The sequence below is a fragment of the Haliaeetus leucocephalus genome, unplaced genomic scaffold (assembly GCF_000737465.1).
Source record: "Haliaeetus leucocephalus isolate CR32 unplaced genomic scaffold, Haliaeetus_leucocephalus-4.0 Scaffold566, whole genome shotgun sequence".
Classification (NCBI taxonomy): domain Eukaryota; kingdom Metazoa; phylum Chordata; class Aves; order Accipitriformes; family Accipitridae; genus Haliaeetus; species Haliaeetus leucocephalus.
In genome coordinates, this window is record NW_010973002.1 from 2844661 (window position 1) to 2916749 (window position 72089).

A 72089-nucleotide genomic window follows, 5' to 3' on the forward strand; every position below is an offset into this window, starting at 1 on the left:
GCGGGGCAGCCGCGACTTGTGTCGCCTGGAGAAGGCAGCTGGGGGTGCGGGCAGCCGGCTGCGGGCGAGACAAAGGAGCTGCTCCCGCTCGTCTCCCCGGAGCGGGGGGCAGGCAGCGCGGTGCCTGGCAGCAGACTTCCCGCTCCTTCTGCTGGGCGCCAGTGCCTGCTCGTGGGAAGACTGAGGGCACAGTTTAGCGGCGTGCTGTGAAACACATGCATTCTAACCCGTCGCTTCGGTACGTCCGCGGGGAGGGATGCGAGCGGTGGCAGCAACAGTTATAATTGCTGAGAGTTTGCGGCTGAGGTTTGCAAGTAGGAAGTGCCGCACACTGCAGGGGGCTGTGCCTGTGTAGGCTTCGGTATTTAACTTAACGCATGTTAAACTGAAGGAGCTTTCCGTGTGCTTTTGTGTTTCAAAGGTGACAGTGGAAACGGAAGCAATGCCCGTGGACTTGTCTTGCTCCCTGTAATCCCAAAAGCCATCAGGTTTGTTTCCTGTCCAATTGTATTCTAACTCTATCCCGATAAAGCTCCTGAAGTCTTAAATTCAGGAGGAAGACAGTTGTGTACTCGAGGATTATTAAGTCTTGTTAGCATTGCTCTTTCATAATTTTTAATATACGCTGCTAGTGCGTGAGAAGACGACTGCAGGCGAACAGAATATGGAAGTTTCTATTAAGTGATCGCTTTTAGGTTTGTTAGCTGCAAATTCAGAGTTGGTGATTAGTTCTTTTCTAAAGGCAACTTGAACAAATGACACTGCAAAGAAGCAAAAAGCAGTTTTATGTAGCAAAGTGTAGAGTGACATCGGTGATTGCTTTTCATTGCATCTAAAAAGGCTTTTCTGCAGTTTTCCCCTCCAGTAATACCGCTAGATGCTACAGCGTCTTTTCAGAAGTTTGTGCTTTCCACAGAATGCCTTCCTCTATGACAGTGCCTTGCTTTTGTTGTCCTCTCTGCTTTCCAGGTTCTTTTATGTTGTGAAAACTAAGTAGCATTGTAAAGCTTGGTCAAATTAACTTCCAATCTATTTTACTTTCATCAGTGAAATACTTCTGGTAAGAGTACTGTACTTTGAAGTTGAGTTTTAGATCCATCTGGCACTGTTCTTGGACGTTTTTTTTTTTTTCTCCAGAGTAAGAAGACAGTATGAAAATACTACTCTTGAAATGCAAAACTTGGCTGTTTCTCTTCTGTGATAATCTCTTTGTCAGACGAGGTACTTTTAGCAGGCCTTTTATCGAGAGGGGTGATGATTTTGAGGAAGTTCAGTAGTGCTTCAGATGATTTATTAACTAGCAATTCACTTCCTTTCACTGTTGAGCTGTTTTAAAGGTACAAGTTAAATTTATTCAGAGTGCTTCCTAAAAGGAAAAAGACATTCACGGGCAGAGTCATGTTGAATTTCTGCCATAGTCTCCTGAATGGGAGGGTGGGAGGGTTTGCTTTCACTTGAGAGAGTCCGTGGTAGACATGTTCACAGGCATAGCTGGGTAATTAAGTCACTTGGATTCTAATTTTGCAAGGACTTGTATCACAAACAAGTATGCGTGTGAGAGATTGCAAGGCTAGGCACTACAAATGGTATGTGTCATCTATATTTTACTTAGCCCAATGGGGCTGGCTCTAAGCTGGGAGAAGAGCCCATTTACTGATGCCTATGTTGTGACTGTATCAAACCTAATAGTTGCTGAGTTAAAGTATAATTCTTAGCACATGTTAGTGTAAAACCCCTTCTCTGTATGTTCATGTCAGGAAATGCATTTTCATTAAGTCCTGCCTTAAGGTAAATACTAGGTTCTCTCTTAACCCGTCACTGACTTTTTCACATTGTATGTGTTAATCACCTTATTCATTCTGGAGACTTATATTATTAGTTATCAAATGTTGGCTAATGTCTGGCTATTTTAATTAGAAAATAAAATGGCTCGATGTGACACCATTTTGTTTCAGGTTGTGTGGAAGATGCGTAGTTTGAGAAATCTGCATGATTTGTAAGAGAGAAGTCACAGTTCCCAGGCTGTCTTTTGGGACTTAGAGCCTGTGGAGTACTCTTTATATTCGAGGCTTTCAAATGAAGCTTTCATGAGGCTTAAATGTTTATGTTGATGAGAATATTAAAATGCAGTAGCAGTTGGACTCTTAACAAAGATCGGCTGGGTACTCTGCAAACATACAAAACCTATATTGGGAACAGCTTAGACTTAAATCCGTTAGGTGGATCACCAAGTCAGGTTTCATTCCCAAGCCTTCACTTAGGCAAATACACTCTGTGTAATCTGGCATGCTTCCTCTCTTACAAATGGAAGATTGGGTACGAAGCTTATACTGAAGTCTGCCATAGGATTTGTGCGGTAAGTTTTGTTAGCATAAATGGAGATTACATGTATGAATCGCAACACTTGGATGTTACTTACAGTGTTACCAGTTACCAAGCAGTCAGTCTTCCAGGAGCAGTATGCATGAAGTTTAAGCAGCAGATCCTATCATGCTGTGTAGGAAATGAGAAGCCTTGACGATATGACCTTCACTGTGTGCATGGTCTGTCTCCTTTGAAGTTAGGAGAGCTAGAGTCTGAATTTCTTACACTGTAGAAAAACTGAAGACTGCAAATTTGTATTGATCTTTTGAGGTGTAATAGCTTGATGACTGGAGTGACTCTGTGTAATCTCTAAGACTTCTTCTGTGGTAGTATGAAAATAAAATGTGCTTAAAACCTGCATTTTATATGCAGCATTTTTCAGTGTGGTTTGTACTTGGTAGGGTGTACTTGAAAGTATTTGTTATTTTACTGGAACCTGATAGTTTTCCTGCTCAAAAAAATTACAGCTTTTGATTTGTTAATGCTGTTCTGTTTAATTATGCAAGTATTAAAAAAACCACCCCACTTTACTTAGAATTGCAGGCATGATATCTTTTCTTTAAAACCATGTTTTCTCTCTTTTCCAGAAAAAATGGCCCTTTTGGCATTTAGCTGTCCTCAGTTGCCAGAATTGAAATGGTGGTGTGTTAAACGCACATTTGGGAGTGGAGAATGTGTTGGAATCAAAGCATTTCTTTTTATTAGCATCAGTTAATTAGGAACTTAAATTGGATTAATTTATTTGAAATGCTTCTTGAGATAATCTGGGAAGGCAATAACAAAGTGGTATCAGGATAAGGACTGAAATCTGTGTCAGATCAGTGTCACTGAAGACAAGGAGTACTAAAGTATGAAAATGCTTTGAATGTGTAGCAACTGCATATTGCTGCAAGGCCGTGGTTAAAACTTCTAGGCTGCTCAAGCTCTGCATGCTGTTAAAATGTTTTATTAGTTCCTGCATTGGCCAGAATCTTCCCTGTGCTCTATAATGTATATTGTAAGTGTATGCATACACTTTCGAGATGAAATACTTCTGCATGCTCTCAAGATTTTCTTTATAAATAACTTAAAATATAAGAAGCTATTTGAAAACATTGGTGAAATTTGAAAAGTTTTCCATGAGGCTGAGGAGTGAAATGCTTCTGCAGTTGTTCTTATTGTGAATCATCAGACTTCTATCAGAATTTTTGCCAGAACTTTGTTAGCATGAAAACTCAGATACTCCTGGATTAGGTTTAAAAAAAAACAAAAACAAACCAACATCTGAAAGATCCAACAACTATAGTATTTTTCAATTTATAGCACATCTAAAATAATGCAGGATGTGAAGTGTTTTCTTCTACTTCCGGTGCAACTGTTGTGAAGCCTTTGTCCTAATTAGGACCATGTTCAAGAGCAGCAGAACAAAAATAGAATGTCAGCTTAGTCTGGGAGGGCGACTTATTTACAGTGATTTCTTTAGACGCATCCCCACATGAACTTACATACTTTGGTAACAACTGGAAAGGCAGTGAATGAAAGCAGCATAACTTACAGCCCAAGCGAGTACTGAAATTGTCTGAATGTGACCCTTGTCATTGTAGTGCCAGAAATGGGAGGTTCTTGGTGTATTTATTTCAGTGTGATGAATTAAGGGCTCTGTTTATGAGGCTTCAGTGTAACTTCTAAATCGTGTACAAATTTAATACAAGTGGGTTCAATAAACAGTTGTTACTAGGAATATTATTGATTAGAACTGGAATCAATAAAGCATGTGGAGTTTGGAGAGATATTTAATAACCGTCACTATTCTGTATGGAGATTGCCATGAAAAGTGAGGACGTGCGTGAAAACATTTCTTAGTTTATTTTAAATGACCAGCATTGCTGAAGAATCATCTGATTGTTGAGAGGAAGATTGGAAATGGATTATCTCTCCAAAACAGATGTATGTTTGTGTTCTTCCATCTCAAACCTCTGTTGATATGAAAAGCTGTGTAACAATCAAAACATAATAAAGAAATTTAGGTAAAAACAATACTAGCTGAGTAGTAAAACACACCTGTGGCTGATGCAAAAGTCGCTGAGCATTTGTATTCCATCCCGATTGGCATACTGAGCTCTCATTCTAAACTTAGTGACAGAAACTCTATGTTTTTGGTACTTTTGATAGCTATTAAAGATGTCTCTCTTAGGTAAGTGATAAGATATCCTTTACATTTTGTTACTTTTTTCTATTTGGTAGCTAACCTTTGATTAAAACAGCATAGTATGCTCTGAAGCTGCACTGGATACTAATTAACTCACTTCGGTGTTTAAAGCCATGCTGTCTCCTAAAGGTTTCCTGCTGTTAGCACTGGATAAATATTTATGTTACAGCAAGGCATTAACTTCAACCCGATGAATAGTGCATACAACTTTGATATTTTTGTTAACACTAAACACCATGATCTAGTACTATTACTGTATTTTATTGCAGTTCTTTTTTTTGGAAAGGGCCGGGGGGGGAGAAGGCCGTTACACTTTAAATATGCGATAGACAATTACATCTAATACTCAATAATTAAGCTGTCTAGCAGTCTGAGTATTGTACAGAAGCTAGTGCTGGATAATATAAGGTCTTCATGAATGTCTGATTAATAGACAAGGCTGTACTATATCATTGTGGTTTGTTTTCAATTACTTGAATCCTGTTCTCATATGTAAAGACAATTGTTTTGTATTTTTAATTTTTTTTAATCCTACAGTATTTGCTGTACTAAAGAAAATGACTGGAATATGTGTAAAAGCATTAAGCTGACCTAATAAATCTTAAAAAACCTGCATTTAAAAGGTTTTTAATACCAACCACCATCTCTGAAAATTAGGATACTGTGAATATTTTCAAACAGTCTGTCATGTAAGACATGTTGGGTATCCTATAGTAACATCTCTATCTGAAGAAGCAGGCTATAGGATCTTCAGTTACAAAAAAGAAAACTTTTTTCTCCAGTAACACTCCTTCTAAGTGTTTGCTGGCTGGAGGAAATTGTGTTACTTTTCCAGAGCTGAAGCAGATTGCAAAATCAGACTGCAGTGTCATATATTTTGTGTTAGGCTGATTAAGGGCTTTTTTTTTTTTAAAGTGTGGGGAGGAGTGATATTGGGGAATTCCTTAGCTCTTGGTACTTAGTGTTAAAGCAATAATTCTATGTTTCTTACAGTAACTTTACACTGGATTTTGCCAGTGAAATTCTGAGTGTTCTCCTACAGTTTGTGATTAGTAGCATGTCTGGCTAAACCAATTACTGTCTACTCAGAATAATACTTTTCTTATTTACTTTCTTTAGGTTGTGCCAAAATACCTACCTGCTTCATGTTGTGTGCTGTGGACATGCTACTGCTTTTACTCAGTTACAGCTTTTAGGCTCGATAAGCTGTAGTCTTTCCACTCGCATCTCTCACGCTCCTAATTATATTGACGCCATATGTCAGGTGTAGAAAGACTAATAGGCTCCTGCATTTTTTTCTCCTGGTTTGAACTAAATTCCCAGTGCAGCAGCCAGAGGAGCAGGTGAGAGGCTTTTGACAGTAATTCTGCACATCCATTTACACATGCATTCTGTAGCTTTGCCAGTGCTGGTATAGTATTTACCAATTCCTGCCTGTCTTGAGAGAACATGATTTACATTTAATTGTAAAGCTGAGGAAAAAAATTCAAGTTTCTCCCCCTCCCCCCTTTCTCAGCAGCATTTTGTGTCAGTACCGTAAATGATGGGTAGGTATTTTCACCACAGTGGTGTTGTGATGAGACACTATACTTCAGACAATCAAATTTGTCATGTTACTTAGTGAAACACAACAAAGGGAACATCTATTTTGCAGAGCACTTAATGATACTGCTTGAAGTATCAGAATTCTGTTGTTTCAGCTAGAATTGGTTGAAGTTTTGTTGAATTTTCAGTAATGTGTGCAAAGATAGCAGAACTACTCTTCTAGCACTTTTGCGTCATGTTAGAGATTGCGTAGTTTAACAATCTCTGCTGCTTTTAATTTTTTTGCTGCCATAGTAACTTTTGGCATACATATTTTCAGTATTCTTTTTGGTTTACACTAAAAAGAGTGTCTGAAGCATATGTTTTTGCACTGGTTACCAAGAGTTCTTACTAGAATGTAATGGTTATTTGTGCAGTGATGTTTTATCCTAAACTGTTGTTATTGGCAAACTGTAGCTGTACAGGTAAAACTGATAAGGATTTTCCACCTGAAACTTAATATAATCAGAGAAGATCTCTAAACTGTGCAGCTCCTTTGCATACATAATGCATACAGTAATTTATTCCTTAAGGAAGTAATGAAAATCTTTCATTCATTCATTCCCGTTTTAATGGTATTTTAAAGTGTCTTAGATGTTTTGTCCTATTCTGGCAAAGAAGTGGATGGTAGTTCACCTATGTTCAGAAAGTTGTAGCAATTCAGTGAAGTAATGACAAGGACTAACTCACTTAACTGTTTATAACTGCTTTTTAGTGTGGTAAAATAAAAGTCCTGTATAAATTCAGTAGCAGCAGTAGGATGTGGGTATACTTGATGTCAAGGGAAGAAGGAACACCTAAAATAAGGTCCCTGCTTGTACAGTAAACCGAGGAACTGACGAAAGTGTGAATAGGAAGTTAACTGAGTGATGAAACAGGAACCAAATGATGCCACATTTACCCTTCAAGAGGTTCCTTAAATGTGTCTGTTGAACTTAAATGGTAACTGTATGATTCCTTTTGTGTTGTGCAGTTATTAACCCCCACCGCCTGAATGTCAAACTGTTTGAAAAGTGGCCATTCACTGAAATGATTTGTTATTTCCTCTCATGTGATATAGCTTGCTTTGCTGTTTGTTCATTGCAACTCCTCTTTCCTATAGGTATGATAGTTTTTGTGAACGTAACGTGTTGCTTCCTAGGGTTGTTAAGCTGTATTGATGTCGTTCAGCTCTGGTTCATTTGAGTCCACTGTGTCCCAAATGCATGTGTAGTCAGTGACCAATTTCCATGTATTGTCATAATTGCATCTACCATTCAAGTGACTTTTCAGTTGTTGTTTGTAAGCAGAATACACTAAATCAAGTTCCAAGTTCATAGACTTCAGATTATTATAGAAACAAATTTTGACTACTTTGTTGTTAGGTTACAGAAATATTTGTCAGGCTCTAAATCATGAAGCCTGTACTCCAAACCAGGGCTCTAAATATGTAACTGAATATTGAAGTACTGCTCCCTTCTTCTGGAAATACTAGATATGTAAGTCTTAAAGAATGCACTTAGAAATCAGGCATGTCTTGAGCAAAAGACATCTTGAGATTTTGAGAGTGCAAACAGAAGAAACAGGAAAAGAAAATGAATGCATGCTCTGGTATTTTTAATCTTAAACTGTTTTCTGCTATTTAAGTGATATCAATATAAATTCATTAGAAACTTTCTGTTGTTATGGCTTTGGAACAATGGCAGATAACTTGGTGATACCATTTACCCTGGAAATCTGTACATGAGTTGCTCTAATAAGAGTCCTTCTAGAACCTGTGTAACTTGAGTTTCATTAGATTTATGTTTATTTCTTGGAATAATGAATATTCTAAGTTTTAGATGCTGTCATGAAGTGAGAACTTCTTACTCGAAGAGCTTTTTCATCTAATATGAATCCAACCTAAATTAATATGCCCTACAATGTAAGACATTTAACACCTTTTTTTCTGCTTTGCCACTATTAGGCTTTTGGGATTTGACTTTTTTTTTTTTTAAATTACAATACAAAACAAGACATACAGGATAGTAAATTGTCTGAGACTTCAAGTTGCACTCTTTGTTTGTACTACAGCTTTGAAATTATATGTGGTAATAGAGCATTTCATGTGTTAAATGTATTTTTTCTGAATGAGACAGAAGAGTGGGTCCTGCTGTTACTTTTTTAAAATTTCAGTTAAAGAAGTAATGTTTTTCTGTTGCTTATAGAGTACATAAAATACACAATGCTTAGATGCTCTGAAATGTTTTTCAAATTAATGTGTCCAGTCTTGTGAGTATTACAGGCTTGTGCAGGAGGGCTGTTGGGGGGAGGGAAGGGATGAGGAAGAATGAGAAAACTGCCATGGAGAGATAAAGCATATTTTTCCTGAAGCTGCTTAACACAGCATTATGTGCATGTATTGATAGATCATTTTAATTCTGTAACTTAACAGGAAGCAATCATCAACCACTCAAAGCAAACTAAATCCTAAGATTATTTTCAGTGTTGATACACCCCTCCTCTGGAAAATGCACCTTTGTTTAGCTTTTTTTTTCTGTCAAAATGAGCTGCTAAGACACATATCAATAGACCACCATAAACATCTTTTTGCTGTAAAATCTGTGGTGTATTCCTGATAGCAAGGTTCCTGCTTTTCTCTCATGATCTTTGGGGAAATTGTAGAATGGTATACTGAACTTAATATTTGCAAAGTATTATCTCATCAAGAATGCTAATGCTGCTGCGTTGGTAGAGTTAGGGTGATGGGACATATCATAGCACTCATTTAAAATAAATGCTCTGGAGTAAAAGTAAAATCAAACCCTTCTACTGCAGTCATATTTGATCACGTCTGATGTTATTACACTATATTGTAGATCTACCCAGGGTAAAAACACCATAAAGTTATTCTTGCAGTGGACAAATTTCTTAAAGCCTGTTTCTGGGACATCCAAATCACTGACCTATCCCAGGTTTTATGTCAGAAGCATAGTTTGTGCTTGTTTCAAATATGGTGTGTTGGACTTCCTCAGCTACAAGTGGAAATGGTTGAAAGGATAGTTCATATTTGTGGGTACATGAAAACTTATGAATGCCTGCAGAGTAGGAGTCCAAGTTGTAGAGGTAATTTTTAACTGGACACGTGACTGTCTGGCAAAGGAGTGTATGATTTCAAAGCGGACAGAATTCTCTTTAAATGGTTTTCATGCTAGTAATACTATTTTTAGATGTTTTTAGAACTTTGAACTTAACTAATTTTTGGCAAATAAAAATAAGTCACTTTTGAAGTACCCGTAACCCTTGCAACCTAAGTCTCAGTTTGTTGAGTTCCCTGCATTTTGTGGAGGCAGAAGGAAGATTCAGTTTAAATGAAGTCCTAAGAGCTGCTACAAAATTTCTTCCTCATGGGGCTTGTGTAATATCTTCTAAAGTCAGTTTCTGGCTTGCAGGTAGGCATCCCTGCCTTTCAAATGAAATGAGGTATGGATACCTAGAATGGTGTTGGAAATAGGCAGAATATCCCGAAATCTCATTCTCAGCCAGTGTAGTTGGCAAGTTTTGGCCAAAAGTGTTGCATTCTTAACACTGCTACTAAAACGTAGAAGGTGAAGAGTATTAAAAATGGAAGGTGAAGAGCCTGCTCAAACTCCTGTCCCTACTTTGTGAGCTGAGTCTTCTTCCTTCTGGTAAGTCACTGCTGAGCTACTTGGCAGATGAATGCTTCTCCACTTGCTCTAGCTGAAACTACATGCTGTAATGGTAGAAGGTGTTGGAATCGCACCTTTAACAGTTGATGCTCAGAGGTGAAGTACAGCCTCTGCTCAATTCTCCACATGCTTTTTAGGTCATACTCAAGCTATTGTGCAGCATCTGCTTATGCATGTTTTACACTGAGAGTCTTTCCAACAGCTGAATTACCTGACACCTTTCTTTTTGATATGTGGCTGAAAGTTCTGAACAAACTCTAATTTGAGATGACTTGCAATTTTCACTTAGAAAGGAAAACTTGTTTTTTAAAATTAGCTTGCAGCACACAGACTTCACAAACAGCTAGATTAAATGAGTAACTAATAGTAAAGGTATACTACAGTAGCACTGAAGTTTGAGGAAGCAAGGAACTAGATGTCACAGCATTGCTACCAAAATAATGCTCTGTGCTCTTGAAAAGACCATTGTTTGGTTCAAGACTTGTATGCAACACTGAAACGAGAGCTGCAACATAATTATTCTCTCTGCGTGGTTTATTCTATTTCACTATTTTAAATTTGTCTTTGGGTTTCAGGGAAACTTCCTTACTTCAGAGGGATGTAGCATACTTTGGGCTTAGGGAAACTAGGGCACATGAGAACAGTAACTTTACTTTGCTTGGGGTTCTATAAGGAATGTTTCTTCTAAGTGAATAATTTCTGCAGCACTGCTTTCCCTTACAGAAGTGGTAAGAGCGCTGTGTCACGTACTGTGGTATTGCCTGCTCATAGACACTCTTGACACAAGTTACAGGAATGCTGATACATAGAAAACAAACAAAATTTCTAAAGCTTTCTAGTTCTTATCAGCATAAAGAAGATACCTTTATTTTAATACTGTGGAATTTTGTGGCTAAAGCAAAGACTGGAAAACCTGTGTGGATTAGGTCACTTTTGTAGTATTAGCACACTGTTCCCTTTTACACATTTCTTTTTGTCGTTTCAGTTATGTTTGGTTAAGCTTGTGGCTGTACTCACTTTAATGTTACTTTAAATTCTATTTCCTTATGATGCATATAGCTATTGCCTTGATTTTTCTTTGTGTATGCTGAACTGTTAACTATATTAATCCAGAATAAGTAAGGACATATGTTAGGCAAGATTTTTCAACTACAGTGTTTTATCTAAGACTAGGCTGTTTATATCTGTTCTTTCTTAAAAGATTTAATAAGCTGTAAACAATAGTGTTTGCATGGAGTAAAAGAAAGGAGAAGCAAGTATATGTCAACTGCTAAGAAAAACTGTTTTGAAAGTAATAGCTCTTATTTTATTTTTCTATAATGAATGTAACTATTGGTATATTACAGATGATGGAAAAGCTAACACTTGAGGATATATTGCAAATGAAATAGCTTGAAAGAGAGTAGGGCTTCTGCAAGCTGGAGAATGGGATGTAGCTTGAGTAAGTTGGCTTACAGGTGGTCAGTTTTGACTGACTCCGCATTTACCAGTATGGCAGTTGTACTTGCAGTGTGATTTTGTGCAGAAGGCAGCAAGGAAGAAATAGTAAAGTAGGATTAGGAAAAAAAACCCCAAAACCCAAAAACCTCAAGCTGTGGAAGTTACTTCATCTTCAGTTTGGCACTGTACTGCTAGGGCTGCTTTTGTACTGTTTTAACAATATAAATCTGACTTACTATGACTTGTATAAATTCAAGTGAATATATCAACATGTAATCTCCTATCTCTATCTTGGCAAGTTGTTTGGCTGGCATGAGTCATTTGCTTGTCTTGAAAGAGTTATCTCCTTGCTGGTAAAGGGCAAGTACAAGGTTAGTTGTGTACAAAGGCGGTTTGTAGTTGTTGTTTGCTAATCTGAAGTTGAGCAAATATAATTGCCAGGAGTCAAAGATCAGGATTAGAATCTTCAAAATCCTGTGCTTACAGGGATCCTACCTTCTGCTCAAGACTTTTCTAAAAAGCTTTCATCATGAATGTTTTCGGTCATGTGTGCCCATATGACTATTTCCCAGCATTGTAAGTAGTGTTATGAACTCTAGGTGGTTTTGGTGCTTAGTGGTGGGTTTTTTTTGTTTTCCTATTGATTGAATTGAAAGGTTATAGAAGGCTGTGTTATAGTTTGGTATGCCAAGTAGTTTTGTGTAGGTGTCTGGGCTGCAAAGTGTCAGTATTCTATGGTGCTGGATCCTTTGCACAAGAAACAACTGCATTTAAGGCAGTCATTTATAGTTTCTATACAGTCTAGTTAATGTATGCTTTCTTTCTTTAGAGCAACTAATTTTTTCCTTATTTGCTGTCATCAAAACTGAATTGAGGTCTGTCATCTGTGGCTGAATATTATTAGGCCTATGATTTTAAAATTTGTAATGGATATTATTCAGGAGGACTTTTTCATTTGATGGGCAAATATCTATCACTTTGTCATATCCCAAGTGTATGTCAACTGTTCAAGAAGCATATGTGCACAAGATCAGGAAATCTTATTTAAATCTATATAGTAGAAAAGTCCATTGATCCCTGATTCTTCAAGGCTGACGTTCCACATTGCGATCTAAAGTGTAAGCTGCAAGGTGGTTGTTTCTAGCACTGACAGGGGGTGGGGGGAAGCAGCAAAACAAAAACGCCCTCGGCAATTGAAAGTCACTGCGTTTTCAGTTCCTTAAGATTCAGTAACCTTTACAAACCACTGCGAACAAACAGGTTCAAAACAGTTACTTTTGTGTAGGTTCACTACCGTATTGTGAAGATGACCATACTGAATCAGACCAGAATTTCTGAAACCTCATTGTCTAACAGTGGCTCTTAATAGAGGCCTAGAAAGGAACTGATAGGGGAAGCTGGAAGAGTGTTCTGGGGGAGCAACTTCTGACTTCCACTTTCTGACCTGGAAGAAGTGCTTGTGTATTTAGTGGCTGTGGATGGATTCCTCTGTGAATGTGTCCAGGCTTCTTTTTTCTGTGCATTTGTGAAGTTCATCTACTTGAACTTGGGACTCAACACATACTTCCTTCGCATTAGTTTTGGTAACTACTTCTGTTTGTTTTGAGCCTGTCAACTATAGTTTCACCTAATGCTTGTTAGTTCTCCTGTGCCCTGGTTTTGGCTGGGATAGAGCTAACTTTCTTCCTAGTAGCTGGTACAGTGTGCTTTGGATTTAGCGTGAGAATAATATTGGTAACACACTGATGTTTTAGTTGTTGCCAAGTAGTGCTTATCCTAAGTTAAGGATTTTTCAGTTTCCCATTCTCTGCCAGCAAGCAGGTGTACCAGAAGCTGGGAGGGAACATGGCCAGGACAGCTGACCTGAACTAGTCAAAGGGATATTCCATACCACAGAATGTCATGCTCGGTATATAAACTGAGGGGAGTTGGCTGGGAAGGACTGATTGCTGCTTGGGCATTGGTCAGCAGGTGGTGAGCAATTGTATTGTGCATCAATTTTCTTGGGTCTAATTTCTCTTTTTTTTGTTATATTCCTTTTCATTACAATTATTATTGTTGTTGTTATAATTTATTATTATATTTTATTATAGTTATTAAACTATTTTTATCTCAACTCATGAGTTTTACTTTTCCCCGATTCTCCTCCCCATCCCACTGGGAGGGGGGAGGAGTGAGCGAGTGCTGCCTTGTGCTTAGTTGCTGGGTGGGGTTAAACCATGACATCCTGTTAGAAGATACTGAACAGCCGTCTCTTGTCATTTTAAGAATTTGCTTGAGCCTGAATCAGTGATGCTTGGTGCTCCATAGCTATCTTGTTGACACTGCCTGATTTTTACACTGAAGATAGCAATTATTAGAGAGTGCTTGATACTGAGTCTTTGAGCAGTGCTTGCATTGTGTATTTGAATAGAGCACATGACTGTTTCAGGCTTAGCACAAGGGGGTTTCTTCTTTGTGCAAGACTGAAAAATGTCAAGAAGTCAGACCTGGCCTTTGTGGTTTCTGAAACTTGCCAGAGTGGTTTTTGAAGTCCACAGTAGCATTGGTTTCTTTTCTCAAGAGGCTTTTAATGATTTGCTAGCCATTACTGCACCTACAGGTATCTGTTTGAACAGTATAGCTTGACTATACTCAAAATTGTATAGTAAATGAACATATCACTATCACTAGAATGAGTTGTGCATTAACATCAGGAAAATACATTCTTTTCCTTGGCAATTTATTCAAGAATACACTTGCCTGAGTGCTGCTTCCTGTTCTGAGGCTCACAAGGATTATGTCTTTGTCTCTGAAACAAGCTGGGAGAGAAAAAGTGTCAGCAATGTGAATTTTAAGTATAGACTGTAGTCCTTAAGTGAACTTGATGTATGATGTAGAGCTGATTAAAAAGTTTTTAATACTACTTGTACCACTTCAAAGGGTAAGAAAAGTTGAGTCCTAATTGGCCCTTCCCTACTTTTGTATACAAACTATTATAGAATAGAAGATTAATGCGTACCAGGGACTTGATCTCTTATGGGTCTGATACGTTCTAACAGAATGCTCACAAGTTTACTTCATTCCTCTTTTGGGATGAGTTGACAAATTTGGCTGATGGTTCATAAAAATCTTAACTTTCTGTTCCATGTTTCCCTTGGGCTAAAAAATTTTCTTAGCAAATAGTAAAAACTTCCAAGCAGATACCTTTCAGATTAGATAAGAACACAGTATATTCCTTCTCTCCTCTTCCAGCAATTCCCAGAGGATGGGACTTGAGCAGTTTTTGGCTTCTGGTTTTGTTTATTCCAGCTCTGTGACTTCCACTACTGTGGTTCCAGAAGGTCAGTTCTGCAGAACTCAGGAGTTCATTCTTCATCCAAGTCCAGCCTCCTTGTATTTAATCCAGTTTTTATTCACACACGTGCATTCTGTGGATTAATTCTACAAAGGCTGGGTAGATTTAAAGAATAAGAAAGCCACTTATTGAGAGAATTTATTTTTAAAGAACAAACTGTACATGTGTTGTTGGTGATTCCATTCAAGGCTATGATTTGATACTATTGTATTAAAAAAAGTCTTGAGTGATAGGTATGAAAAACTGAAGCCATTTAAGTAGATGTATCCATTAGTAAGCTTGCCAGAGAATACATCTTAATTCATCTTGGTTTGCTCACCACCAGCTCAGTGTATAGCAACTTTTTCTCCCTTCTCTATTAAAAATAGCAAGTTTGTTAGTTCCTGTTGTATTTGTGCTGTAATGGAAAAAGGAATGGTCTTTGTAGAGAAAGGCTCTTCCAAACAAGACTTGCTTTTGTCAGATAAACTTGCTTGATACCTTATTGCAGTTGTACTACTAATCTTGAAACAAAGCAAAAATTGATATCTCCTATGTAAGGAGAGTTTTATTATAGTATTAGAATAGAGCAAGATCAATTTACAGCTCTCAGAGGCTGCTTATTACTTGGGAACAGATCCAGAGAACAGTCTAACCTCAAGCTATATCAAAATGGATTGCAGACTTTGAGTGGAATGTAAGTTAGATGTACTCTCTTGTTAATATTAGAGCTCAAGTTGCATATGTCCTGGGGTTCCAGTGTTAGATATTAGTAAGGGCTGTATGGCTTTATGTATGCTTACTTTAAATAGATGTTCTACTAGGAAAGCTAGTCTGTTAATTATTGTTTAGTATAAATCATATTTCTTGCTGCTAATCAAAGTTGAGAGTTGTGGAAAATACTCCAAAATGCTTTTAACTCACAAGGCATAAACACACAGATAAATTTGCCATTTGTTAGCTGGGCTGCAGTAGCTATGCATGCTTTCATCCCGTGGCAAATGTGAAGTAATGTGAATAAGACCTGCAATGAAAGTGTGTCAACTAAAGTTGCCTTCATGTATGATATAAGCTAAGAGTATGTGTCTAATAAAAGTTCAACAGAGATGTGACAACCTGACTGTTAACTGAGATCCATCACAAATAATTTTGTGGTATCATTTGAATCTTTGAGACGTCTTCCTCTTTCCTGCAACTGTCTTCCATCAGGACATCCCAATGACTCTGCCTCTTAATCTCTTGGAATGAGGAGTATGGGGACATTTGAAGCTGCTCTTTAATTTTAGTCAAAGTATTGCTAGATTTGTAGGGACAAAAGCAATTTGTGTTTAAAGAAAGTCTCAAACTCCACTCATCTGAACTCTTTGCAGGGACTTAAGAGGAAGAGATCAAGGAAAAAAGTCTATTCAAAGGGAATTACATGCTGATGTACCTTAAAACAAGACTTTTTTGGGGGAAATGCTGTGTAGTGCTTGCTGTATTGTTTGAATTCTCATTACAGTTTTGGTATTTATAAAGTACATTCCTAATATCATTTTACAGGTTTTTTTTCAAGGTAGCATGTATTTACTTCATGTTGCTTTAATTCCATAGTGGCTGAGGTATCTAATGATTACAGCAGCCTCTATCTTGCAGATGAATCCACTTTGGAGCTGTAATTAAGGCATGCTTTTGTAATCCTTTTGGGATTTTTTTTTCTGTAAAAGGTTAACAGATGCTATAAGTTAGGCCTTATTTTGGCCTACTTTGTGTTAAAAAATCGATTTTAGAGTTACTTTTTGTAAACATTCTGTGGGCTTCAGAAAAAATTGTATTGTTAACTGAAATTTGTTAATCCTTCCTTTAGAACAGTTTTGGGTTTGCTGACCCTGTCCATACCTTGTTGCAGTCCAACTTGATCTATTATTTAACTACACAAAATTTGGCAATCCTCAGCAAAACAGTAGGTTGTGTGCCTGTTTTAGTAGACCCCATACACCTGATACGTGAAATTGAGGCTTTTTTCCTTCTAGGGAGAGATCAGTCTAACAGATAATCTTAATCTTTGTCTTCAATGAAAATAATTACAAATTGGATTTCTTATTTGTGACACTCAAATGTGTATTGCTGTGAATGCATATGTGCTTGAGGTTAAACAGTGTATTCAGAAGGGTATTTGCATTTTTAATGCATGGAGGTAAAGTAAGGATAGTCTATCTTCTGTGTATCTCAACTGCCTTAACTCTTAGTGGAATGCCTCTGCTACTTTAAAAATCAAAGACCCAATCAGTGAAAACTGTCCTGTTTCTTTTAGTTCAGCTTTTTATAGATTTAATTTCAAAAGTTCATGCTTTTGCCAAAAAAAGACTTGCCTTCAAATATACAGTCATAAAAGCTTGAAGTATTGTCCTTAGTCCAATGGGTAATGCCAGCCAAGGATGCTCTTATTGTTTTTACTGTTCAAATGAATCCTGTGTTCCCTGAGAGCCTTTAATCTGAAAATAATGCTTGAAGTATCAGTAGAAATAGGTGGGGAAAAAAAATGCATCTCTTCAATAGATGTGGTATCCATGACTCCTCTGGACACTTCTAAATCATGGGTTTCTTGCTTTCAACAGTCAGTATTAGCACAGGCATTTGTGCTATTAATGGGGCTCAGTAGGGAGTGGTTACTATTGTCAACTCTGCTGAAGCATGAGACATTGCAAAAGCCTTAGTCTGCCTTCACAGGAATGAAAGTAGGGCAAGTAGATTGTGTGATTCTGTAGGAACTGATGAGGTCGTTGCTTCCATAATTGTAGTAGAACTAGCCTTTGTGTTTGTTAGCACACACTATTATTCTTAAAAGCCTCACTTGACAGCAGGGTTTGACACACAACCTGTACCATTCAGAGGCTGCTATCCATATTGCTGTCATTATACCTTTAGAGACCATCAGTGCTGGTCAGAAAGAGTTCGTATTTAGCTAGATGAGTTTTCTTCATGACAATCCTTCCTATTTCTTTGTTAATACAGGATAACAGAATGGATGAGGTTTGAATGGACCTCTGGAGATCATCAAGTCCAAACTCCTTTGCTCAAAGGAGTGAAAACTGGACAGGTTGCTCAGGATCTTGTCCAACTGGGTTTTGAATTTCTCCAAGGATGGAGACTTCAGCCACTCTGGTCAACCTGTTGCAGTGTTCAATAACCCTTACATGAAATTACATTTAAACCCTTTTCTAGTGTATTTCAGTTTGTGCCTGTTGCCTCTTGTCCTATGACAGGACACCAATAAGAAGAGCCTGACCTCATCTTCTTTATTCCCTTCCCCTCAGGTAGTTATCTACATTCATAAAATCCCTGTGAGCATCTCTTTTCCAGGTTTAACAGTCCTGGCTCTCTCAGCCTCTCCTTATATGAGAGATGCTCCAGTTTGTCCATCAGCTTTGTGGCCCTTTCCCAGACTCTCTCCAGTATGTCCATGGGTCTGTTGTGCTGGGGAGCCCAGTGCTCCAAATGTCTCATAAGGGCCAAGGATCACCTCCCTTGGCCTGCTAGTGATCTGGGGGCTGTTGGCCATCATTGCCACAAGGGTGTGTGTGGGCTGGCTCACGTTCCCCTTTTTCCTGAAGATGCCCAGGGCTTTTTCTGCAAAGCTGCTTTCCAGCTGTCTGGCCCCTGTGTGTGCGCTGGTGCCTGGGGTGGTTTGTCCCCAGGGCCAGGACTTGGCGTTGCCCTTTAAACTTCCTGAGATTCGTGTGTTGGCTCATGTGTCCTGCCTGTTGATGTCCCTGTGAATGGCAGCACCCCTGTGGGGTACCAGGCTCTCCTCCTGGTTTTGTGTTATCTGCAAATATGCTGAGGGTGAGCTCTGTCCCATCACCCATCTTCATTAATGAAGATGTTAAACCATGCTGGTCCAGGTATTGACCCCTGGTGTACAGCAGTAATGCCAGGTCTCCAGCTGGGCTTTGTGCCGCTGGTCACAGCCCTTTGAGCCTGGCGATGGAGGCAATTTTCTGTGCTCAGAATTCTGGGATTCCTGAGGGCTGCTCTTGCTGGTAACAACAGAAGCAAGGGTGGCAGTGAGTACCTCGGCCTTCTCCATATCTCCTGTCAGCAGGTCCTCTGCACCATTCATCCATAGAGCCCTAGTCTTCCTGTTGCTGATGATATTTTTGCAAAAGCCAGTGAACCATCCTTGAACATTCTTGATCCTCCTTCCTCTTGGGATCCTGTGCTCTATTATGTCATGGTCACTGCAGCTATGACTGCCCTGACCTTCGCATCGCTGCCCAGTTTTTCCATGTTTGTAATTATGATGTTCAGCAGAGTGCTTGCCCTTGTTGGCTCCTCAGTAACCTCTTTCAGGAAGTTATAATCAGTGCACTCCAAAAACCTTCTGGGTTGCTCATTCCCTGTTGTGTTGCCTTTCCAGGAGATAATAGGGTAGTTCGTGTTCTATGTGAGGACCAGGTGCCTGTAAATGTGAGGCTTCTTTAGTTGTATGAACAAGGTCTCACATATTTCATCTTGATCAGGTGATGAGTAGCAGACACCTGCCACAATGTCACCCATGTCGGTCTGCCCTATTATCCATGACCTATAAGCTCTCAGGTGTTCATCGTCCATTGCAGGGTAGAGCTCCATGCATCCCTGCTGCTCTCCCAAATAAAGGGCAGCTTTCCTTCCTCACCATCCCAGACTGTCCTTAAAGAGCACATATCCAGCCATGGTAGTAGTCTGGTCATGTGAGCTATGCTGTTTTCTCAGTGATCCCATTGAGATCATAGCCCTGCAACTGCATGTACTAACTCCTCCTGCTTGTTTGCCATGCTGCATGTTTGTTGGTGTATGGGCACTTCACAGAGGCACCCAGTCATGCTGATTTGCTAGAGCTTCCCCCATCATGCTGTCCTGCAGGCAGCGCTTTATATATGTGCTTACGTTTGAAGTGGGGTCCTGGTTAGCTCTTTTTTTTTGTTTATGAGGCCTCTCTTCCCTGCATCACTCTGTACCCTTTGCTTGCCAACCTGGTCTGCCCCTTCCTCACTTGGCTGTGGATTGTCATCTACCTCTCCTGATGTTGCTGGTATCCTTCTTGTGGATCTGCCCCAACCCTCTACCTGCCAGGAGAAGCCTTTTAGTGGAGCTGCTGCTGCATTGTACCTCCTAGGTCTTTACAGCCACTGCTGCTATTTTCTCCAGAAATTAAATCTAGCCCTGTGTAGCTTATAGTTCCTTAGCCCTTCCTTGTTTCCCTTTCATCTGCAGAAAGCACTGTTCTTGTATGCTTTGCACAGACTTGCAAATCTTTCTGGGGTTGTAAGAGGAGATTGCCCTACCTGGTTCCCCATGGTTTTACCTGACCAGGTCATTTATTTTATGAAAGCGCTAGTGTGGGAGGGTGGAAATCTCTAGCTGTTTACTCTATTATTGTGTATTAAAATGATTCAAGAATTTGCTGGACAGTCTGTTCAATTTTGTTCCTTTTGCCATGCATGTCTGAATAGTCAAATCCTTACAGCCACGTCTTATGCACTGAAAGATTTTGGTTGCTTTCTCTAAGTAAAGCCTTACTCGAGTATTTTTTTTTTTCCCCTTGCTTTGGAGGGTTATAGTGAGCTCTCACTATTATCATGTCTGGTTGTTCTCCCTTTAGGCTTCTTAAAATTCTCTGGATATATTCCACTATAGTCTGGATTTCAGAACAAAATATTTGTATTTGTGTTATACAAGGCAATTCTTCCCTTCCCCTCTTTTCCTTGCTTGTCATCTGTCAACAAGCCCATACTTGGGTATCAGTATTTCATAACTAATTTTAAACTGGCAAAGCAAAACTTGATGGGATATCTCACATGACTGAACATTTCACCAAGTAAGTTTAAATTTTTTCCTCAGATGAGTATTTAATTTTGTTGTTGTTTGAAATCCATGGTCACAATTTGGATAAGGTAATGTGTATTGTTGAATAGTTCACCTATGCCTAGGGTATCCCTCACAGCATGCTTTTTTAACTTTTCATAGTTTTGTATCTTAATGGTACATTGCTCTTTGTTTCAGAGTAAGCCATTCCAAAGGAGAGTTGTTTTTAAGTGTTTTCTCAAAAATTAAGAGAAATCAGAAATGAGTTTCAAAAGCCACTCTGCATCTCTTGTGTTCAAGTCTTAGTACTGATGATCTTGCTCTGTCTGAGAATTATGCGGGTTGTTGGACAGGAGAGTCCATCTTGGGCTACATGCTGAGCCTTGTTGTTTTGCAGTTGCCATAGTGGGGGAGGATTGAAAGGTTTTCCATCAGTCTTTATTTCAGGGACCTTTTCCAAGTTAGGAATAGCAGTTGACTAGGAAAAACCTAAACAGTCATTTCTCTTCAGTGAGTCCATACAGTTTTCTCTCAAGTTCTATAAGCTGAAAAATAAATTGAAATTAAGAAGGTAATATTTTCTGTTTTCAAAATGCCATTTCTGCAAATCTTTGACTTATGGAGCTTCCCACGCAATACATATTTGGAATTTATTGAACTGCTGTATGTGAAGACTCCCATGCTTAATGCTTCCAGCAGCTTGCATAAGTGAGGTAGAATAAAAGTTCAAAGTAGTGTCAGCATGTGAAATGTTAACAAGTAAAAGCATGATAAAATTCTTTAAATATTCACAGGGACTTAATTTTCATCATCTGTTCAATGCAGTGACTACAGAGTTTTCACAAACTGTGTTTGCTTATCCTTTCAGGCTGAAGGTTTTGGAACGGATGTTGGAAGATGTTAGCTGTGGATACTGGGGTTGTGGAGGAGTGGTTATCAGAGTTCAAGGTAATACACTCTCAGATACTTAGCTAGTAGTGTTTGAATCGCTGCTGGAGCAATATACAAGAGTGCTTGATTACTGTAGAAGATGAAAAAAAATAGTAACCTTGGATTTTGCTGAGATAATGTGATATATGCAAATGTATGCTTGAAAGGATTTTTTTCTTGTCCTCTTTGGGATTAATACTTCCTGATACAGAGCAATGAAAATGTATATCACAGATGAATAGTCTTGTTGGTTTGAGTACAGAGTAGACTTGACTATAGGTTTTGCTCCTGGCCTGCTTAGATACACTGGGAATGTGTTTTCCCATTTGTATAATGGAGTATGAGCTCTTTGAAGGACTGCAGATAAGAAGTACTGTAAGAGCTATGAATAGTAAGTTTAAATGTACAGCTTCCAAAGTGTTGTTAAAAAGATTAGATTTTTACCCTCCTAAGTACTGGCAGAAAATCTGTTTAGTATTACAAAAGAGCTGTTCATGTAAACTGAAATTTGTGTTCTTTCAGAGTAATACTATATTCTGTAATAATGTTCATTAGCTGTGTACAGTCAGTCTTGAGAAAACTCCTTAAAGTATGGATCTGCAAACTGCTAAGTTTCACAGGGAAATTTCACTGGGATCGCACCTGTGAAACTCCTGGTTTTTATCTATTTCCCATCCAATGTGACTACATCCTGTATGAAACTGTCTGCAAAATGATAAAATGCAGTGTGTCTTCTGGCAATTTTGTTGTCCTGAAAACACGGTGATTTCTGCAGTAAAGATTTCATGGTGAAACGCGTTTTAGTTTATAGTAAACTCTGATAAATAGTAACTTGTAATAGAAAATTGTTGTTGAAATAGCTATTGTATTTTAATGATAAAAACTGCTTTTTCTAGCAGTTATACTATTTTTATTTCAGACACTGCCAGAAGCATCCATATCCAGCTATGCTACAAACTTGAAAGACAAGAGTGCTTTGATTTCATCTCTTTACAAAGTAATTCAGGAGCCACAGAATGAAGTGAGTATATTGGATCTCTCACATAAAATGTCTGACATAACACCAGCAGAATAAAACAAGACCTTGTGTGCTAGTTAATTCTATTCTAACTGTTAATTCTGGTCTAACTATGTGATCTACAGAACTACTTGAAGAGCCTGCGTCAAAATGTTTGTTCTTACCAATGACATACTACCATGGGAACAACTGATCATACTCACAGGCTTCAGGACTTGGGTATAGAATCGAGAAATAGGTTAAGGAATTGAAAAGATGTTTGAGACGGACAGAATTCTTTCTGTAATTCAGTATCACTTGAATGTGAATCTATAGCTATCAAAGCTTGTGTGTTACAACCCAAGAGAAAAATGTTAATAGGTTTGCAATTCTTTTAAGTTATTGCTTAGGTTTTAGGTTTTTTTGTTGTTGTCTTAAATACATACAGTATAAATATATGCATTTATACAGTGGATGTACCCTTGCTGAAATGATGGCCAAATAAAGAAAAAAAACTGGGGGGAAGGGGTCAGGTTTGCTCTGTACCTGTGCCAGGAATGGTTCCATACCCCATAACTGCACTTGTTTTAAAGTGTCCAGGTGAGTTCAGAACATACCGAGCTGGTTTTAGTTGTGTATTGTTAACTGTATTGTCTCACTTTCTACCACCCAGTAAACCTTTGTGTATTATTTTAAAATTGCATCAAGTCCTTAACTCCTCTTCTGAAAAGACCCAGTATAAGGAACCTTTCTAAAGTATGAGATGATGCCAGTAGTGGTCAGTGAATAAAATGTTTTCAGTACATACGTTTTTAGAAAGAATGCTGGCAGAGAAACTTCCAGGTTGTCCAGCAAAGAAGAAATGTAATTTTACTTTGCTGCTCAGAAAGGCATTCTGAGTCATTCCAGCTACTGAGTCAAGCCTGTCTGGTCTTCAGAATGCATATTAACATGTAAATTAATCTGATGAGTCTCCCTGTTCATAGCCAAATTGATACTTCCATATGTTCTTTGATGTCTTACTACTTCTGCCTGTCCCTGGGTTTCTCAGGGACCTTAGTAGCAGGGTGGTCAAGGCCCTGCAAATTCTGCTCAAAAAAGTTGTTGGGATAATTCTGGGGGCAAGGTATCGAAGATTTCGCTGTTAGTGAGACTTTGAATTGAAATGAAAAGCCAGTGCTGACACTGAGTGTTGTGCTGCCTTGGGAAAACAGTCCCAAAAATCTTTATTTGGACTGTTCTCAGAGTACCTGTCACTTTGTGGAAAGGGCTACTTCGAGCTTTCCACATTGTGAAAATACTTATAAACTAGCAGTTAAAAAGACAAGTAATTGCTTTCAACTGTTATTTGAGATCTATTAGCTGCATTGTGTAATGACAACTTGCTTTACAGTGTAGGATATGTTGCTGTCCTTTCTTACCTCATGTATATAATGCAAAGGGGACAGATTGATGTGTGAACACTACAAATACTGCTGATATTAAAACCAGACAAACCATCCCATCTGTATACCTTTGAATATATGTACTTCTAATATAATAATTATCTGTACCTTAAAATTGTGATTAATCTTGTTTTGGGGGATGGATGTGTTCTTTTTTTAAAGCATTTGAAAAGCAACCATGTATATTTTGCATCTGTGACTGTATTTTCCTGCTGGTTCATGTTTGTTTTTCATATGGGGTTTTTTGGTTTGTTTCTCCAAGAATTTAATAATCAATTTGTGAGATAAATGAACTACTTCTTTGCTGTAACAAAGAAATACCCAATTCATAGTAGCTTTGTTAGTAAAGCCTTTGTTAGTTACTTTTGAGGTTCCTGGGCCACTGATACGTGAAAAATGTAATTCAGTACAAGGGGAGTCTTCAGTAGATGTGAAGATTTAAAGGACTTTTAATTGACTCAAGAGTCCAACAGTTTAAAAAAAAAAAAAATTCTGAGGTTTGTTTCTTCACAAATGCAAGATTTTTTCTTTCTACCTGAAATGCTATTGCTGTCCTTTTAGATAGTAGCCGTGCAGACATTTGCATTAGGAAATGGAAAGTGTTTGGAGTGTCTAACGCATTTGGATGCAGCTTAAAAGAAACAGGGATGAAACTGCTTGGACATTCTTCTGTTCCAGCATTAAAAATTGTTTCAGTTTGTATACCTTTTGGAACTGTTTTAGTTTAAAACAATATCTTGAAACAGCAACAATCATTAGTGTGTTTTGATATTAGGTTGTAGCATGTGGTGGCATTTTCAGGAAGAAAATCTGGTTTTTTTCTGATTAAGCATTTAAATGTGCTGGTATAAAGCTGTCTCAACTGAGATAATGATGTGAACATGGATACCTGTCATAGCTATTTATGTGCCTTTTAAAGTTCAAGCACATCATTCTGAACAGATACTTCATTAAAGAAAGCATGCAAATTGTGTGAAATATGTAAGCTGAAGATGGAAAGCACTTGTGCTGGTAAATTTTTCTAGAAGGATCTTTGATATTTTGCTCTTAAAACTGGCAACTAGTTTAGCTTGGCATGGCTTTTTTGCCGTTAGTGTGCATTTTTCACAAATGATTTTTCCAAAGAGAAGCTGTATTTGTCAGAAACTAAAAGTTCCTCTTTTTCTGAATGGATCAGATCGTCCCAAATTACTGCTAAAAAAGAACCAAAGCCTGCTAAGAGTCTTTGGTTTCAGAAGTAACTTTGGGAGGTGAGAAACGTTGACTCAATTTTCATTGTAGTCAAGAGGAAAAACTTAGGAGAGAAAGCAGGTTTTTCTTCTAGCATGCCTCTCTGGTGGTGATGCCTCCTTTCCTGCAATAAAGGGAGGAAAATATAGAAGAATGGGTTTCTTACCTTTTTGGAAGCTTGGTCCATTGAAAAACTGAAGGCATGACCTAGACAAATAGAAGAACAACTGAGTGTTGTAGTTAGAATAAAATGGAAAAAGTGATCAGCATGTTACCAGCAGTAAAGTACATATGTATATTCCAGTTTTTAAGGATTTTCAGAAAGGTGTTGAGTAATATGCTTTCTGAACTGAAGTGCAGTGGCAATTCTAGTGATTATAGTATTTTTTTCTCAGTGCAATCTCTAAAATACATGTCTGGTTTGGATTCCATCATTTTCAGGTTGAAACTTTTGGGGATTTTTTGCACAAATACGTTTCAGTGAAGGTCTATTACTAGCCTAAACATTCCTGGTGAATTTAGAATCTACTTCTGTGAGTCATATAGATGAACTGTTAAGACATTAAATCTTGGAGGTAAGAAACAAGGTAGAAAAACTGGTCCTTTAGCTATGTTACATTTGAATCCTGTCTTTCAGAGATTTGCAATTGGAGAATGTCACATTTTATGTAATGCTTTTTTTTATATACTAGCTGGAGGTGATAAAATGAATTCTAAATAGCTGGAATCTCACATTTCATTTTGTAAAGTTTGCTAATATAAATGCATCAACTGCCTAGATTCTTTTTCAGGGAGTAGTTTCTTAGATGTTAGGGTCCTCCTATTTGTTATTATTTGCAAACAAATGATTTAGAAGATTGAATTAAAAATCCCCCTTTTCCTGTCTCTACCCCACTTTTTTTTTTTTAGAAGAAATCCTTTTACAGTTCCAAACTCTTATCGATTGGTTTGCTGTGTTTGCTGCGAAAAAGTATTTTTGAGTATGTGCTTTTGAGATTTTGCTTGAGACTTCAGTGTCCTGTTCAGCTGGCTTTGAAATTGCCTGCTGGTTTTGACAGTATTTTCCACATAGGTTAGGAACTCTCCTATCTCGGTGACAAAATGAATATATAACTTCCATACATTGACACATGAGGGTTAACACTATGTTTCATCCTCTAGCAGAGGTAGGTGGTAGCACAAGAATGCACATTAAACCCAGAAACACAGTGCAAGCTGATTGCTTAATTGTTTTTAAGTCTTTTTTTAACTTGTTCTAGCTCAATGTATTACTTCCAATTCAATGTATTACTTCCATTTATATCAGCTTAACAAATTTGATTGTAAAATTACACTTGAGGCTTCCCATTTCTGTCTCAAACCTATAAATACATTGAAGTTTCTAGAAGATTTTAATGAGAGTGGAAAAGTGATCTAATTCTACTGTATACTAATTATTGTAATAGTTTGAGTGTTATGCAGCTCTTTTCACTTCGTGGGTAAAAGCTTTTAGCAATCTGTGTGTACACTGCTGGAGCTCTAGAATAGCAAGACCTTTTGTTCAGGTACTTTTCCTGTATATTAGAGATATTGAGGGCATGGTATTAAGTGTGGTGATAACAAGTGTCCTCTATATGCCTTTGTGGCTGAGCCAAAAGTGAGAGAAAGGAGCCATTGGAATTCTTTCTTTACATGGGATGGAAAGCTCTACTTTTACCATCTGAAAGTATGTTATAAGGGATGAAAAGTGTGTAAGGTGACTTAGGTGGTTATTTCATCAGTCACTCCCTAATAGCTAAAATACAACATTTATCAGTTTACAGTTTTGTCCATAGGATTGATCCACACAGAGTTTCAGTTTCTTGTAATGTTTTATTCATTTACAATTGTAATTTATATTTCAGCTTCTGGAACCAGTTTGTCATCAGCTCTTTGAGTTCTATCGCAGTGGTGAGAAACAATTGCTACGATTCACGCTGCAGTTTCTACCGGAATTGATGTGGTGCTATCTTGCTGTCTCAGCCAGCAGAGATTTGCAGAGCAGTGGATGTATAGAGGCTCTTCTCCTAGGAATTTATAACTTGGTTTGTATTTGCACGTAATTATTCAGACCTAAAATTATTGGTGTGCTTTTGGGGGATAATATAGAGTATTTTACTGGGAAATAATTAACAATTTTGTTTCAGAATTGAATTGAGTATCTCAGTTTTGACTCTTCAAATTGGTGTCTTTATCAGAAATCTGCAACATAACTTTTATTCTGGTGAATATTTTCTCTGCTCTTTTTGTGGTACCTGGAAAGTATTAACGCACTAATGGCTGAAGGAGCCAAAGGAGTGCTCTTAATTTTTTTGTTACTTAATTCTTGGTATGGTGATTAAACTGAAATTCTGCTTGAGAACTTCAAGGTGCTACTTTTGAAGTGGTTGCCAATATTTTCTGGGGTATTTTGACTGTCTTGACTAGAAAACACAAAAAATCACTTTCAACAAGTTCTTAGTACTTGACCGCTGAAGAGATTGCTTAGCTTTGAGAAATTAAAAGTGTGTTTTCATTTTGTAATAACCTTGACATTTTTTCATATTTTGTATGAAAAGATACTGGTTTTTACTAAATTACTGCTTTAAAGAAAAGAATTATGAAGGAACCTTTAAGCGCACAATATTTTAGTTATGCATTTAGTCTTTTTATGGCTATTATAAAACCCTTAGTGTTATGTTCATTGGGATTCTCTTCAGTGCAGTTTGTATGTTCTGGATGTTTTAGGAAGGCTTTCTGGGAAGGGAAACAGTGACGAACTTCAAGTCTCCTCTTCCCATTCTGAAAATCTGGAGAAAGCAGCTCCCATCCTTCTTCTAAAAATAATCTCAAGTGTCTTTACCAAGCGAGTGAAAACATTTTTTCACCCAGGAGTCTACCTAAAAACCTGAGCCCTTATATTCAACTCCTCTTTAGGCAGAGTACAGGCTTCATGTGCTTTCTGTGTGCTTAGTTATATCTGAGAAGAAAAACATTCCTGGAAAGCGTTTGGTATATCTTGAGCCTTAAGTCAATTAACTCCTTTATTTCCATGATGAAGTAATCTAAAATGGTTGACGGACACAGCTATAATTGCTTGTCTTTCTCCTAGAAGAGAGTATACAAGGTTGAAAAGGTAATAGGTGACCTGCTTAGATATTTATTTTCTCTTTAAACAGCTACTTTATGTTTTCAAAAGCGAGAGGAAAGATGTAGCCTAATACAAATAGTAATCCTTCTGTAAATATGTACAGTGGTCTCTTGGAACTTGAGGGAATTAATATGCTCAGCAGAGTCCTGCAGTTTCTTACTGAAGGAAATCGAAAAATTAAGTATTGCTTAGAATAATTTTAAATTCACTATGTTGTCAGGGGTATGGAATTATTGTGGCTGAACCTTGAGATCATGAACTGGTTTGTTCTACCTTCAGCTTGGAGACTTATAGTGGTACTGCATGCAGTTGATATTTTTGGCTTTCCTGGCTGTATGTATCAGTTTTTTTTCTAATGTGCTTCCGATCTTGAAGTGCACTCCTAAAACTTAATTACAAATTTGATTAGAATGAAGAGTCAAAATATTGGTATTTTTAGATTTTAAAAGGTTGGATGTACCCAATTTCTCTTCCCTTCTTCTCCCATATATTGGGGAAACTGTTTTCCGTGTGGATGCAGCAGCAATACTGAAAATTTAAGGTATCAGTGGTGTATGTGGAGAGTGGAGGAGCTGTATAACTCTTCAGACAGAACAGCTCTGTATGACTTTTTGATACTTCTCAGTCTTCCTTTACTGCTTCGTAGTCTACTTTGAGATGTGAGTTTTAATAATTACTATGTGAAGTTAGTCCTTCAGCCTTCCAAGGCATGAGTGTTAAGAGACACTGAGGCTCCTCTCTAATCTCTACCTTTAGCTATATGAAATCTGCTGCTGAAATATAGCAGAAAAAAATAAAAAGTTCTTTTCTGTGTGGTGTTGATTATTAGTCAGGTCTGCTTTGGAACTTCTGAAGTTTTTTGTTTGAAGTACTTCAGTGTTCTTCTGTGATTTGTAGGCACTTTGTTTTTTCCCTTCCCCTTACCCCTTAGTCTTCTACTAACTTACAGGAGTGAGAAGTCTGTCAACATACTGCTATGGTGGTATCTTGCAGGAAAGTAGCTTCTCTAAAGCTTTGCATCCATGCTTCTTTTAACTCTATAAGTATGGAATTATCAAACTTGGCCCTTTGCAAATACTATGATGTCTGCTACTATCAAATCATATGAGGCTGCAGTCATTCTAGAGCTATAATATTTCCAAAACAAATTACTTGTAGCATCATTACTTGATGGGTAAATAGTTTTCAGAACAGAATTATTGAGCATTAACCTTTACAATTAGCAAATAGTGTATAATTAAAGACAACACTGTTTAAGCATACTGAGATTTCCAGTTAGTGTTTTTAAGGTGGACTATATATGTAAATGCATGTGCCCTTTGTGAAATCATTTGAATAGTTTTCAGAAACAAAGCAAATGCACTGTGATAGGAAGCAAATACAGAGATAATTTCTAGCTCGTAGCTCGGATTGTTATAGTATCCCTACCTGTCCCCATAATAATTTGTTGGCTTTCTTTAACCATTCACCCCCACCTAGCATTTAACATTTTTGAATGTCTAGTTTCTGTAGTACAGTGTAACCATTGGTATCTTCTGTCTTTTTCAGGAGATAGTTGACGAAGAGGGACATAGCAAAGTGCTGAGTTTCACGATTCCATCTTTGTCCAAACCTTCAGTCTATCATGAAGTAAGTGACATCTACAACATAAAGTTCTTACTGATCAAGAAAGGCAGTATGCTTTGGAGACCTGTTTGTTAAGAATAAAAGTGAGAAGTAGCTTTAACGTGTTGCATGATGGCATAGGAACGTATTTCTCGGTCTTCTGAGTACTAACTGGTCTCTGAGGCCTCTTCAGGACTGAATAGTCATAACTCCATAATATCCATGCACCAACTGTGTCTTTTTTTTTTTTTTTTCCTTGTTCTGAAGCCATGTACCTTATCTGGTGTAAAAATAACTTCCCAAGTCTAAGACAACTAAGCAGTCAGATAACCTTAAATCTGTTGAAAATTTATGTACAAATATGGTGATGCTGATTGTTGTGTATTTTCACTTGTGTTGTAGTAAGACTTCAGGCAGACATGTTTTGAATGACCCTTTTTCCTTTAGCCTTCCAGCATTGGCTCCATGGTTCTCACTGAAGGAGCTTTATCGCAGCATGGTTTGTCCAGGGTTGTATACAGTGGACCTCATCCTCAGAGGGAGATGTTAACAGCACAGAACAGGTGAAATTGTGTAATAGGATTTTGCTTGAGAATCACTAATGAATCTTAACTTATAATTTGTAATATAGTTATAGACTGAAGGTAGATAGGTGTATGCTGTGTTTTGTGGTGGGTTTTTGTGTTTTTAAACACATGTAAATGTAGATGCAGAAAGATTAGCAGTGTATATTACTACATGAAGAGGAAAAGCTTACAGAACCAAACTACTCAATTGTCAATTTTATTGAAACGAAATACCAGATCTGTTCAAATAACTCTTACAAATTTCTGTGTAAACTTGTTTTCTGTTAAAAAATAAAATTGGTAATGTAATTCTAATGTTTCTTGTAAATCCCAGGTTTGAAGTGCTGACTTTCCTTCTGCTCTGTTACAATGCTGCCTTAAGCTACATGCCTGCAGTTTCTCTTCAGTCATTGTGTCAAATTTCTTCAAGGTAATTTCTGTAGGTTGACTACACTTTAAGTGGCATTTTCAACTTGAAATGCAATTGGTTTGAAATTTAAAAGGAAAAAAAAAATTCAGGTTGCAAAAGCTGCTTGTAAACTTGACTTGTTTTTTCATAAGTTTTTACAGCTGCATTATTTGCTTTTAAAGTATCTCTTACATAACTTTGGGTTGAGATCTCAAAATGGGGAAGCAATGACCTGGCTCATATGCAGTGCTGTTAAGTGGAGAAGTCCCATCGAGGGAACTGTTTGTTTTTAATCAAAGTAGTTGTAGGTGTGTTAACCAAATGAAATCAGGAACGTCTTCTAAAATCTTGGTACATTTTGCACTGCAAGCTTACTAAATATATTTGGATGCTGTGCAAGTTGAAACTTCTTGAAATTATAGAAGATCTTGAAACTAGAAATACATCCACTCTAACAGATACTTTGGCTATTTCCAAAATCTGCTTTTACTTCAAAAAACAACCCCCCCCCAACCCACCTCAGCTTTAATTACAATGTCTATTTTTGATCCATTTCTTTTTCAAACAGGAAGAACTGGTAGTAAACATGTCTATCTCTAGATTTCTGAAAGTGGACTTTGGGTTAAGGAAAAAATTAGAATGTTCTTGTTAACTCAGGAAACCCAAGAGAGACCTAGAAGTCAACTACACCAACTTTCTACTAGTCAGAGTTTCCAGGTTCCTCACACAAACAAAACATGGTAATGGATGCCTGTAAGATCCTCTCCTCTTTGGAGGAGGTGGGAGAGCATTGGAGCACTTGGCAATATTTACAAGAGTCTTTACAAGATCTTTGTTAGATATGCTGGTCTAAAATTTAAGGTGGAAAATATTTAAAAACTAAGGATTGTGGACAGGAGACTGATGTTGCTTATTCTGTTTGATTAGGTTTTGATTGTATTTGGGATAAATAATTTTTTAAAAGCCTCCAAAAAAACCCAAGCAAATTACCATAGATGCAAGCAAGTCCTTCTACTTCAAAATGTTGACTGTTTGGATACTTGCATTATTTGATACTACACAATTTTACTTTTATCTTAGTTCTTCATTCCCTACTGGTTTTGGCATCCATATTTCTCTGCTTACTGAAAATGTCACCCTGACAGCATTTTAGGGATTCAAGGGAACATGTGTCAGACCAGAATTATGGCTAAATACTGATGCTCAGAGCAGCAGTTGACCAACTCTATAAAGTGTCAGCATAAGCCTAGGGTTTATGGAATTACCTTCAATATCAGATGAGTGCATAGAGGGTAGGTATTCTATACCCATAGGTATCTTAACCTCATGAAGTTTGACAAGGCCAAGTGCAAGGCCCTGCACCTGTGTTGGGGCAATCCCCAGTATCAGTACAGCCTGAGGGATGAACGGATTGAGGGCAGCACTGTGGAGAAGGGACTGGGGATATGGTGCAATATGCACTTGTAGCCCAGAAAGCCAATCGTATCTTAGACTGCATAAAAAGAAGTGTAGCCAGCAGATTGAGGGAGGTGATTCTCCCCTTCTCCTCAGCTCTCGTGAGACCCCACCTGGAGTACTGCATTCAGCTCTGGGGTTCCCAGTAAAAGAAAGACATAGACCTGTTTTGTGGACCTTTGGGTCCAGAGGAGGGCCACAAAAATCATCAGAGGGTTGGAACACCTCTCCAATGAAGAAAGGCTGAGGGTTGGGGTTGTTCAGCCTGGAGAACAGAAGACTCCAGGAAGACCTTATTGCAGCCCTTCAATATATATAAGGGAGGCTTATAAGAAAGATGAGAGAGGCTTTTTACCAGGACCTGTAGTGACAGGACAAGGGACAACAGTTTTAAACTGAACGAGGGTCAACTTAGATTGGACATAAGGAAGAAATTTTTTACGATGAGAGTGGTGAGGCACTGGACCAGGTTGCCCAGTGAGGTTGTGGATGCCCCATCACTGGAAGTGTTCAAGGTCAGGTTGGACAGGGCTTTGAACAACCTGGTCTAGTGGAAGATGTCCTGGCCCGTGGTGGGGGTTGGTGTGTGGAAATTGATGATCTTTAAAGGTACCTGCTGACCCAAACCATTCAATGATTTTTCCTTTATAAACATCTCATGATGTTTTCGTTTCCTTGCATGTTCTCACTAGTGTGGCTTCCTGTCTTTCCTAATGAAGTGTTTAAAATCTTTGTTGTTGTTGTTTTTATTTGGAGATACTGTGATATCAGCATGAAGAGTCAAATTTAGATCACACTAGGTACAAAGTACATACTGGGAGGGGTGCGGAGCCATAGAGGTCTTGGGGGCGCTGTCTGCTTTTTGTGTGTGGGGGGGTGGGGGTGGTGGGTTTTGTGGGTTGTTTTTGTTTGGGGTTTCTTTTGTTTTTTAAGTACCCAAAGTAGAAGATGAGCTGCAGGATAGAGGAGGAGAGGAAAAAAGTGCAGTAGGTTAGTGGCAAAGTTAGCAGTAATAAAAAAAAGCTCCTGAAATCTTTATTACAGATGTAATTTGAAAGGTACTACAATACAATCTTAATTCAATATTTTTTTTCTGGAAAAAATATATTTAAGAGGAGTTTTACAGTCTCTCTGGTATTGAAGCTGAAGAACTGAAGCTTTCTGAGACTAAACCTTCTAGTCTATGGTTTGGAGAAGGAAATATTTTGATTAATGTCATTAAAGATCATTCCAGAAGTCCAGTAATAGCCAGTGAACTAAATATTTAACTAGCATTTATCTTTGATTTCCAAAATATTTTGACTACAGAACCTGATGTGTAATTTAGTTCAGAATTAAATTCTAAAGCTGACTTTTACTGGATTTTAGAATAATTTTACAAATGTGATGCTTCTGGTTTCTTTGTTTGAAAACTTGTGTGCAGCTTCCATATTATATGCAATGACGCTTATGTTTCTGTCTGTAATATTAGTAGTTGCTATGCTGCTTTATTTCCTTAAATACCATTAACTTATTTTTTTTTGTCCGTTCTGCAGCAAATGTGTGGGTTTAGAATGGCTTTTACTGGCAGTTTTCTTCCATGTTCCACTACAGTATAAATGTAACGGGAGTGTCTAGGATGTCTCTGTTTTGAAGCATTTGAACACTGCCAGTAGAGGGCATACCCTTCTTTCATAACAAGAAATAGTCTGCTTCAGCACAGGGTTGTTGATGGATGCCTTCCTGTGGGTCTATTGTAATTAAAATGCATACTAAACACCTTGCTGTGTAGTATTCTATACAAAGGTGGTTCTACATTATTTGCTAATGACAAATGCATGATTTCTTTAGAATTTGTGTCTGTGGATATCCTCGCCAACAAGTGAGAAAGTACAAGGGAGTCAACAGTAGGATTCCAGTTTCATCTGAATTCATGGTGCAAATGCTAACAGGGATTTATTATGCCTTGTAAGTTGTGTGGGGTTTTTTTTGTACGCTTACAAAATAAAGAAATGTCAGCTTACTTTCTACACTCATTTAGGCATGCTACCTTTGAAATGTTTTATTTTCTAGTGGACAGATGCTGTGTCTAGCAATAAGGTCCTCAGGAAGAGAACATAGCTCTCCAACTAGTTGGCTGAAGTTACCTATGTCATATTGGGGAAAGAGGGCTAGAACAGCATTTAATAGGTATAACTGCTGATGTGAAAATATCTCTTAAAAAAATCTTTTCCAACTGTTATCTGCTGTCCACATTTTTGCATGCTTAGTTTTGACATCAGTCTAGTTAAGGAAAAAAGGTCTTATTTTTTCTCTAAAATGCTGATGTCATCTACCCTTTGACAGTCATGTTAATGTGTGAAGCTCTTATTAACTGAAATAATTACAGACTAGCAACACAGGAATACTAAAAAGGTGGAGTAATATTAAAATAATCCTGTTTGAATTTCAGAATATTTCATGACTAGCTGATCAATAACTAATTATGTCATTTTTAAACTGCTCAGGGTGGCCAATGAAAATAAAACTTTGTCTCCGTAGGTGCTACTTCAGAACAAGTTCTCTAAATAGCAGGCTTACTGCTAATGAACACAAGTAGATCAACTCCTCTAAATTGAGCTCTTAAGGAACACTAAACCTCTGAAGGTTATGTGACCAAGAAGGTTCATCTGTTGATATAGATGTTTATTATTATGTATATATTTACCTTTGTAGTTATAATGGAGAATGGGACCTGGCTCGTAAAGCTATGGATGACATTTTGTATAGAGCACAGCTGGAACTGTATCCAGAACCTCTGCTGGTAGGTGTTGTATTTCAACATTTTTTGAATAGAATTTTTAGTCTAGGAAATCCGTCTTGTGAACACACATGATGCAACATCACACCAGGAACCTAAATCCCAGAATGTCTATGTGGCTGTGATCATGTGAATAGTTACATCTGTAAGTATGCACACACACCCACAAGTGTTTTCAATGTACTTAGTTACTTTGTCATCTTCCCTAGTGAACAAGCTATTTTCAGTAGAACATTTCTAAGTCTTGAAAGCTTAGATGATAGTGCAGAAGCACTCTGAAGTAATAGCCACATCTTTAAACTGGAAACTTTGTTTTAAAAAGTGACAAGTATTGGTTCCCAGAGCTAATTTTAACCAGCATTCCCTTATAACCTGTGCAAAAAGTTAGTGTGGTTTTTTGATCTTAAACTGGAATTGTACACAGTATTCTTCTTGGAGTAATAAGAATCCCCTGACAGAATTCTTCTAAAATTTGGATCTTCATGTTAAGAAATTAACTGCATCTTTTGTGTTCTAGGTTGCTAATGCAATAAAAGCTTCACTGCCTCAGGGTGCCATGAAATCTAGCAAAGAAGGTACAAGATGCATTCAGGTTGAAATTACACCTACTTCATCCAGGATATCAAGAAATGCTGTGACTAGCATGTCTATCCGAGGGCATAGATGGAAAAGGCATGGTAAGAAACACATTTTGCAATGAATTCTTAACTTCCTACAGATGTTTAAAATAATATTGAGAATTTTGTTATTGCACATCTTCATTGCTAGTAAGCAAGCAGCAGTTTGGAGGTTTTTATTTTCTTGACTAGTGAACAGGAATCTTAATGCAGTTCAGATGAAGTGTATTCTTTATTTCCTTAATCATGTTTTTTAAAAAAAAACAACCCCCAAAAAACAACCCCCAAAAAACCAAAACCCACCAAACCCACACAAAACCCCTTTTTGTTAAAGGGAGCTGTACAAAATTATTGAGTCTTTAAAGAGGCTGATGTCCTGGTTTTCTTCTGAAAAGTAGTCTATAGTAACCTGAAGCAAAGCAAACATTTAACAGCTTTACCACAGGACCTCATCTGTCTTAAATTATTTAAATAAAGATAGTATTTAAGGGTAGAGGGATGAATCATTATGTTTGGGTCTTGTGGTTTAACCCCAGCCAGCAACTAAGCACCACACAGCCACTCGCTCACTCCTCCCACAGCGGGATGGGGGAGAGGATCAGAAGGGTAAAAGTGGGAAAATTCATGGGTTGAGGTACGGACAATTAATTAGATAAAGCAAAAGCCGTGCACACAAGCAAAGCAAAACAAGAAATTCATTCACCACTTCCCATCGGCAGGCAGGTGTTCAGCCATCTCCAGGAAAGCAGGGCTCCATCACGTGTAATGGTTACTTGGGGAGACAAACACCATCACTCCAAACATCCCCCCCTTTCTTTTTTCCCCAGCTTTGTGCTGAGCGTGACACCATATGGTATGGAATACCCCTTTGGTCAGTTGGGGTCAGCTGTCCCGGCTGTGTCCCCTCCCAACTCCTTGTGCCCCCCCAGCCTCCTCGCAGTGGGGTGGGGTGAGGAGCAGAAAAGGCCTTGGCTCTGTGTAAGCACTGCTCAGCAGTAACGAAAACATCCCTGTGTTATCAACACTGTTTCCAGCACAAATCCAAAACAGAGCCCCATACTAGCTACTATGAAGAAAATTAACTCCCAGCCAAAACGAGCACATTTGGGCAAACTAATATAAGGTCTTCCACGAAGTAGAACACAGATCTGGGCTGAGAAGTATAAAAAATGGTGCTGAATGTACTGCAAAAGGAGAAACATTAGATTCCACTTCTACCATCTTCAGATGAGGGAGGAGCCACTGGATCAGAGATCGAAATTGGCAACAGCTGCTTCTGCTGGCCTTGTAATTCTGACGACAGGCTAAGTGAGTGAGTGTAGATAAGAATGCTCTTTGAGTAGGTTCAATAAAGATTCTGAAGTAGTATCATTAACATTTCTGTATTTTGTGCACTGTATGAGCTTTTGTAGTATGTGGACAGTTTGGTTAGAGAAGTGTTGCCAAGTTACTTGTCATAAATGACTGAGAAGTAATTCATGTAAGTATTGAGGAAATTACTTACAAATATGCTGGTAGAAGATGACTTTAAAATAATGATAGAGTTTTCTGAGCAGTACTGGTACACATTGGTGGTAGTAGTACCAACAGTAAGCTGCCAGAGGGGTGAAGGGCAAAGAAAGGTAAAATAACCAAACTTCTTTTCAATTGATTAAAAACTGCTTAAAACTGTTGGACAGAGCTGAGGAGCAAAACATTAGTGTCTTTTAACTTGAGTGAGGTCCAACAGCAAGTCATTATGGAAATCCCAAGACTCCCATGGACCATTTTAGTCTTTATTATTTATTTTCCTTTCTTCAGGCTTACAGTTGTTAAGCAGGGATTGTTGACCAGGTGCAAGAAAACTGTATGATAGCTCAGCTTTTAAATGGACAAATGCCCTCTGAAGTTTGGCAATTTTGTCAGCTATTATTTTTGAGTGGTTCTGATGCTTGTTCAAATGAGGTGGTGAAGGGGAACATGGATTAAGGATACTGAGTGCTAGTTCATTCAGAGGAATTAAAAGTGTATTAAAATAAACATTCCCTTTGTCTTTTCATTTACAGAAAAAATGAAATAAAAATGTTAGAGAATCAGTATTGGAACCATTCTTCCAAGAATGCAAATTTTTCAGCAAATGCAGTAATCTAGAAGTTTTTACAATTATTGCCTTCTTGCAGGGGGTGATGCTTGATGAAGTTCAAGGAAAAATGTGTGGGACAAGTGTGCCCTGCAGCAGATAACAGTAAGGTGAAAGGGAAATGAGAATAATAGTAGGACTCAGAAATGGGGTGCAATGCTGTGTTTTATGGGAGTCTCGTACAACAGGACAATTTGAGAGAAATGGTGATAATCTAGGTAGTATGACCCAAGTGAGGAATAGTCAGTGTTTAGGAATGAGGATTGAAAGATTAAGGACTTGTTTAAAAAAAAAAAAAGCTCGTCAACATTTTGTTTGGGTTATTGGGAAAACTTTGGATTTGCCTCGATGGTACAGCATTTAATGAAGAATAAGAAAATTACCTGGTGTAGGGTGGTGGTGGAGGGGAATTTGTATAGCAGGGTGTGGGAGTAGTTGTAAACTTTAGGCTAGTTTAAAGGCCAAAACTGAGTCTATGGTATCTTTGACTAACTGTCCGATTGCTTTGTTTTAAATGGTAAATGTTCCATGCATATACCACTTTAGCTAATCTCCTCAAAATTTTCATTATAAAGTACTCACAAAATTGTTGTTTGTGACTTGAAAAGCCTTTTCAAAAGTCAGAGTGGATGGTCTCCTGATTTCAGAATTCCTAATAACATAATTCAGTGCCCCACAATGCCTGATGAAAGAAAGATAGAGAATGGATCTTCACAGTCAGCATGCAGAAAGAGTAACAAGGCTTGTGCTTACAGATGCTTGTTTAATTAAAATAAATACTGGAATTGGTAGAAATCTGATGACAAACTCTATACCTCCTGACCATTATCCTCTCTCCCACAGTGTAATGGGAAAAATGTATTTTATTTTTGTTCTTCAGTATAATAAAAATGAGTTGTAAAAATGGATTAGGAAGCTAGAGGAGACAGCTGAGAGGTAGTTTGATCTTGTACATTATGTGGACCAGAAGACCTGATGAAGCAAAGTATCTCTTGGGGAAGCAAGTGCAGCAACTTTCAATCACTAGCTATTTGTGTAAAACAAGTAATGTCAGCTGCAAATGTGATTGGCTGTAAAGCACGGGCTTTATTTTTTTTATCTTTTAAAAGATTCAGTTTACTATGAAAGTTTTCAGACGTTAGATCTTGCTAGCCTTTGCTAGAACTCTAGATTGAAGTCAGTTTTGAAAAAAGGTCGACTTAACATTTAATATTGTTGTAATACTCAACCCTTTAATATGTTCATTAGAGCTGTTACTTAGGACTTTTTTTAAAATCAAATAAGTATTGTGAATTTGGACTTCCAAGGTAGGTACTCTAGAGGTACTAAAAGTGAAGGTCACTTGCAAAATGGATTCACCTAATCACAAATGGATAGTATTTATAGAGTCAGTTGACACTAGCCACCTCTTACAACCAGTTATTTAGTGCTATTGAATTGGATTGCCTATCAATCATAAAGCTTAAAAAAGAGGAGCGTTAGCTCCTTTATCTAGCATTAGTTTTTTGTAGTGTTCATGTTTTAAAAACAAGCCTTGAGTGGCATCTCCATTTCTGTTCACAAATAGAGGAGAACCAGAAGAATCATACAGTGTGTGAGGGACATAAACACCTAAATGAATAGTTATTTATGGAAGCTAGGAAAAAAAACAAAGCAAGCACTAGCAATGCTTTCCTTACTAATGTAAAATCTGCCAAACTGCCCTATGGAAGCGTTGCTTGGGAAAAACTCCTGTGTGTAGAGGTAATGCATGTGAGAGAAATATTCTGATGTAACAGACTGAGTAAGAAGAGCTAAGCAGACGTTGGTAATATACATAACACAAAACCAGACATCAACTAGAGAAGAAGGGCAAGATTGTTAATTTTTTTCCCCATTGCAGAAATTGACTTTCATGTAGTATACAAGGTTTAGAAACATTAGTCTTCGAATCTCTGTGGAGAGAATTTTCTTACTTTTTTGAAACAGTATTAATTCCTGAAATAGTTATAACTTTTAGGAATCTGGAATGAATGTTAATTTGGGGATATAAGCTTGATGCTTTTGTGAATAATTAAAATGCTAACATTGTTGTGCAGGAAATGCAGCTTGAGCTTGTGGTGGTTAAAATTGAATTACAATCCAAATGGACAAGTTGCCTGTGCAATCTGAAGTAAATGACGTAGGCAACTGTAATGATAAAGTGGAGTATGATTGAAATATCTTTTAAATTAATTCTTAGCAGCTAGTAATCATGAAATGTATTTGTCAAGGTTGGTTGTATCACTTGAAGCATTCAGAAATGTGACTCCAAATGCATTTTCAGTCAACTGCTATGGGCATATTTATATTAACTTTCAAACTAACATAATTATTCAGTTTTGTCTACACTATTTAGCAGTGTTTTTCATTTTCTCTTTTGCTACATTGCCTTGTGCACTAGCTATTAATATCTCTTTCTCAAAGATAGACCCCCAGAGTCGTCCAATTTGAAGCAGTATTATCTTCAAAACCAAGCACTATGAAGCTGAAGGTTTGTTTCAGGTGTTCTTAAAAGTTTTGAAATAAGGTGGGGATGCTACTATGAAGGACATGGATTGTGTAGTCTTGTCCCTGCCACAAGACTGTAGATGCTATGGTAGACAGTGTTGATAGGAGTTGAGATACCCAGTATCCCATTTTTTCATTAATTTCTTCCTGTAGCTCAGTGTTAAACTCAGAGAAAGGTATATTCCCTTTCATTAGAAGTAGTTAATAGCACTTAACTAAAAGATTAGGCATAATTATGCTGAGTAAAACTCTTAGGTTAAAAACTCTTAAGTTATTTGGCTTTTTTCCCCAGTTCATTGCGGTAATGGTTATACAGCTGTGGGACTGCATCAATGATGGGTGAAGTGCTGATAACACAGTAGGATATTACATTTAGAAATGCACACCACCAAACAACAATAAGTAGTGCTGTTGTACAAAAATCTCTAACAAAAGAATTATTCCTCTGTTCCTCTGATTTCTGCTGTGCACTCAGTCTCCTTTCTTTGGAGCTGGATGCTGTTAATTAGTGCTTTTCTGCCCTTGGTGGGGAAGGGACTGACAGTAAGCTCTGTTCTGCCCTCTGCGCTCTCTGGTGTCCTGGCTCTAAATGAAGTTTCTAGCAGAATCAACTTGTGCATATGGAAACCAGTGGATCAGTTCTGCTGAAATAAGGTGCCTGTAGCTGCACTGATGGGGTAGCAGGAAGGAGTTTGAAGATTGCCATAGGAAAGTCACAGGTACCTCACTCCAGTAAAATTAGACCAATGAGGCTAATGAGACCGTTGATGATCTCTCCTCACTAACCTTTCTGCTCCTGTGTTTTTAGACAAAAGGCTATATTTGATGATGGTGGTATTATCATTATTGTAATTATTAATTTTTTTTATTATTATTATTACTATTGCAGCTCATGGTGCTTGGTTGTTACCTTTGTTACTGATGATAGAAGACTTCTGCAGGAAGTGCTGTTAGGAGTTACACTTGGAAACAGTGTTAACTTGAGTTTCCTGCCAAATATCAGGAAGTTAGTGGCTAAAAGCAGTAATTATCAATGCTGTTTCCTTTGGATAGTACAACTTGTTAAACAGATACTTTCGTTAGTAGTTGACTAGTTAGAAATAATCATGATACTTAGCATTTGCAGGTAAGATCAGGGATAGCTCTTACACCAGGAGACAGTGATGTCCATCCCTGCCAGAATAACCTTCTAGCTCTGAGACTTACTTCATTGTTGTGATAAGTGCAGACAGCACAAATGCTAGTGAAAAGCCCAGTGCTGTAGCCCTCTTGACCTAGAAGTACACTGTGCCTGCACAAGAGTCCTCAGTGTGGGGACAGGAGGAAGAGAGAATCCCCTCCAGCTAAAAAAGCATTACAGCTGCTGCTGTGAAAAAACATCTCCTCATAAATTCCTCTGGTTTTGGACTTCATACTGTCAGTTCAATGTCTGCACTGCCAGATTCTGTTACGTGCAGTAGCAAACTGGCAGTAAAGTCTGGGCGGCCCTTAATTAATCCTCAGGTCTGAAAGAGCTGTGTTACGAATAAAGCAGGGATTCAGTTGAGCTTTATTCTGAGCTATGCTTTTAGTGCATTTGTAGTCTTGTCAAGTTTGTGGCCATAGTGTTTGTATATAGTATATGTATATAACACAAATAGAATATATAACTATATAGCACATAGTGTAGTTTTTTGCTTCTCTTCACTTGTATTTCCCTGGTATACATCTTCATGGAGGATGTGCCGTGACTATCTGTAACTGACAGCTTCTCTTTTTCTCTTCTCCAGGTCATCTAAATGCAGTTTTGTGGTTGTAGAACTAGTGCTGATAAAGCAATTCTGAATACTTTTAAAAGGCCTTCAGATACTGAGAATACTTCAAACACTGTGGAGCTGACAGGTCACTAGGATTGTAACTTGTTACTTGCATATACTTGGAATTTCCATACAGTTTCAACTCCCATTTTTATTTTCACTTTTTTCCTCTCAAGAGTTCATCCTTCTCAAACCTATCTTCATCTAATGTAGACAGGCATTTCTAAGATGGGATTTGTTTTACCAGGAACTTGTAGGAACTATTGCATTCTTATCATTAAATATCATTATTAAATCTCTTGTGCTTACACATAACCATCATTCTCACACTTTGGGTAGCAGCTGAGTTTCCTGTTTGTTTGGGGATTTTTGGCTATGTCTGCCGGAATCTTTGACTGCCTTGAATAATTTTTTGGCCAGGCTGAGCACGTGTATATCTGCTGTTGATGACTTATCCAGATGAGAAGTAATCCTGGAACTAAGCTGCATTGGGTTTTGCCTTGATTTCTTTTTTAGGTTTTTTCCCCCAGTGCTGCAGAAAGTTGTAGTGCTTTCCCTCCCTGCAGCTTAATCCCTGTTTTCTCAACTGTACTTAGTAACTGACTTTGTGTGACACAAATAAGTGTATTGCAAACTAATTTAGTTGTAAGCTCATATAAGAAGCTTAAAAAGGCTGAGTAGATCAACATTTATGTTATTTCATTAGTAGGTGGCAAAAAGTGCAGTAAAAATCCATAGATTTTTATCTGAATAAGTTGATTTTAGTAACTGGAGAATTTTCCTACTTGTAAATATCTTTCTGGTTGAAAATCTTTTTTTGAAATGAAGAAACAAAATGGAAGTCAAAGGGTGCTTGTGTTGGCTTAGTTGTTTCACTGTTAGTTGACCACTGTGCAGCTTTATGATATTGTATGTGTAGAAATTCCAGTCTTCATGATAACACATGAAGTTGATATGCCATTTCATTGTAAAAATAAGTTTAATTTTAGCATGGTGATACAGAGAATATAGTCATAAAAGTGAATTATGGAGAGTTCTTTGATTTCTGATAATCTCTGAATGTTTGTTTCGTGATCCTCAGAAATTTCAATTTTGAAAGATCAAGCATGGAACTTTCCAGTATGTGGATGCAGGCCAGTAATTGGAAGATTGAAGCCTGCAATTTAGAAATAAAGCAAAATTCCATACTCACTAATTTTGCTAATTAACAAGAGGTTAATATGTGAACATCTGCTTTAATTTATAATGCTTTAGTCATCTGTATCTATTGGCTTTTGTTTCATGTTTTGTTTCAGACATCTTTTGTTGTTTTTTTTTTTTTTTCTTATCCATCTTTAATTCTAGAACAACCAGAGAATGGTAATGATGCTACTGAATTGGGCAACTTTATCATACCTGAGATTAGTGTCACAAGTGTGGCTGGAGAGAGGACCGGGAATGGGGAAAAAAGCAGAGCACTAGCAGAGAATGATGTTCAGCATTTACAGGGAGTACAGGAAACAGCTACAGATCCTAGAACTGACAGCAAAGGCATGCCAGAAATCAGGAGGCAAAAATCTGTAAGAAAAATGATGGAGGATGGAATAAACTCATCTGGCAGAGTGCAGTTTTAGCAGAGCACTTGTAGCTGCACTCTAAGGTACCACTGTTGATTGAAAGGATCACTGCTGCATGTTTGGAGAATTAAAGTATGCAGTTAATATATTTGCATGTGTAATAACACAAATGCATGTGTTGCACACAGCTTCGTCTGTGCCACAGACAATGATGACATAAGTAGATTTATTTAATCTGCAGAAAATACACTGTGAGACTCAACATACCTTTGAGTTTATTAAGCATATTTATTGGGTTTACAAAATCTGGTGATCAATGGTATGAAGAATCCATCAAAATGGATGTGAAAGGTATCTCGCTGTGTACCTCAGATTTTCCAAATTCCACCTTTCACAGTATACTGGAGATCTCATGTTGTGCTTGAGTTTCCTTCTCATACCACCAGACCTGTGATGCAGAAGGTGACCTTTCAGTCCTAAGGCATTCTTGGGTTGCTAAACGTGCAGGTGCCGTATTGGGTGTCCTGGGGCATTGATCACATACCTTTATAATTAATGAGCTTTGCAAAATCATGTATTGGAGCACTCGCTCAAAATAAGATTTACGCTTTTTTTGTTCTGTGTGGTACCTTCTAATCTGTAAATTTCTAATCTGCATGAATTAACAAGACTGCATTTTTTTTTTTCCCCAAAATTACTGCAAAATGAGATTGTGGGCATGCTTTTTGATCTAGTTAATGCAGCATTATTTGCTGTAACTTTGTATCCTAATGACCCTTAATTCCAAAATGTAATGGAATAGGTAAGTGTTTTGTCTTCTGTTCTCTGTTCTGTTGCTGTATGGCTTCATGCTTGTAAATATCAAAATCTAGCAATACATAAAATCAATAAATGTGAGAAAGGAAATTGCTAATTCTTTATTTCTTTTTCTACCATGCAGGTAATACTGATTTAGCAATTCAAGAAGAACTGATAGAAGTATCTGAAACTGATGAAGGTTTTTACTCTAGGGCTACCTCTAGTACAAGTCAGTCTGCCCTATCTAACAGCAGCAACATGAGCAGTAAGAACCTTTTAGGGAAGAGCCAACGAAGGTCTGGAGGAACCAAAGCTGGAGGAAAAGAAAAAGAAGGAGAAACCTGCAGAGAACACTTGTCACGAAAACAAACTCAGAGAGCCATGAGTGAGAATCTAGAGCTTGTCTCTCTGAAGAGACTAACACTGACAACTAGCCAGTCCCTGCCTAAGCCAGGCAGCCATGGTCTGGCCAGAACGACCACTACTGTGTTTAGTAAATCCTTTGAACAGGTCAGTGGTGTCACAGTTCCAAATAATCGTGGTGGTATATCCGGTACAGAGGCAAACAGGTTTTCAGCTTGCAGTCTTCAGGAAGAAAAACTGATATATGGAACAGAAAGAACAGATCTTCCAATTTTAAGCAAACAACCTAATCAGCAGCGACCTCCTAGTATTAGCATAACTTTGTCAACAGATTGATATTAAATTGGCAAGTATGAAAAATAAAATATTGAGGGTTTATGCTGATATTGGTACATTGGTACATTAAGCTCCTTGATATGTTATACATTACTTTTGTAAACCTCAAGCCCATAAATTCTTATTTGGCTCACGTTTGATAGTAACAGTAAATAGACAACAGTTGTAATTATTTTGCATCAACTTCTAATAGCTTGGGAAGTTCCTCTTTGACTTGCTGTATTTATACACCTGATTGCTTACAGCTTCATGTGAAGTTTACAGCTTCACCAATTTAACAAGCATTGATAGGTTGTTTAGCCACTGACCCAGATATGTGGCTTTTTACAAATGCACAGTACGGGAACAAGTAGAGCCTCTTTCCCAGACTCTACTTTTTGACTACCACTTGGCATAGGCAAAACTGCAAGTACTTGTTTTACTTTATAAGAGGAGTCTCGCAGTATGGGCATGAAATCTTGGAACGGCTTTGTTAGAACAAACATTCTTTTATGTTAGTCATGAGAAAGCTGTGCTTACATGTAAGGTTAAAACTAGAAGCATCAGTTCAGTGTTTGCTGTATGGTGGTTTTGTAATGTTAGTTAGTACACATTGCAATGTTCATACTTCTTTATGCCTATATGAGTCTGAATTACAGATGCATTTTGGTTTTTCTATATGTCTTTTGAAACTGGGCCAAAAGTCATACAGCAGCAGTATTTGTGGATGGGAGTTCTTGTCAGCTGCTGTAGTAGTCACTCTTTAGACTTACAAGTTGTGTGACAGACTCTGTCTGTCTTTCAGATTCTTAAATATCAGGCACAAAACTACTCACTGAAAAGTCGCTGTCATCAGTATTTTTATTATTTATGGGGAAGAGATGTGCTTCTGTAACAATGTTACATAGGAGATAAGGTATGAGCCCTTTGCACTGACTCAAGCAAATCAGGAGTGTGAATGTGTTTAACATGAACTTCTTATCTTGAGAATACTACCAAAGGATGCATACTTTCAGTAATTTGCAAGCACAAAGGGACATTATAATCTAAATATAACTAGCACTGTAATTCCTAGTCTTTTATATCTATTATTTTTCTAGTGCGAAATTCTAGAACAGCAGCCTGTTCAAAGTTACCTAACCTTCAACCTTCAGTTAGTTTGGTGACTTTGTTTGATACCAACTTTTATAACATTAAGATTTTAATTAAAAATGGACATTAAAACTTCTTTTGCAGAAATTTGGAGAAGCAATAGCTGACAAAACCAATCCAGTAGCAGTGATTAGCTGATAAACAGGCAATATATTATTACGAGTGGAGAAATAGGGTGAAGATCTAAGGCACGGTCATTCCCAACTGTCCAGGTTTCTGCACCTAGTGATCACTTATTGTCAAGAACCTTGTAACAAAACAAACACTAAAATTCTGGTAGGCTTTCCTGTTTGCCTGGAGATAAGTTTAGCTATCCCTTTTTGACTTAAACTGAAGCACAGGTAACTTGTAAGCAGCTAATGTTATTCAGGTGTATAGCAATTAATAAGCTGGTTAATTAATAAAAAGAGATGGGGAGACATAGTTGATAGGGTCAAGTAAGTTGTATAAGTCTACTTCTAAGACTGCAGACTAGATGTGTATGTTTCTTAATATTTACCAAAGTCTGTGGAATAGATGCATCTGTCTATACATACTTGTCTTCACCCGAGAGCCTGAGTTTAAATGAATGTGCCACACTTTCTCATTCTTCAGTTTGTTGTGTGACACTGTTCTATTCCAGTAATGAGTATTTCACCTTTTTACAGTGAAGTGTTTTCTTAATTGTACATGAAAACTCACATTCCTAATGTATAAACTACAAGTTTGTCCTGTTTAGTGTATAATACTTTGGCCAGTGAAATAAAGTTGTACATTTTTGTAAATACTTTGTACAGCACAAAATTTTGCCTCTTTTTTACAGGTTTTTCTGCAGTACACATTAGACAGCACAGTTGTTTCAGATTGACTAATACATATGGCTGCTGGAGCATGCATGACCACAAGCAGTAGAAGGGTTTTAGGCAGCTGATAGCAGACACTGGCTAGCACTACCGATACTTGAATGTAAATGTTTTCCTATCCTTGAAATTTGTTCTAGATGTTATGAAGAAATAACCTGCAGAACTTAGAGCTGCCTCCTGATCTGCTCATGCAATGTAGCATTTAAGAATACTTTGGAAAACTTTACAGTAATTTAAATTGAAACATAAACTAGAATAGATAAATTAAATTGCAAGTGACAAATGTTTGTTGTGATGGTATTAGTTGTGAGTTAGTGTTAAGGGACTAGAATTTTTAAGTAATTCTACTGGTTTTGTTTTGTTTCATTTAGTTCATGATTGATTGATTGTTATTTCCGCAGTAGATGCTCTTTCAAGCTGGATGTTGGTATAGAAGATGTTTATTATACTGGGAAGATTTAGTCACTTTAGCTATAAATAATTAGAATTTCAAAGGATCTAAAATGCCATAAAATATACATATGTAACGTAGCTACCAGTATTGTAAACATTATAAGTCAAACAGTGTTAAAGTAAAGTTAGTTTATCCTTTTATTTTATCCAGCTAATTATTCTAACTGTGCTCTGGCTTGAACCCAAGACATAGGCTTATATTGGTACAACTGAAATTACATTAAGTTTCATACCTTTTTGAGAAAATGATAGAAGGAAAGGTTTTTGGTACTAAAGGCTGCTGTTTCTATACATATGTGGCTTTATATAAATGCATATGTATTTGTCTCTGGAGCAACTTACACAATGAGCATGGGTTTTGTGAACTGACATCATACCTTGATACTGATTGAGTCTAAAGAATTTCTTTCCTCATGTGAGTAATAAAACTTTCAGTTGCTCTTCTTTCTTTTCTTAAAAATGGGGGGAAAGAAAAAAAGGCAGGATAGGGGAGAGGGAGAGCAGAATTATTTGTTGTCCAAATATCCACGGTGCAGGATTGGGGGGCAGAGGCGGGGGGAGTAGGGCAGGAAGCAGATATATTAATTCTTCCATAGTATTTCTAAAATTGTCAAGATCTTGGGTTTTGAGCATTATCTGATCACTTTAGGCTGATGAATGAAAAATGTATATTGAAGAAATAGATGTCTTCTATTAGTGTAAGGAAAACCTATTAAGCCATCCCATACTGCAGTCTACCCAGGAGTGGGTAGTTCTGATGAATACACTCCAAACTTCATACATGGCTGCACCATTCTGCAGGAAAAATGTTACGCAGGAGTGAAACATCTCAAATTATAATAAGAGAAGTTGTTTTAATGCTGATGTTTGTAACTGACCTTACTGTTTTACATCAAAGGGCACTGTTTCCAGTGATGGCTTTGAGCAGCAACACTTTCAAAACTGTTGAAGCTGAGAAGAATTATTTTTGTTGTAAGAATCTGTAACATTTGTGCAAAAAGCATATGGCCTCTAACCACTTGCTGTAGAGCTGCAATGACTTTTCTGAAGGGAGTGAAATGTCCTTGAATTGCCTTGAATACCTGACAGATTTGACAGGTAGAGAAATATATAGCTATTTTAGCTACACTTCTCTCTAAGGAGGTCTCTGATTTCTGTGAGGATTCTAGAAATTTCTAACTTAATTATTACGTCTGATATCTTTTGTCAATGTTTGAGGCTTACAGTGCTGTATATAGGTGTGTAATATATTACCTTTTGTATTTGTATAATTCTACTTCTAAGACTAGATGTGTATGTTTCTTAATATTCACCAGTCTGTGGAATAGCTGCATCTGTCTATAGATGTTTGTTTTCACCTGAGAGCCTGAGTTTAAATGAATGTGCCACACTTTCTCATTCTTCAGTTTGTTGCGTGACACTGTTCTATTCCAGTGATGCAGTATTTCGCCTTCTTACAGTGAAGTGTTTTCTTAACTGTACGTGAAAACTCACATTCCTAATGTATAAACTACAAGTTTGTCTTGTTTAGTGTTTAATAATTTGGGCAGCAAAATAAACTGGTTTGGTTTTTTGAAGTTGTATGCTTTTGTAAATACTTTGTACAGCAGAAAATTCTGCCTCTTCTTCACAGGCTTTGCTGAAATGCACATTAGACAGCAACATATTTGTTCAGTTTTCATTATATACATCTAGAAGTCATAGTAAGGTTGACTGTATTACTTAAAATATGCTGAATACCCATTTTACGGAGCATAGGCTCTGTAAATGCAGCCCTGTCAGGTAAGACACCACGCATAAACCACTTGGCTGAGAAACACTGACTGACAGGTGAAAGGTAGGTTCAAGCAGATGAGTTGTAAACTGGTTGGTGGCAGAAGTAGATGACTGTCCTGTCAGTGATGTAGCACAACTTGGGCAACTTGGTAGTTTTGATGGTCTTAATATGTGGTTTGATACACAGCCATTATCTGCAATGTGCCTTTATTATTAGATATTCTATCCAGCAATCTTCACAATGTTTCTGTGACCTGCTGGTGATCTGGGGGCTGTTGGCCATCATTGCCACAAGGGTGTGTGTGGGCTGGCTCACGTTCCCCTTTTTCCTGAAGATGCCCAGGGCTTTTTCTGCAAAGCTGCTTTCCAGCTGTCTGGCCCCTGTGTGTGCGCTGGTGCCTGGGGTGGTTTGTCCCCAGGGCCAGGACTTGGCGTTGCCCTTTAAACTTCCTGAGATTCGTGTGTTGGCTCATGTGTCCTGCCTGTTGATGTCCCTGTGAATGGCAGCACCCCTGTGGGGTACCAGGCTCTCCTCCTGGTTTTGTGTTATCTGCAAATATGCTGAGGGTGAGCTCTGTCCCATCACCCATCTTCATTAATGAAGATGTTAAACCATGCTGGTCCAGGTATTGACCCCTGGTGTACAGCAGTAATGCCAGGTCTCCAGCTGGGCTTTGTGCCGCTGGTCACAGCCCTTTGAGCCTGGCGATGGAGGCAATTTTCTGTGCTCAGAATTCTGGGATTCCTGAGGGCTGCTCTTGCTGGTAACAACAGAAGCAAGGGTGGCAGTGAGTACCTCGGCCTTCTCCATATCTCCTGTCAGCAGGTCCTCTGCACCATTCACTGTGGACCCCTATCTTTCCCTAGTCTTCCTGTTGCTGATGATATCTCTGCTAAAGCTTTTCTTGTTGCCCTTCACCTGCCTTGCCAGATTCCACTTTGTTTGCGCTTTGGTTTTCCTAACTCCATCTGTGCATGCTTTGGTAGTGCATCTATAATCCCCCTAGGTCCCCTGCTCTTGCTTCCATCTCTTGTACACTTCTTTTTCATGTCTAAGTTTAGTGGAGAGCTCCTTGTTCATGCATCCAGCTCTCCTGCCACCTCTGCTTGACTTTGTGTGTTGGGATGGACCATTTTTGAGCCTGGAGGAAATGGTTCTTGAACATCAACCAGATCTCCAGGTCCCTCCTTCCCTCTAGGATGATCTCCCATGGGCATCTACTGAGCAGATTCCCTGTGCAAGGCAAATTCTGTTCTGTAGGTCCAGGGTTGTGATCCTGCATTTTGTTCAAGGTTTCTTTCCTGCCCCCTTACAAGTGTAGTGTCTGGTGCAATGCTGTAGGGAAACCTGGATGAATGGAAGAGCTGTGGTAGATGGCAGCAGTGAGAGATCACACTGCGTTTTTTCACTGTTTTTCAAATGTCAGTCTTTAACCTGTTCTTTTGAATGGGCAAAACTCAATTTGCCTTCATACAACTGGGTGAGAAATGTTAGGAATCTGAGATTTCCTTTCACTTGAATGAGTTAAAACCTTTCTTTTGGAAAAGGTACAAATTAGACTTGATGCTGTGATTGTCCTGTAAGTGTGTAAGATTTGCTATTTCAATTACAGTGGGTGAAAGGAGGTGCTTAGAACAGGCTCTTACGTGGTTTCATGTCAGAATTCTTATTGATTAGTGAAAGACAAGTTGAATTTGAATACCTCCTCTCTTCCCAAAACGTGGTAGGGAGTACAAAAGAAAGTAATGGTACCCCAAAATACAGCCTTTAATGGAGGATAAGAGTACCTTAGAGCCTGCTGGACAATTTATGGTGAGAGGGATGTTTGAAGGTAATACAAGCAATTAGTAACCAGTTACAGAAATTACATTTTTTTTCTACAGACTTTACAGCTAGTTGCCTGCATTGAGCTTGTAACAATTATTTTTCATGTTTTATGTTAATCAAGCTCTGTATTAAAGATGATTTCAGTATGGGGGTTTTCTCCCAGCCCACAGCTGTCAGGTAATAAATACATCTGCTAATTCAAGATAGTGGGGAAAATGTCATTGTGACTCCAGAAACCTTTGTGAAACAACCCTTTACATTGCATGGTGCTCGCTTCATTAACTTGATTCCTAAAATGAGGTTGTGTTTAATCATCTGGTACTGCAAATGTGCTGGGACAATACTGAAATTTAATGGTGCAGAAAGACTTGTGGAAGCTAGTCTGAGTCACACCGTACTTCTGACCTAGTAGTTGTTCTCATCATTAACACTGACTAATACTGGCAGTCCTCTGTGTAGGTTTTCTTGGTCTGGACTATGGTGGTAGATTTTTCTAGTGCAAGAGGATACATTTCAGAGGAGGTGAGAAGAAATACGAGCTTTTACCTCCACAACACAACAGAGTGAGTGAAGGAGTGTCAGGTATTGGCACAAGAAGTCCTCAGTGTGGATATGATTTTTTCAATGTTTCTGCAATAGAAGTAGTGAACCACAATAATGAACAAACATTCAGTGCTTTCTCTGAAGAGATATTTCGCTCATGCCTAAAACTTGAATATCGTCTTTGATTCCTATCAAAGTAGGAACAGAACAGCAGCTCATATAAAACACATAAAAACATATATATTATATATGTGTGTATTTACGTTTATGCATATATACAGGTATATATGGCTGCTTCTTCAGCTAGTCAAGGTACAGGGGTTGTAGAACTGTTGGGGAGACTACTGGAGCTGGCAAAGACTTGGACCAGCACTGATGTCAATGACCTGTGGTACTAGCTAAAATAAAGGTAGCTAGGCACTAAAAAGCTGTTCTGTCACTGGTGTATTTTCCTTGTGGTATTACCTGCCAAGAGTAAATTGATTTGAATAAAAATAGTGAAGGATCTTGCACTTATTCCTTATATATGTTTAAAAAAAAGATAATCACAATATTCATATTTTTCTTTTGATTTTTTTGTTGTTAAAATGCTTTGTGGTTTCATTATTGTTAATAACCTGCAGTTCAGGCTTTGCTAATAATTCGGACTGAATAATTGAATTGGGATAATGTTATATATGATAACATTTGGAATCAAGTGCGAGCCAACTGTCATACCAAATGTCAGCTTTCAGCAGACTGTCCTGCCCCTAAAATGTTGGTGTTTGAGAAATCTTCCATAGTAAATCACAAAATGGAAAGGCTTTTGCAAGGTAACAGTGTTGCTATTCCCCAGAAGATTGTTTGCTTGTTAGCTCATTGGGATTTATATTCCTAATTTCAGCCACTAAAGAAAACCAGTCTGACTGCTCTTTAGCTAAGCTACCAGCTTCAGCTTTCCCAGTGTCGACTGGAGAAAGATACAGGCACTGTCAAACTGATACAGCACATCCTGAGATAGGGAGATCCTCTCTGACACCTGAAAAGTGTTCATCCCATCTCTCACTTCCTTCTCATCCCGAACAACCAGCTGAGCATTGCTGTCTCGTTACTGCTTCCTACCAAACTGAATCCGTACATCCCCTTTTCTGCAGCATAAAGCCAAAATAAGCTTTAGTGTAGCACCAGTCACTTCAGCACAGCTCCGAATGTCAGCAGCTGTCCTACTTTTACTAAAGGCCTTACAAGCAGGCAGATGTCTGGGAAGAACAGACCTGGTTCAGTAGTTCTGCTGGCCAGGGTGTAAAGATCAGCTTGGAACAATGTGGGCAGGTGCTGGGAGTTAAGATTCAAACTGCATCTGTTTGGATTATTGGAGTAATCATGAAGTTGCATTTCTAAATGTCTAAAGCAGGGAAGAAGGAAAGAACTGGAGCACAAATCTCCGTATACCATTCCTGTTTCTGCCATTCTTGCTTCAGGATCCCACTTAGAAGTATGTAATCACTTTATCAGCTTTTGAATTTAAAGGCAGAATAGCAGCATGGCTGTTCTGTTGTTCTTACAGCTGAATGATACCTGTTCGGCTCTAGATGAATCCTCTGATAAATCTGAGGCTTGGTTCTTAACTGTTCAGCCTGGAAAGGAGTTTCTCAACTGCCTTGCATACTGCACCAAGTTCATAACTTTAAGCTGCTTTGGTTATCCACGAGAACTTACTTTTTCCTGCTACCAGCATAGGTAGCCATGCTACAAAAGCATTGCCCTTGAATCTAGCGTGAACCTGAATGTGTTTCAGGCGTTCAAGTCTTCCCCAGCTCAGTGAAGGGCTGAGGAGAGATTTTCATCACTTCTTCAATCTTTGCCCAAGACAGTCTTCCTGACCGACGCCAGGTGTGTTATAATGCCGCCAGCCTTGTACGGAGGCGTTCATATGGCAGCCAGTTCTACGTGTGGCCTCGGGGGCGAGGAGAGAGGCCAGCGTGGTGGCCAGCTGGAGGGCTTTTCCAATACTCAGCCTTTGCGTGGGCAGACCTCTGTGGTGTGGAATGGCAGGAGGCTGGGTGCACCTCCCAAACGGCCAGCTGGAGACGCAATTTCAGAAGTCTCAGACCGGACGCTGCCTTGAGCCCAAGCAGCGCTTCAGTTGCCAGTCTCCTGAAATGGGTTAGTTCACTGCCTTGGCATCATTACCCAAACCAAAATGTGCTTGTGGACAAATAACTTGAGGAAGAAACTACTGACGGATGGATTTCTCCAAGATCACATGCTGTATGATCCATCTTTTTCATAAAGACTGGCATGCATGATCCATACTGCAGCACGATATGCGTGCTCCGTTCTCGATGAATGACAGAGTGGTTTTGTACCTTAGGAGCAGTGCTGGATAAAAACCTCTGTGATCCTTGTGAGCACAAAGAGTTTTGACGTATTCTGGTAATGGTGAGATGAGTAACTTCTTAAATATGCCAACAAAATTAGTTACTAGGTAGATCTACTTACAAGGTATTTGATGCCATAATTTAATTTCAGGCAGAAAAGCAGTGCCTTGGAGGAATCTTTATTTGATCTTGAGATATTGAGCAGCTTTAATATGCCTTGACATTCAGTACCACGTTCATAATCCCTGTAATTATTCCTTCCTACTCCACTAAGAGCAGGCACTGTACAGCACTAGTACTGAGGGACAGTTTTGTTTCATGCTTGAAAGGAGGAACATGTCTTATAAAGCGCACTTTGTACTGAGCTGTGGGAAAAGAGGTGAATGGGAGGCTAAACCAGAAGCTTTAAAAGCAGTTCGAAATGTCTCCTATGCTTCCTCTCTGCCTGTCTCTGTAGGCAGTTTTGAATGAATGAAGGAGCTGCACAAAATGAGAGAGGCATGAAGAGGCATAAAGCTGAGAGCTTACTGGAGAGGGGAGAGCTTTTGGAGGAAACCTCTTCTCTCAATGTTCCTACCTGACTGCAAGGGCAGGCACCTTCCCATCAGTCAGGGCTTGTGCTATGGTGTTCTGCCCCTTCCCTCCCTCTGCCTAAAACTTGTGCCTCTCTCTCCTTCTTGGAGAGGAACCTGAGCGCTTGTACTACTGTAGTCACACATACAGGAAATTAATGTTGAAACAACCTAATATGGGACTAGAAGAGCATCTGTGGGCAGTACTGCTGGCTGCGCTCTGCTACGTAGGTTTAAGCGTTGATGATTTTCTTGTCATGCTTTGGTGTCGAGAAATGCATGACTGGTACCTGAAGCCAAAATGTCAGGAACTTCTGGACTGTTTCAGGCAGAGGGCTAAAGAAAAGGAGGAGAGATGATGAGTGGGTGTGAAGAATTGTTTTGCTTTCTTAAAGGAGCTGGCCACTAGGCTGGCTATCAAGGTGCACCTTAAACTGGAGGAGACAATGGAATTAAGAAGCCGTGGTGAATGTACTAGCTATCAGCTGGATACCTTGAGGGAGTTTATGGAAGAGACAGTGCAAAGGCTACAGCCTTTGGTCAGAGCTGACCTTACAAGGTGTGAAGGAGGCATCAGTAGGGATGGAGCATTGGAAGTTGGACATCTCAAGGTTTGCAGTTATCAACCAAAGAGGAGAATAGGAGCCTGCAGTTCACAAGGTACACGGAAATGGCAAGTCTGGTGTGATGGAGGAACAAAGCTGTCCACGTGGCATGGCATAGCTGATCTATCCACCCAGAGCAAGAACGAGGTGCAGATCTGACTCTACAAGAGATCCCAATAAAAAATAAAATGTCAATTGTCTCACTGATTTGGCCAGTGTGATGCAGCTTAGAAAGTTGGTTTTTTTTAATAATGCAAGGAATTTGTATAACAGGACTAACAGAGATCACTCATGGAGTGGTATGTGAAAACGTTTACTATAGAAATAATACACTAGAATTGCTTTTGTAAGTGGAGTATGAGCATGGAGAGATCCACAGGACTGAGAAAAGGCACAAGTAAAGGTGAGGTTGGTGGACTAGTGCAGCACACAAACAATGTGGCAGACTTAAAAATATGAAATGACTATAGGGTCTTTGAGCTAAAATGTCTTGGGAAAAGAGTAGTAAAAACATTTTAGTGGGATAGTGTTATAGGCCTGCTATAATCCTTTGGGGAGACATTTGTAATCTTTGCAGAGGAATATTAACAGAAACTGTCAATAAAAGAGACATAAATTGTTTTGCTACAGATTGGACGACAAATTCTATCAATAATGGCAGGTCCTTATTGTTTTTGGAAGTTGTAACTGAAAAGCTTGTTCAACAAAATGTTCCTGAACCAAGAATAGGGTGTGCTGCTTCAGGCTTTGAGCATCTTTATGTTGCATACTGCTGTGCAGTGGATTCCAGAAACTGGGCAAAGAAGTAGATCAGCCCTAGTTCTGGTGCAGAAACCACCTTGTTCAGCTTGGGCTTTGGTACTTGTACACAAGACTTCATTGTACCACTGTGCGAGGCTTAGAGTGAAGTAAGAGAGAGTTATATAAAATAACTTCGTTATTGTTGTTTTAGACAAACAAAAAACAGATCTTGAATGAAAGGACTTTCTATTTCAAAAGAGTGAACTTTGAGAAATGAAGACGGCTGGACAGTGAAGTTTATTGGCTTGAGAGAAAGCAAAAAAATATCCCCCAAAGTTCAAAGAAACCTTAGTCAAAGGACAGAGTCTTTAGTGTTTGAACTTTAAGAAGGGGAGAAGTCTTGTATGGAAAGCTGGCATTAAAATATAATTCCCTTTAAAAGTGTACTTGAGCACCTGTAAGGAACAGAATGAAGGGGGAGCAGGAGAAAGCGTACAGTCTAGTGGGATCAGAAAGTCTTTGTGATGGACTGAATTACCAGAAGACAAAACTGAGTTTAACTTTCGCAAAGGAAGTTAAAATACATGTACAGATTCTTTAACTCTCAGAACAGAACAAGGGAAAAAGCACAAAGGAGGAGAAGTGGGAACAGGGGCTGAGACCAGCAAGTGTAAGAAAATGTTTTCAAGAAGATTGACATTGCCACCCCATGGCCAGTCAGTACAAGGACATAGCGATGCACATCCAAAGGCTAAAGCAAAATGTATGGTAAGGTTATGTTATGTTCCTACTACAGTCAGTGTCACAACTGCTTCTCTGACTTGTCAGTGAAGGGTCGGGCATCCTGGGTAGTGCAGAGCCTGAGCTGGTCATCATTCGCACCGCAGACACCAGGGTAACCCCCACAGGTTCATTTACACACCACGGTACGTGGTCTGCGTAGAGTGGACTCCTCATGCCAAGAAGAACGATCCAGTGACTCACAAGGTCAGTGGCTGATCTCCTTTAAGCTTTTAGTAATCACGGCAGATCACATTTCTTTGAGGCTTTAAGTGAATGTAATAGAAGCCTCAATATGGTTTGTTGTGCTGTGCTCTACAGAAATGCATGAAACTTTTTCTTTGCAGCTTTCATTACCTGGACAGAAGATATGAAGCATGGCAGGGTTACAATCCTGAAGTCACTCAGTGGGTCCTTCTAGCAGTCAGAAGGAAGATGTCCCAGAGTGATCTGATTTGACCACATTTGCTCAAATCTCTCAATATCTACTCAGTGGGCAAGTTATTATCTAGCATAAACTCCCCTGGCCTTGCCAGTCACGTCTTCTAACCTCCCTGCTGTTCTGACAGGCAAATCAAGGTGTCAAGTCAAATAAAACACTGAGCATCTATGACAGGAGGCTGTCACATGGAAAACAGAAGAAAGTAAAAAAGGAGGTTCAGGGTGCTCACGCAGCCTTTTTTCCTATGGACTAGTATAAAGCAAATGCTTTTAGAAACAGCATGACAGAAAATACTGACTCTCATTCAACAGCGAACACAGAGCAGCTGTATCACTTTTCATATATCACTTTACTTCTTAGGTGTGCACACGACTGTCATCAACTGAACTCATCCCAATTCATATTTCTTGGGAAAATTTTCTTCTTCTGTAGAGTTATATAGAAGCTGACTGAATTATCTGAAAACACTACACGGAACTGTATGAGAACGTTTGATAAAAGAGAAATGCTGGTTAGCTACTTAATATAACTGCTAAATCCTAACTCTTTGAAAGCTACTGCATTGTACAGATGAAATGAAAGTTTTGCTGTCATAGTTGATCTGTGCTAATTACAGCAATTATAATGCTTGTGGAGAAGGAAAATTGCAAAAAGTATATTAAGTGCTCAGCACTCAGCTGCCTGTCAGCTGAAAGGAAGGCGAGTTAATTGAATGTAACAGTCTATCTTCTTTCTGTTTTAAATCAGTGGTTAATTATAATGTGCAGCTACGTGGCCATATGTCACTTGCTCTGGTATAACAGTAACATGTCACATTATTGATCACTGCACTGGTGGAGCTGAAAGCTGTTACACCCCTGCACTAAATGCCTTACAGAAGTCTGATTGGTTTCAGCGTTGCATAAAACTAATCTTCATTCAAAGTGTAGCAATTAAAATTAGGCCAAATATCCTACCAGAATCTAACATACATTTAATGTGTTGTATTAGCATGTGATTTTTAAAAATTATTATTATTGCTGTTTATTGTAAATAGACTTAAATACAAAAGAAAACAGATGAAGTGGCAGAAATATCCCCTAGGAGCAGACACAGAATTACTGAGAAAAGAGCTGTTGCCAAGTGCCATTTTTCTGTAGACTTCTTGAAGGTAAGCAGAGCTGTTCCAAACTGATTTAATGTCTCCAGGTGTCTGGCAATTGGCTACTTTTAACTTATAGCAGCTTTGGTTGCTCATCAAAAAATGCAGAGTTGTCTAAAGGACTGCTTTTCTCAAACGTTTGTTTTCTATTTGATACTATGCTTGTGCCTAATTTAAAATACTGCTTAGAAACGGAGGGTGATTTTCAAATTAGTGTCCCATAGAAATCATTCCTCTACCTCACCTCTCCTGACAGATTTTCAGGCCAGAGGGCTGGTCTGTGTGGGTGCAGATACCGCAAATGAGTGTGAAGATGAAGACAAAGCCTTAAACTTGAGAAGCCAGTTGTTTGGTGCAATAGAGCCCGGGGCCACAACCTGCAGCCTCTGGGAACCGGAGATAATGACATAGTTGCTGGAATATTTAAAAAGGACAATAAGGAATATTCACTAGAACTTACTGCCAGACATTCCTCTAACTTTTCCCCATGTAAGCCCTTTTTGTCTGTCAGGATAAACTAGAATGTAATGGTATGTATTTGGCATGAAGGGCAATATGGTGTGGTAGAGAAGTAAGCTTAATGAAGCTAGCTAGGCTAATTGTGAAAGGGAGGCACTTTCCAACACAGATCAGTCGTGTCTTCTGTTCTGCTTCAGACAGCTCAATGTTGGACATCATGCAAAAACGTGATGTTTTGTGGTGCCAGGAAAACCATTATTAGTCCAGTTTATTAGACTGTGCATACTGTAGCCAGTGTATTTAATAATTTTTATTCCCTATTAATTAAATAAAACCTGGTGAGTAACATGAGGTATTTTGCTGAAATGGGGAGTTGAGCCTTCACAACATTTGGTTGCTTGAAGGTGAGAAAGCATCCCGCTACCTTCAATTGGAGAAGAAAGCATACCACTTCAACATTCATTTATCCACCCGTGTCTGGAAAACAGGGAGTTAGGTACCTGTCTAAATGTTTGCGCTAGCTTATACTGAGGACTCAAAAGCATGGATGGAAGATTAAAGGATAATTAATGCTTTGCCCATTTAGACCAGAGCCCTTGATGCCACATTCTCCTGATGACAGCTGCAGCCAGAAAGGTATGCTCTGAAAAGACAGCACAGCATTGATCTCATTTCAATAGATCAGAATCTCACCGAAGATGTTGCAGCATGTGCAATGTAAGGCAGGAAAACCACATTTCATTAACTTAGTCACATCAGCACAGCACAGATACAGTATTGCTTTCTTCTGTCACCGTTTACACCACTTAATGGGAGACTCCGGTATCTTTTCACAATATTTCCACTTACCTGAAATGAAGGTGGATGTTCTGTTTTCTACCAGCAAACATCTTGACTTCTGAATTCAGAAAGAGTGGCGGTGCTGATGCCTATTGAGAGCATCATCTTAGACTGTGTTTTTATTGCACCTACCTTACCCTTCCTTCTTTGGGTATGTAATTTCATAAATAAGCATCTCTTGCATGCTGATTACCTGAAAGTCAATGGCTTTCAGATTTGTTTTTTTCAGGCCAGCATTGAGATACCTTGTGAACCAGAGCTTTCCTGTAGTGGCTTGCTCTGCTTGGTCCTATGTTTTTGGTGCTGTGGCTTTGGTTTTGGAGCATCCCTGGACCTCGCCTTTCAGTCATATGGTGGCTGCTCAAAAGGCGTATCAGTCATGTATACCCTCTATACCATAAAAGCCCTCTCCAGTTTGGCTGCTGTTGGCCTTGGGTTGCTCCCCCTCGCCTCGGCCCTCATAGGAAGCCAGGAGCAGAAAAGCAGGGGCCTGATAGATACCGATCTGGGGTTCTCTGCTGCAAAAGCCAAGATGAATGTCATTTCAGAGAGGTGTTTTTCTTTCTGAAAGTACAGAAATCTATCCAAGAGCTGAAATCTACTCAAACACCAGACTGTTTGGGGCAGCATGCCCAGAAATGTTGGTATTTGAGCTGAAAATGTAAATGTTCATACATCTCACCTCCTGTGTTTGTCTTTATGTAGTTATGGTACGGGTCTGCTTTGTCAAGTGGAAACAAAAATACCATTCTGCCTTTTTCCATTTTACTCAGATGGTATTTTGCAATGTATGTATCTTCACAGGATTACACCAGTATAAGCTCTTCCTGATAGCTGTTCTTGGGTTAGTGGTGGCTGCCTCCATCTAGTTGTTTGTAGACTTTCTTGGAAGCTGCGGTGACAGCCAACAAAGAAATAAGGAGTCCTTCTGCATAAGGAACAACTACTATTTATGATTCCTGTGAAGGAGAAAAATGGAATATCCCAGGTGAAGAGGTTAAAAAAAAAAGCAAGACATGACAGCACTAATATCACTGAGAGCCTACACAGATGTCACAGTGTTATGCCTTGAGGTAAAAGGAATTGATTTCTTCTTGTTGCGTGATGAACTGCATGCTTTCAGATAACATAGAGTCTTTTAGCAGTGTTTATCAAACTTTCTGTTTTCCCTCTGTGTTAACAGAAACTCAGAAGCCCTGAGGCGAGTGAGAACAAACCGCAGTTTCTGACTGTAGTGCAAACCTGGCTCGGGAGGAAGGGAACCCATCCCACTGATTAAAGGTATTTTACAGTTACTGTGTAACAACATTGATTCCATAATTGCAGTTTCTTCTCGCTGGCCTAGCCAGGAAAAGGAGTTGCTGAGCAGCGCTGTGTTTTTCTGATGTTTTGTATTTTGCTTGCCAGACCTAGTCGTGACCTTGCAATCTGAGAAACACTTGCCATCTATACAGGGCTGGGTGGGAGCATGAACTTCTCTTACACAGAAACGCCAGCATTTTGAAATGCTTTGTTCCTAAATGGGACTTTTACAAGGAAAAATATGTCAGAAACAGTAGGATGTGTCTTATCCATTGTCCCTCTAAGTGTTCTATATAAAATATATAAAAGGTGATAATCTACTATTCCATCTCTTGGCCACTCTTGCCAGCTCCCAAAGATGTCTGTGCATGTAGCTGAATTCTGGCCCTCGTGGTCAAAGATCTGCCCATGACTTTTTTTGTATTACTGCTTCACATAAACTTCACAAGACAATTGTTAGAGATGCCCGTCTTTTGGTTAGCTTCCCTCAGATTTATCCCTTGCAATTAGTTAAGCAAAACTGTATATAACACATACCTATCGGCAGATGATAGAGCACCCCTTCCCTCTGTAGGTAGAGTAACACCCCAACCCTTTTTCTCAGCATGTGCCTCACATTTTTTGAGATTTGATAGTTTCAACTTCATTTGCAAGTGATGCCTGGGCTGGCCTCTGCATCGTACTTCTCTGCAGGCAGGTTCGTGAGGCTTTTCAGGATGGTGATAGGGTTTGTCCAATAAGCTTGTTTATTTTCCAATGAAAACACTTCTGTGATGGCTTCAAAACAGAGCAGTTACACAGCTGGAGGAGACCTTCTTTGCATTTTGGCAGTGGCTCACGCACCTCTTCCTTCCAGCTCCTGGTTATTGCCTTGCTGCCTACTATGGATGCTGCAGTCTTGCACAGAACTGAGACTGAGCACATGTGGCATGGTTGAATTACTGTCAGTACCTAGTGCCTGGCTGCTTTCGCAGCTTAATTAAATTTCAACAGTGTAATTTTGGGGCTCTGAAACTTAGTAATGCCTGAATTAAGACTCTTTATCCTTGGAGACAATCTAGAAAGTGGATTGATTATTCTTTGTGCTGGGCTGCTATGACGTGTCTTGCCTGGCAAGGCAAAAGTTGTTGTGGTCAGCTGTGAGGGATCGGACGTAGCACGGGAGGTCCTGACCACTGCTAGTGGAGCAGCTTTTGTAGTGACCACACAGTAGGTTGGACCTCCTGCAGTCCTTGTAGTCAGGTCATCTCCTGCCTCTAGCAGCTCTTGGTAGCTAGCATGACTGAGAGTATCCCTCAGGTCACCTACCCTGGTGACAAGTGGTCCAGCTGTGTGAGGAGGCAAATGAGGTTTAAACATATTTTTGCACATTACTTTTTTTCCCCCCAAATACATACTGGTTTCTGTTTGGCAGATATGGTTCTTAGCAAACCAGGCTTTCCTCCTCCCCAGTGCTCATCGTTTGATTTAAGATGAAGTATGTGCCAAATATGTATCAAGGCAGCAGCTTTGCAAGCCTTCCAACATCAATTGTAAAAGAACAAATACAGAATGAAATTCTGCTCTTGTGCTCTGTACATCTAGAGGCATTCCAGAGAAGACAATTTTGAGATTGCTTTGGATTTAAGACGTTTTCCTTGGGTAGAAAATCCAGTTTATGATGTCAGTAGTAAAACGGTTGAGTGTTTGGAAACAAATTTAGTTTCTGAAAGCTTTCACATTTATCAGGCCTATCTCTAAGTAGTATCAATTCCTTATAGCACCTGCCCTCTTTTCCTTCACTTGCTGTGAAAGAGTCTGTTACACAGCGGTGAGCATGTTACCATGGCTAAACTAACAAGTGTAATATTGTCAGTAAACATTTAGAAAGACCAGCTCATGGTTATCTCCGGGGTCAGCAGAAGTGAACTGGCCGGTGAGCTACCCAGTAGACTTTCTGCTTTCTGCAAATGCCCAAACTAAATTTGAAAGAATGAATGTATGATTGTGTCAGAACAAATGCCTAAGCTCTTTTTGTGATAAGGGTCTAAGATCAAATACAGCGGGCTCCCAGGTAACATCTAATGTTTAGTCCTCTGAGAAAAAGGCTCTTGCAGTACTTAATACAAGGACGTTGAGCTTATCTGACATCTGGGTGACCAGCTAAATGGATGTACATACTGCAGCTTCTTTTAATGCTACTTTGGTGAGAGAGAAGGACAAGGGTATTTATTTCTCCACCAGATTTTTACTGGGGAGTGCAAAAGGCAGTGTAGTCTGTTGCCCTAATCTTGTCATTTAGAGGACTTGATATGTGAAGCCTACCAAAGCTTGTGAAAGAAACACCACCTCCAAATCTCCATTACTGCAGGCTACAGCCCAGCCTCGTTGTACCTGGGCCCTTCTAGCAGTCTGCTCTAGCACTATGGACCCAGATTAGTGTGGGGTGTTTGAAGGCATCTTTCAAGCATCCTCCCAGCTTCGAGTCATACTGCGACTTTGGCCAAGTCCATTTTGTCCTTGCCTCAGGCCAATATGTTATTTCCCCATTTTTATTGTTTAAGGACTTTAAAGCAGACTTTTTCACCCTTCCTTCTCCACTTTCTCTCCAACCCTTTATTTTTCATATGGCTTTCCATGGAGTAACTGTTCTTTATCAATAACTACAATTTATGATTATTTTATTCCAGTAGTGAATAGGTGTCCTCAGAGAAGATTAAATTCCATGGCATGAAATGCTGTACAAAATTTCTCTTTGTTAAGCAAACTAGGCATTTAGAAAAGAAATGGGAGGAAATTATCATTTATATACTTGTAGATAAACTGACATGCAGTTTGTTATTACGCCACAACTAGGAATGAATACAAGAGTTAGATCAAGTCATGAATATCTCTGTCCCTCTGTCTGTGGGGGAGTTATGATATGGTCCTCAACACGAATGACTGCTCATTCATATAACAATGGGAAACTGCTGTAACAGAGAAATTAGTGTGAGAAAGTTCAGTGTGAGATCTTATGAAAAGGGAAGTGGTTGTTTATTCACAAAATCCTTAAGCAAGTTGATTTTATCCACTCACACTCATTCTCCTATGGATTTAATTCATTCACATTCCAACACTCCTATATTCATGAGCATGAGGACACATAAGCCCAAGTGGCCTGGCCAGGATCACTTGTGTTTGACACAAAGGCGCAGGGACGCCCTCACCACATGCCCAAGGTTCCCCTTGACTGGGGACAACAAAGTGGTTTCTGGACAGATCTTTCATATCCCTTAGGATGCATCAGCTGGTGTGTGGTCATCTTTTACCTCAGAACCCTGCTTACTTTGTTCTCCATAAATGATAGGCTAGGTTGCTGCTCATTGCCTGTTTTTCCTTGTTTTCAACGTGTGTTTTCCTGGTGGGCCAGCAGGAAAGGCAAGGTGTTTCTGATGCTGCAGCCTTATTACCATCCTCCGGGAGTGAGGATGATGGGTCTTTCGTTGACAGGTCATCTATGGTGTGGGTGTTTTCAAAGTGCAGGTCTTTGGCTGTGACATAAACAGACCGATTCCTTAATTTTTGTGCTGGGAATGGTTTTCTGTGTTAACAAAACAGTCCATTCTTTTAACCCTCTACTCTGCTGTTCCTGCTGGGGCTTGCACACGCTTCCATTCATACTTCATTCCTAGCAGCCCTCATTTTTCTGTTGCAAATCTCTACAGCTGCTGTAGATATTCCTGATCCCTTTTTATTAGGATTTATAATCTAAAATGAATAATTTAATGCCACACAGAGTCTTTGACAGCACGCAGATGAATGCTGTTGAAATGTAAACAAAGCTTGTAAATGTTAAGGTATCATACACAGTGAAAGAAAACTCTAAAATCTAGGGGGACTCCATCCCCTATGTCTGCTGAAGCACACACTTATTAAAATGCCAAAGTACGTGTGAAATAATTAAAACACTGAGGTGGCCAATATAAACAGCTTGAAAAATAACAAAATTATGCCTGCCAAAATAGTAAATGGAAAACTGACAGTGTGTATTTCCCATGACGTGTGCTGGGGGATTTGAACACACCGCTCCCACTGGTGTCGTGAAGTTACTGCTCTAAATTTACTGTTAGTGGGAGAAAAGCAAACCATTCAGGGTTTAATACCTTCTTGCTTGTGCCCAGCAATGGAAGTTGTATGTTATCGCTGACAGGAGGCGAAATCCTGACTTTACCTTAAATGGCGAAGCTGAGGTTTGCTAGTCCTAATCAGTGCTAGGTATGGAGTCAAGAGGGGCGAGTCTGCATCCAGCAGCCAGTGTTAGAGCATGCTACTACATGATAGCATTAGACACTTTGAAATGTAGGATAGCACAGTAAAGTCACTTGTCTTCTGCAGCTAGTTATCAAAACCCAACGTTGATCAACTGAAAACTGACCGGTGGGAGCCTGCACGCTCCTGGCTTTCAGCCCTGTTTTGTAACTCGCTGTTACTTGGAAGTGGCATTTTAAAAATCTGTTCTCTTAATAACATTGTTCTTCTTTCTGTAACTGGATTCATTTGTAGCACTAGGGCTAAAATGTGTTTCCTACCTCGGTGACTTCCAACTCAGACACAGTTAAACAGGACAGCTTGAAAACTCCACTTGCCTTAAGGGGAGAAAAAAAATTGCAAGTGCGTGATGCAATACCTTAAAGAGAAAAAACTTCACTGATCTAACAGTTTACTCCATGGGAGTAAGAGTTTATTCCATGCAGAGTAATGTCTTCTTGGGACAGGTATTTGGACACCCCAGAGGACTGGAAGACACAAGGCTGGATTTATCTGAGCTGGAGATAAACCAAATTTTGCACAAGCTAGAATTTGCATTTTTTTTCTAATGTTGAGATCTAAATAAAAATGGAAGTTAAATGTGGTTAGGATCTTACGGAAGAATGTAGTAAGAGATGCCACACGCTGTCCTATGCACAATCTTAATGCAGAATCCTTGTTCTTGACCAAGTATGCAATCACAGAGACATGGTCCTTGACTCTTTTTGTCATCACACACTTCCTGGCTTTTTCAAAGTTTGGACTGGACTCTGGTATAGCATTCACCACAATTGGAAGGTAAGTGCATGGAAAAACTTCTTTTTTTTTTTTTTTAATTTGTTGTGGAAAGTGGAATCAGAAAATTCAGGATGACTATCTGTTCCTGTCTCTACTACAGAACTCCTATGTATCAACCTAATGATTCCAATCAAAATGTTCCTAATTTTCTAATGTCACATATTTCCAGTTACCTAGAACCATATATGTAACATTAAGCACTTCCAAGCTGTAGCTGAGGTTTGCTCTATCTGTATATACATATAGACAGACATGTATAAACATATATACTCAGTAATGGTGTTGGTATTGATATCCAAGCTGGCTCATTTTAAATTAATTCTGATAAACCTACAGTTCTGTACTGTATATGTATGTTTATGTACATATAATGCATGCATATGTGTCTGTATACATACGTGTGTGAGCCGCAGGCTTTTCAGAATTAACTTAAGACAAGCTAGTTTGGATACCAATATCATTCCTGTGGCAAGCACAACTTCCCTATGTTACAAACCAGCTTCTTGATGTCAGGGACACTGCAACTTGCCAAGTAGCTGGTGAGAAATGTTTGTGCCTTAATGTTTTTCCAGCCTTCAAAGTGCTGGTTACTCTGCAAACGCTGCACCCCTCCTCTATGAACTGGGTTTTATGCCCTACTGAGTAGGAAGAATACAATCTTATCAGAAAGCTGATTAATGTGTTAATGTTTAGGACTCCGATGTTACAGTAAGATCCCCATAAAATGACAATGGAGAAATAAGTTTATTCAGTGCACTTGAAGTGAAACAAACAGTAGTTTAGAAAATTCACGGTAACCACTGGTTTATTATACAGAAAACTCCACAAGTACTAAATTTACTATAAAAGCATGCAACAACCAGAGAAGCAGAAAGAAACAAAAGTGAAAAAACCCAGTGTGAACAAGGTTAAGAAGCATTTGTGCAAATGGCTGTATTTCTGGCTTGGAGCCAACTGGGGAGAAAAAGAAATTGCTATACGTATATTCCAAGAAGGTGTAAGAGAAGTTGCAGCAGACTGCTGGAGGCTGAAGTATATCAAGAATGAGATCAGCTATTAGTAGTTTCAGATAATTTAAGCAGAGTCTGCTCACAGGTAGTAGAGTCCACAAAGTTCTAAACGTGGAAGCAATCATCAGTGTTTTTCTGCTACTTGTGACAGTAAGTATAAACCTACTTAATGCTTAACTTACTAAAAGGGAAAAGGACACTTCAGCACACATTTAAGGGTCCTGGCAACTTGACAGCAGCAGGCTTTAACTCCCATAGATGTAGAAGTATCTTTTCACTGTCATTAAAAATGCCCTCTCTGAAAGTACATTACTAGAGTAACTGATTTTGATCAAGTATGATTGTACAAGCTTTATACATGGCATATTCAAATTTCTTTGGTTTTTTTTTTTTTTATTAATCCAAAACTAAGTATACTTTGCCAATAAAATACTATTTTATTTTTTGTCACAGGCACACAATGTCAGTATATACCTATTCATTTGTTTCCATGTAAAGAAATATAGCAACAGGGTTTTGGTCAACCTGCCTATAGCAACAGCTATTGCTCTAAGGCAGTTATTCTGCATTACCTGCAACTCCCTCTATAATTGAGTTGGGCTGCTCAGCAGAACACACACAACTGTGCATAATAACAATGACATGCTTCTGAGGTAGTAACATCTCAACTGCTCTTAAATGATTAATTTTTTGAACATTTCATGTATGTATTGCAAGTAAAAGGGAAAGTGGGTACAAACAGAAGAGAATATACACCATCTAGGATTAGTGTAAGAAAAGATCATCACAGAGGTAGAGCTGTAAACCTGTGAAGCTTACAGCCGGAACAGCATGCCGTGCCCCCAATAGCTCAGGCTTACTTCCCCTTAATAATGGTTAACGGTTTTAACTGAAAGACGTAATCAGTTACACAGGTAACAATCAGAAGGTAAAACTCCCCTTTAACTCCATGTATTGAAGAGATATAACTGCTGCCGTGGAACTTTCATTTTTCCCCATATTCAGGATGTTTTTGACATTAATTTTCATATACACCTTATTTTACATAATTGCTTTATCAACACTTTTTCTATTTATACAAGATTTTTATGTTTATAGCTTACAAGTTGTCTGTCAAAAAAACCTTAAAAAATGTAGAGTGGATTTATCTGTGGTTTTGATATAAAGGGAATTTTACCACCCAAAGTTTTGGTTTTTACCATGGAGCAAAAGGTACAAAAAGCCACCTAACAGCTGGGAAGATGGGCTTAGATTTATCTGGGGGGGCAGATGGATGTTGTCCTTCCCATGAACTCACACCTTTGCTCTCTTGCCAGAGAATGCACTAGCTTTTCCAGTATATTGTACTTCTGCACTGAGAATGAAGAACACGTTAGCACTGTTGCAAGAGACTGAGGGGTGATTAAACAAGAGAGCTAAAGCCTCCTCACGCTGAAATACAGCAAATCTAAAAAATTCTGGAAGGCATTGGTGCTACACTGGAATCAAGGTTTAATTTTAGACTCAAAATATGGTCTATTATATGTATCCTTCCCAAAATCACAGCAATTGCCCTGGGAGTATGAAATAATTATTTATTTTTTTAAATTTATAGGTAGTAATGTGTAATTAGGGATGAATTAAAGGAGTTTGTCACTGGGAACCACATTTCTCAAAGCAGCAGTTTTAGTTAATTGAATCATTATCTTTCTTGCTTCTTCTTGAGCTAAGGGATACAGTGGTTTACTATAAAATTAGTCTGTAAATAACTGTCTTCAATTAGTGATTATTTTGAAAAGAGGAGAGCTTACCTTCTGCAGAAGAGAAAATTAATCTTTTCCCTTATGAGATAATTGCATTTTCAGGCCTCCGTGAGTTATGAAAAGTGATGACTACTTGGAGATGTTAACTCTTTATGAGGTGTAAGATTATAAAGTACAAAGAGAAATCATCAAGAATCTTAAAGGAATTCAAAGTGGACCCTTCTGTAATCTATTTTTCCAAACCTTCACACAGTACTTAGAAAATCTTGAAGATAGAGTGGAAAAGTCAGTAACAGGTTATCATAAAGGCTGTCTGAAAGCCCTCCCTGCACATCTCTGTCCCTGGACTTACTTCTCTGAAGGTTAATCTGAAAGTCATTGCTTGAATTTACAGTAATAAGTTTTGGAATAATTCCCACATTATTTTAATTTACTTTAAATCACTGCCAGATATTTCTGACTCCTATGTTAACATGACTTGTCTGGGAATATACCAAAAATGAGTAACACAGTAATAGGTTACAGTAATACAGTATTTGAGTCCAAACTCTAAGTGCCCACTCTTTCACACTCTAATTTATCATTTTCAATGTGGTCCTTTTCTTTGGAGTCATATAAACCAATGACTAATTCCCACCATCAGCAAATGTCCACTGCAAACTAGCAGTAAGGAAAAAAAAAAGGAAAAAATGCATTCTGCAATGCGCTTATTCATTCTACAAATGGAGCTTTCACTATGCAGCATCAAATGTTCTGTGTTCTATCTTATACAAGTCTTAGAAATGACAGGCTTTGTAACAGCATGCCTCCAGTCTTCTCCAGAAACAGAAAGAACAGTTTTTACACTAAAGCTTATAAATAAAAAAAAATCAGCTTATTTTTACAATTTAAAAAGCTGTTACAATGGGTAATGACCTTCTAAGCATATAAAGAAAATGGAATAGATAGTCACATTAAACCCATGAATGTTACTGACCACAGGTACAGTAAATAGCATGGGTTTAGTGACTTAATAGGAAGCCTGCTGCAGCACTCATAATTTGAAACCCTTGTAATTGAAGATGAAGGGAAGTGAGGAACAGACTATTAGCATCTTAATCCTTCACCTGTATGCAAATTGACTTTTTAACTATACATTTCCTAGTACCGAGACTGAAATGGCTTTAAAGGTCTACATAGAGAGGATTCCTTCATTCCTCAGAAAGAGTACAACCTAACTTAGAGAATGACAAATATACATAAAAATGCAGACTACTTGTTTTAATAATAAAATACTATTCTTAAAGCAGATCTTTAGCCATCTGATCTGATCACCACCCATCATCCTGAGAATATTCTTCTCAAGACCTACAACCTGTCTTTCCGGTTACCTGCCTATTTCATCAGTGTAAGCTCCTCAGCCTCAGCAATTTGGGCTGCTAGCAACCATTTCCATAATGTTTGCAAGAGTTAGACATGTCATAGTTTATGTGTGCAAAAGATATGCTTGAGCACTAGACTAGATCTCAGAAATCTGGATTTTTGTTCTTGCTTCTGTAGGTCACGTAGATGGGTAACCTGCAAGGCTACCACTCTATTCCTTAGTTGCTTCATCTGTAAAATGGGGATAATGATATTCACTAGCTTTTAAAAACCATTTTAAGATATACATGGTTAATTATTAAGCAGTGTGGATTCTCCCATGTGAGTAATACACAGCTGCTAATACACTGACTTATCCACTTTCATATTAGCATCTTTATTTAAACATTCGCTATTCTTACTGTGACATAGCAAAACACTCATTTTGTCAAAGAGCAATTGTAAAGAAGCTTTTATCAAGCACAAGTGTAATTAGAATAGTAGAGAAGTGATGAGATTGCCATCAGCTTTGAGCCCGAGGGACTGTCTTGTATTTTAAGTTCAAGAAACTGAAGTAGCAAAGATAGTTTCCAATTCAAGTCTGCCCTCCACTGGCTTTCGTGAAACACTGCTAATAAATTTTGGATCAATAGTGTCTTTCTGTATTGAAGTGGATGAACTAAATTAATAGAAGCTGATGCAATTTATTAATTGAGACCTGTAGTCAGCACTTCTTTTTTAATTTTGTAATAGTAGGTAAATAATTGGTCAATTTCTTTTAAAAGTCCCATCTAGGCTCCCTCACAGATTCTTGATTTTCAAAAGCCCACCAGTGTATAATTCGTATCACAGTTGCTGGAACTAATAATATACAACATGGGAAGTAACATTCTGCACATGGTTTTAAAGACATTTAATAGAAAAATCTACAGAAAAAATACTTTGCTCTGATACAATTAACGATTCTAATAAATTCTAACTGTTAATGAACAATCAAGATAAATTAATACCTACATTCAGTTTATGTAATTTTTTCAACATTTAGATACACTGAGAAAGATTCAGTTTATACATATACATGACACATTTATTTTGTTGACTCCGTAATCTTATTCAAGATCTGAAAATATATGTAATTTTTACCTTTCCTATTATGCTCTGAACTCTGTAATTTGCATTACAAGTTGTTAAAAACTATTATAATGACAACACTATCTTTGAAGTAAGAATTAAAGCTATGCTTTAAATTCTATTTAAATTAAAGATATACTAAATTAAAATTTAATTTATACTTAAAAAAAAAATAATCTTAGTTTCAACAAACATCCTTCCTGTTTTGGAGGCGCCAAAGGAAAAGGATATTAGGGAGATAGACAATAACTGAAACTATTTTTTTTTTAACAGTGACTTAAGATAAAAAACAGAACAAACTCATATTCTAGCAGAAAATCCACACAGACCTGTTCCACATCCACCTGGCATATTTCAACTCAGAGGTCCTTCTTTTTGCTTTACTACTTCTTTTCTCTTTGCTTATAACCAGGAGATAATTAGTAGCTTGTTGTTGTTGTATGCATTTATCTTGTAAAATCTGAAAGAGTGCATCCAAAAGCGCTATTGTAAATCAGTGAAGCGAATGCTGTGCATCAGTTATGATTTTCAAATATTTCACTGTTAGAAAAAGTTGTTTCAGCAGCATATGTATTTCCTGTAGATGGATGCTAAGAAAGACTATTACAACAAATGCTCGCTGAAGAGAGGAAGCAGAATATGACTTTTAATTACAATTCTTATTTTTCAAATGCTCCAATTATATGTTCTGTATCAAAGATAAATACTTCATTTTCATGTGCAATGCTGTCAACTAATTGCAAAGACTTCTCAGTTTCATGGTTGCCTCACCTTAATACAATATACTAAGGTCAGAATTGGTATAAATAACAAGTATACCGAGAGCAAAGACTGTTTTGGAAATCAGAATAGATTCACTCTTTTCCTCATCTTGTTTCAATCACTGTAAAAATTTGCCTAACCAAGCATCTTTTAAGAA

The 72089-nt window shown here is 38.4% G+C and overlaps 1 protein-coding gene and 1 long non-coding RNA gene across 2 annotated transcripts in view; one reads left to right on the forward strand and one right to left on the reverse strand.

The window, feature by feature from the left end:
• The first annotated feature begins 458 nt into the window (after positions 1–458).
• FAM126A (family with sequence similarity 126, member A) lies at positions 459–46063 on the forward strand. Its single transcript, XM_010577611.1, has 11 exons — positions 459–488; positions 21255–21334; positions 22236–22337; positions 26872–27051; positions 29685–29765; positions 30189–30304; positions 30642–30737; positions 34002–34118; positions 34866–34953; positions 35468–35627; positions 44508–46063. Exons 2-11 carry the CDS (start codon positions 21284–21286, stop codon positions 45062–45064), a joined length of 1548 nt encoding a protein of 515 aa, XP_010575913.1. The 5' UTR covers positions 459–488; positions 21255–21283; the 3' UTR covers positions 45065–46063.
• A 24874-nt stretch (positions 46064–70937) lies between these two features.
• LOC104838072 overlaps positions 70938–72089 on the reverse strand; it is a 6921-nt gene continuing 5769 nt past the window's right edge. Inside the window, exon 2 of the long non-coding RNA XR_775018.1 lies at positions 70938–72089. This exon is cut by the window's right edge and continues 576 nt beyond it. This is a non-coding gene — a long non-coding RNA (uncharacterized LOC104838072).

What these genes read in the sequence shown, in the direction of transcription:
- FAM126A (XM_010577611.1), top strand. Translation starts at nt 21,284, where the DNA reads ATGTTAGCTGTGGATACTGGGGTTGTGGAGGAGTGGTTATCAGAGTTC. An exon ending in AGTGGTTATCAGAGTTCAAG is followed by an intron (nt 21,335 to 22,235) that starts GTAATACACTCT and finishes TTTTTATTTCAG; the next exon opens with ACACTGCCAGAAGCATCCAT. An exon ending in ATGTTAACAGCACAGAACAG is followed by an intron (nt 30,305 to 30,641) that starts GTGAAATTGTGT and finishes TGTAAATCCCAG; the next exon opens with GTTTGAAGTGCTGACTTTCC.